This window comes from Sorex araneus, chromosome 3 (genome assembly GCF_027595985.1).
Source record: "Sorex araneus isolate mSorAra2 chromosome 3, mSorAra2.pri, whole genome shotgun sequence".
Lineage (NCBI taxonomy): Eukaryota > Metazoa > Chordata > Mammalia > Eulipotyphla > Soricidae > Sorex > Sorex araneus.
The window spans coordinates 188,089,115-188,161,203 of record NC_073304.1 but is presented as its reverse complement, the minus strand read 5'-3'; the positions used below and the strand labels follow the sequence as shown (position 1 = coordinate 188,161,203).

The 72,089-nt window shown below is 41.1% G+C and overlaps 1 non-coding gene across 1 annotated transcript; it reads left to right on the top strand.

Moving 5' to 3' along the window:
- Window positions 1-26,343: 26,343 nt before the first annotated feature.
- On the top strand, window positions 26,344-26,450 carry LOC129403888 (U6 spliceosomal RNA). Its single transcript, XR_008629540.1, has one exon. It is a non-coding gene; the product is annotated as a U6 spliceosomal RNA (small nuclear RNA).
- Window positions 26,451-72,089: the final 45,639 nt, after the last annotated feature.

Below are 72,089 nucleotides of genomic sequence, written 5' to 3'. Positions count from 1 at the left end.
CCTTTCATCCTTCCTGAGGAATGCTTGGAGAGCAATAAATTTTCTTCTTAACACGGCTTTAAATGCGTCCCAAAGGTTTTCATTCTCATTTGTTTCTAAGTATCTTTTGATTTCTTCCTTGATTTCCTTCATGACCCACTCATTGTTCAACATTGTTTATTTTCCAGCTGTTTGATTTGGTTCTCCATGTCGGTGAGTGGTTAGCTTCTATCTTCAGTGCATCGTGGTCTGAAAAGATGGTTAATACAATTTCTACTTTTCCTATTCTATTGAGGTATGTTCTGGGGCCCAGTACATGGTCTATTTTAGAAAATGTTCTGTGTGCACTGGAAAAGAATGTGTATTCTTTCTTTTTGGAGTGTAAAGCCCTGTATAGGTCTATTAGGTCTCTCTCTTCAATTTCTTCTTTCAGAGTCACTGTTTCCTTGCTGAGTTTTGTTCTTGTCGATCTATCCAGAGGTGATAAGGCGGTATTGAAGTCTCCGACTTCTATTGTGCTGTTAGTGATGTCCTCTTTGAAGTCTGTTAGGAGTTGTTTTAAATATTTAGCCTGTCGTTCATTAGGAACGTATATGTTTAAGAGTGTGATTTCTTCCTGTTGTACATATCCCTTGATAAATAGAAAATGACCTTTGCTGTCCCTTTTAATCTTTTTCAACCTGAAATCTATGTTGTCGGATACTAGGATGGCCACTCCAGCTTTTTAAGGGAGTCGTTTACTTGCAGGATTGTTTCCCATCCTTTGACTTTGAGTCTATGTTAACTCTGCTTGTTCAGGTGTGTTTCTTGCAGGCAGCAGAATGTTGGGTTTAATTTCCGGATCCATTTTGCCACTCTGTGCCTCTTGATAGGTGCATTTAGGCCATTGACATTGAGAGATTATTGTCATGGGTTTTTGTGTCATTTTTCTGTGGGGTTTTTTGTTCTTATGGGGCTCCTCCTTGTCTTACAGTAGCCCCTTTAGACCCTCTTTTAAGTTTGGTCTTGAGTCTATGAAGTTCCTGAGCTGTTGTTTATTTGAGAAATAGCGTATGGTTCCTTCGAGTTTGAGTGAGAGTTTAGCCAGATAAAGTATTCTTGGTGAGGCATTCATTTCGTTGAGTTTTTTCACTATGTCCCACCATTGTCTTCGGGCTCGGAGGGTTTCCTCTGACAAGTCTGCTGTAAATCTGAGGGGTGCTCCTTTGTATGTGATTTCCTTCTTTGACCTTGCTGCTTGCAGAATTGTGTCTCTATCCATGGCATCCGTAATTCTGACTATGATATGCCTTGGAGTCTTTTTATTTGGGTCTCTTTTTGCTGGCACTCTTCGGACTCCTTGTATCTGGATGCCTGCCTTCTCCAGCTCTGGGAATTTCTTAGCAATGATGTCTTTGACTGTGTTTTTTCATTGGGGTTACTTCCCTGTGGTTCTGGTACTCCAATGATCCTTATGTTGTTCCTCTTGAAGTCATCCCCAAAAACTCTGATTAGCTCTATAGCCATTTTGAAGGTCTTTAGCCATTATTTGTTGTTGTCTATAGGCTTTCTGCAGCTCATCTTCAAGGTCGCTGATTCTGTCTTCAGCTGTAGTCATTCTACTGTTGAGGGCATCTACTGAGATTTTTAATTCATCTACCGATTCCTTTATTTGTGTGACTTCAGTTCCTAACTTTGAAATTTCTGCTCTCATTTTTTCCTGCATTTTCTTGGTAGACCGTTCCAATGCTTCATTCATATCCTTCCTTAATTCATTGGATGTCTGTTCCATGGTTGCTTGGAGTGCGTCGACTCTCCTCCAGATTTCCTCTCTGAATTGTTTATCTGAGAGGTCGTAGATGTGAGTAGCCCCTGTTGATGTTTCTGGAATCTTTTCTTCTCCCTCTCTTTGTTGAGGGGATTTTTGCTGCTTCTTCATATTGTTACAGAAGTGTAGAGTTGGAACTTTGTAGTTATTTATTCCTATTCCCTCTTATTGTGGGAAGGAGGGGCTCTGGTTGTGCTATTCACTGATAGCTTTCATAAAGTTAAACTAAGCTAATGGGTATTTTGCATAAGTGGTTGAGATGGCTAAAGTGATTTTCAAAGAAATATACAATACCTATTGTGCTAAGGTAAAAAAATAATAACTGTGGCTGCCCATGCCAACTTTCAGAGTATGCCCACTGAGATACAGGCCACGCCCCCAGTATCTTCCTGACGGGGTCGCGGGACGTGGGGCGGCTGCAGGATGTCGGGGAGCCAGGGCCACTTTACTTCATTTTAAAAATTTTTATTTCTTCCTTCACTTTACTTCATTAAAAAAATTTATTTTAATAAAGGTACCATAATTTTAAAAATTGATAGTAATTTCAGGCAAACAATGTTCCAATACCAAGACTGCCTTGTTGGCTTTTCTCTGCCTCTTTTTATATTCCCCCCTTGATTTATTTCCTTTCCTCTACTCTTTATTTCTATAATTTAGGATCAGTATTAATCTAGATACTCTATCGGCATAGAAAGTATCATGCTAAGTGAAATGAGTCAGAAAGAGAGAGACAGACATAGAAAGATTGCACTCATTTGTGGAATATAGGATAACAGAGTAGGAGACTAACACCTAAGTATAGTAGAAATAAGTACCAGGAGGTTGACTCCATGGTTTGGAGGCTGGCCTCACATTCTGGGGAGAGGGCAACTCAGAAAAGGGATCACCAAGTATAATGCAGTCGGAGGCCATTCAGGGGAAGGGTGATGGCTGCTGAATGTACACTAGAGACTGAACACAATGGCTACTCAACACCTTTATTGCAAACCACAACACCTAATTAGAGAGAGAGAACAGAAGGGAATACCCTGCCACAGTGGCAGGGTGGGATGAGGGCAGATGGGATTGGGGAGGGTAGGAGTACTGGGTTTACTGATGGTGGAGAATGGGCACTGGTGAAGGGATGGGTTCTCGAACTTTGTATGAGGGATACATGAGCACAAAAATGTATAAATCTGTAACTGTACCCTCACGGTTATTCACTAATTAAAAATAAATAAATTAAAAAAAAAGATATCTTGCATTTGTCTTGTTATTCTACATACCACAGTTGAGGAAGATCATCCTGTATTTATCCTTCTAACTTCACTTAATATGATATTGATATAGGTAGGTATGTAGGTAGATAGATAGGAAAAGGCCCCCAATAGCAATGAATTCTTGAGAAGCAATAAAACAGGTAGGTAGCTAGATAGGAAAAGGCCCCCAATAGCAATGAATTCTTGAGAAGCAATAAAACACCTAGCCTTAAGGCTGCTAAAATCTCATCTTGTGGATACAAGGTTCTAAGACCTGGTAAGACCTTTACCTGGCTCCAGCACAGCCCCAGAGAAGGATGAACCTCCCTCCAACAGGAACAAGCCAGGAAAGAAATTTCAAAGAAGACGATCAACTATTTACAACTTTATCCACTTGGCAACCCCTAGCAATAAACTTACCAAGAACTCACCCTAGCAATGGACTTCACATTGGGATAGCTCTGGAGAAACCCTATAAAAGCCACCTTGAACAAAGAAAGCACAGGGATATGCTGCTCTAGCCCAGATGCTGCCTGTGCCCATGTGTTGTTGCCCAGTGCATGTGATACCTGAGCACATATATCACTGGCATCCCCCCAGCAGTAGGTGAAATTTCCTTTCTCACCATAGCCCCCACCAGTAAATTGCTTCCAGTTTTTTTATATATGCCAATCTCATTGGTGTGAGTTGTTATTTTACTGTCAGCTAAATTTGGATTCCCTGTTAATAAATTATGATGAGCACTTTTTCATATGCCTATTGGCCATCTGTTTTCTTTAGTGTGTTCATTATCTCTCCCACTTTTGGTAGGGTTTTAGATTTCAAAGAACATTCATTCCAGAACATGTACCTTAACACAGAAGAAAACTTTCTTCTGTTTTGGTTTGAATTTTGTCCCCACACCAATTCATATGTTGATGCCTCAACCCCTATTATTTCCAAATGTGACTATTTAGAGAGATGACTATTGAATGGATGACTCAGTTACAATAAAGTTATTAGAGTGACTCTGGTCCAATCTGATATGTGTCCTGACAAAACAGAGATTAGGACATAGACATACCCAAAGAGGAAGACACAAAGACACAGAGAACAATAAGTCAAGTAGACAGGTCTCAGAAGGGGGATAAAAAACAGCTCCAACACCGTAATATTGCAAATTCAGCTTTCAAAATTCTAAGAAATAGACTGCTGTTGTTTTGTAATCCAGAGTGTGAATATGTATTATGGTAGTCCTAGAAAGTCAATCAACCCTCTAAAACATGGGAATCTTTTTCTGCCAAGAGGCATTTGGATATTTATAACATCACTCTTAGGAGGCTATATAGTGTAGGCAAATGAGTTGCAGGCATATATATCTGTACTATCCCACACCAGGGTTGATTTCACAGGTTTTACATAGTTATGAGACAGATATTCCCAAGCCCTGCAAAGGAATTCCATGAACTAAGACAAAGAATATGGTTGACTTTATAAGCAGATTCAGGGACAAATCAAATTAGGAATTTCTGAGGACAATACAGTTGTTAATGATGAAAATACTGTTTATTACATAGGTTCTTGAAAGAACTACCCATCTGTGAAGCTGAAAATGCATTTTCCCTAACTTGAAGAAATCTGGTTTTAGTGTTGGAATATGAATGCAGGGGACCAATATCAAACTGAAAAGCAGCAAATTGAAACACTTTTTAAATAGTATGTTTGTAAATATGTATATACATATAAATATATAGATATGTGTAAACATGTTTTGTTTTCATATTCTAGAAGCAATGTTTGCCCTTTAGTACTTCCAAAGTAAAGATAGGAACTCAACATGTTCTGATATAAAAAAGTGGGGTTTTGCACAGTGGCTTCTTATGAGGTAAATTGCCAATCCAAAGTCTCCCAGGTACACATTGTGAGGGCTCCTATATTTGATTACACACAGTCTTGGCTTCTGAATGGCCTGTGGAGCTGCAGAGAACTTCTTCCCTTCCCTTTGCCTACCAACGGATTTCTGCAATCAGAAAAGCAGCTCTATGACTCTGCCAGATAAACTTAAGGGGAAGCCTCTCAAAATAGAGAAGGTGGAGGTTGCTGGTACAATTCCCAGGCCTCTTGGACAATTCTTGATATTGTCCCTGCCTCCGGATCCCTAGCCCCACCGCCCTAGCCTTAGTGTGGGCCTCTGTGTCCATTTTATCTATAACATGCTTCAGAAATGCAGTTGTGGAAAATCTGAGCATCCTCTTTGGACTGTACTTTCACAGTCCAAACAGGAACCAGGGCACTGCCCCTCCACACTTCAGAAGCACAGTGGGAATCACTTGCAGGGAAGGAACAATGAAGGAATAGCAAGAAACTGCTCTGAATGTCGGCCTCCTGCACTCAGATCCCATAGCCAAGACTTCAGAGACCAGGTTAGGATCAACCCTAAGGACCAAGCATTGCCTCCTAGCCCCTGAGTCTCCTTCCTGACTACATCCAAAGGGATCAGGATGCTGATCAATGCTGGCAACAAAAAGAGCTTTATTTGTTTAGGGATGTGGTAAGGGAGTAATCTGGGATGCAGCTGAGCAGCTGGGACACTGACTATGGTTTATAATTCTCCTGTTGTAGCAAAAGGGTTTTTTTTTAGTCAAAAGTAATTAATCTCTTCTTGAAGTGACAGGTGGTTGGAACAGTTTCTTTTATTTTCAGCAAATCCACCTAAGGAACAAGAAGCTCCATGCACAGAAGGAAGGAATTAATCAAATGCAACAATTGGGATCTAATTCCTTAGCAGCCAGACAGACAGGAATTAGGAAAAGGAGCTCAGGGTTTTTGACGAAGCTCTTTTATGGCTTCCAAAAAACATATCTTGAGTCAAGTCCATTGCTTTCAGTTGCTAGTGACAGAAAACCCCAAATAAACTCATTAAGACTAAAAAGAAAAATCACTGCCATAGAACTGAAGAGTGTGAATCAAAACTGGGGTTGATCCAGGGTTCAACTTACAACAGCAGAGTCTCTCTGCATCTGCTTTTGCTCTCTCTGGCTTGACTTTTTCTTTATTTGGTCTCTTTATTCATAGCTGAAAAATGACTATCATTTGAACCAGGCTTTTCTAGGTTCAAATCCAGTAGGTAAGAAGAAGCAGAGGATGCCTTTGTTCTGACATCTGTAGCAAAATCATGGTCTCTCTAGACCAGCACCTGTCAGGAGACAGCAATGAACCAATCATAGAGGCCTAAAATCTAGCTTTTTAAAAGGTGGATCACAACCCCAGGAGTCAGGAAACTGAATGGAGTGATGCAAAAAAAAATCTTTAAAAAAATAGTTTTGTTGTTTTTGTTGTTGTGTTTTTAGGCCATATGTAGTTGTGCTCAGGTTTTACTCCTGGCTGTGCTCAGAGATCACTCCTGGTAGTGCTCAGGGGACCATAGGGCATGCTGGATATCAAACATTGCTCAGCCACTTACAAGAAAAGTGCCCTACCCACATACTCTCTTCACCTCCAAAAATATTAAAATTCTGTTTTAAAATAAATTTCTTTACTATTTGTTATCTATTTTATAAGCCCGAGGCCACATAAAAATTTGTGAGGTGAAGATTTCCTTAAGTGGAAAATCTTTAAGAAGTCCTGCACTGGAGAATGTGGCATACCGACTGGTACCACATGGGCCAGTATGTCTGTCTGATCTATCACATAGCTCATAATTGAAAGGTTTGCTCTGACCAAATGCCTCCTGGCTGATGAAATAGTGACATTCCTAGGATCAAAGATTACTCTGCTGCCCACCCCCCTACAGGTTTTATTGGCCGATAGCCCATCCCAAGCACAGGCCGTATTCCATGCATCCTTACCAAGCATAACACTCCCACTGATCTATGTTCCCTTTCCCATTCTCCCTCTAAACCCCCAGACAATGTAAAATCCCGCTTAGCCTCTCCTAGGGTGCGGCTTTACATCAGACTCACTAGAGGTCAGTAGGGTCTGTCTGCAAACCACCCCAATAAACGCCTATTTCTTCACTTTACTCATCTTTGTCCCTCTGTCTGTAATGGGTGAGTTCTGCAACCTTTCAATACCGAGTCAAAATTCTGGAGTTATGTCCTAGAAACCAGGGAGAAAGATTATGATGCAAGAAATAAAGTCTTTGCCCCTTAAAATTACTAACATGAATTGAGCTCCTGAAGTGTGGTGGGGCTTTACATGGCACATCTCATGTATATCCTCAACAACACCATCTCATTTTACAGATAACAAAACTGTGGGGCCTCACAACCAGGGACTGGTTCCATGTTACTTAGGCACCACAGAATTGAACCCGGGACTCTAAATCTGTACTCTTTTTTGATGGGGGCCAGTGGGAGTCTCCCAGGTCCAAGGGCCCCTTAGTGACTTTCCATCAGTTGTTCAGTATGAGAACCTGAGGATGTGGTGCTGCTCGGGTCCTGTAGTACCAGGGTTCCCTGGCACCCCAGTAGTATGTGAGGACTCCCCAGAAATGTACAACAGTGTTCAGGGTACAGGGGATAGAACAGGGCAGGTGGATGCATGCAGAGCATGTGCCTTGACCCTTGTACTATCTCTGCGACTCTTAAGCCTACGCTTTTAATAGCAGTAGCTTCGGTACAAGCTCTGAGAGTTTCATCAGGGATATTGATCACTGTTTAGTGCAGCTGTTCTGTTTGCAAAAGGTGAATTCTCAGTGTATCCTGAAAACTGAGCTCTTGAAAAGTAGTCCATCTGTCCCTAGTATCTACCTCAACACCACCAGTTCTGAACACATCAGCAAGTTGAAACTTATCTAAGAAATAATTATTTATTTTCCAAGTGAATTGCTTTCACCCCATCTCCAGCTCCTTCCCATTAATTGCTACAAAGACGAGCTGTTTCTTTCACACCAATGCTGAATCAGGAAGCTTCTTATCTTATTTGAACTGGGTTCTCCAGGGAGCCATCAGGAATTAGAGGCCAAACCTCTGTAGAGAAACAGCACAAACTGGCTGTGCTGAGAATCTATCTTCATGATGAGCTGACGGAGGTCACTGCAGAGAGCCAGGGAGATCAATATTGGAGCAGAGATAAGCTTCCATCCAGGTGAGTAGCGGGAACAAACGACAGCTGCCATGGCAGTTTTGAATGTCCAAAATCTAGGTGGCCAATGACAAGTCAAGAAGCCTCAAATTTAGCAATTTCTGAAGTGCAGGTAAAACAGGTGTGGAAACTGTGCCCTCAGATATCAAAGTTTCTAATTGCCCCTCTGGCTCAGCCTCCAGAATGCTGTCATTTATCAGTGTGTACAGGAAGAAGGCAGCTCTGCTCGTTTACTCTGGCTCAGTTTTCTTCTTCTTAGCTCATTTCTGCCTCCACCACCTTCCCTTTCTCCCTCCTTCCTTCCTTCCTTCCTTCCTTCCTTCCTTCCTTCCTTCCTTCCTTCCTTCCTTCCTTCCTTCCTTCCTTCCTTCCTTCCTTCCTTCCTTCCTTCCTTCCTTCTTCCTTTCTTTCTTTCTTTCTTTCTTTCTTTCTTTCTTTCTTTCTTTCTTTCTTTCTTTCTTTCTTTCTTTCTTTCTTTCTTTCTTTCTTCCTTCTCTTCTTTCTTTCTTTCTTTCTTTCTTTCTTTCTTTCTTTCTTTCTTTCTTTCTTTCTTTCTTTCTTTCTTTCTTTCTTTCTTTCTTTCTTTCTTTCTTTCTTTCTTTCTTTCTTTCTTTCTTTCTTTCTTTCTCTCTCTCTCTCTCTCTCCTTCCTTCCTTCCTTCCTTCCTTCCTTCCTTCCTTCCTTCCTTCCTTCCTTCCTTCCTTCCTTCCTTCCTTCCTTCTTTCTTTCTTTCTTTCTTTCCTTCTTTCTTTCTTTTAAAAATTTTTTTCTACTTAATGGCTTTTGGACTGGAGTGATAGCACATCGGGTAGGGCATTTGCCTTGCACACAGTGGACCCGGGTTCGATTCCTCTGTCCGTCTCTCTCTTTTTTTTTTTTGGAAGTTTACATAGTTTATTTAAAGAGGTGAACACAAATGGCAAAGATTCGCCCGCGACATCTGGTATTGCACCAGAGAATTACCTGGTACTTAAGGAAGGAAAGGAAGCAGCTTCCTGCTACCATGGACTTGGCTTTGACAGCAGGGGTTGTGGGTGGACAAGCGACTGGAATTGCAGGGCCTTGCCGATGGATATCTCGCACAGGGTCCTCTGTCCCTCTAGGAGAGCCCTGCAAGCTACCAAGAGTATCCTGCCCACACGGCAAAGCCTAGAAAGCTACCCATGGCTTATTCGATATGCCAAAAACAGTAACAACAAGTGTCACAATGGAGACATTACTGATACCTGCTCGAGCAAATCGATGAACAGTGGATTACAGTGCAATGGCTTTAGGCAGCCTACAAATATCAACATTTTCCCCCACTTCTTATCTGATCAGTACTTAAGCTGTGGTACTTCACTCTGGCTGCACATAAGATTCACCAATGAGTTTTCCTGGGCAGCTCCATTTATCTCTGGAAGGAAAGTTTACATTTTTAGAACTATAACCCCTTAGGAAAAAAATACACTTATATCATAACCTGGAACACTTCTATGTGAAAAAATCCAGAACCCCAAACTCTAACCTTGCTAGATAGGGAGTCCTCTGAAGTTTCCTATGTTGATATGTTTTTTAAGACATTTATCATGATTTGATGAGAGCTCATACAGTTTAGAAAACATCAGTTTGAGTTCCTAACTTGTCATTCTTTCAATATTTCTTCTTGCATTATCTGGTCTTCTACAGGGTTCTTGGCAATTCCTTATCTTAGGTATTATTTTTTTTTCTAGGGCAGAATGCAGGCACTACCTGAAGTCAAAGGATTTTCCAGACTTTTGTAGAAACCTTCCCTCTTTGATGAGATTATGCTTGATGTCCCTAAGGGGAGAAAGAAAGACAAAGCTTTGAAGGATATCAAGAAATTAGAAACTGCTTTCTACCAGACTGAAAGTAGGAAGCATGCCTGGGGTCATTGTAATAGGTGTAACTGTGCCTCCTTTGTTCTGGGTAGATGGCAAGACCCTGAGGACTGAGGAGTGGCTGAAATCTCAACATTCCCAGCAAGGTCACAAATTCTCCTGTCCAAAAATGACAAGGGATCAGAAAGCTGCTGGACTTCAAGAGCCTAATCTGGAAACTGAGTCTACCTGCAAGAGTGAACTTAATCTAGACATTAGACCCTCAGACATTAGAACCTTTTTTTTCCAGGTGTCCCTTTGGCTGCTGAAATTTTCACAGGACACAAGAAATGGGGAGCATGAGTTTCTTATCAATAAATGAGGCTGATTTTCCTACCAATTGGAAGGGACATAGACTCAGCTAGATTAAGTTGACTGAACATAGAATTAAGATGTTATATTGGGGCCAGAAGGATAGTACAGCAGGTAGGGCACTTGCATGCAGCAGACCTGGGTTCAATCCCCAGCACCCCTGGATTCAATCCCCAGCACCCCATATGGTCCCCTGAGCCTTCCAGGAATGATTCCTGAGTGCAGAGCCAGAAGTTATCTCTGAGCACTGCCAGAAGTGTCATATTTCTTTTACTTTTTATTTGTAAAATAAGAATTATATCTTCTATCTTGCTCACACGCCTGGGCATGGGCTCCAGCTTCCCTCCCCACCCCAAGCAGAGCTCCCGGCGGCCGAAGACCACCGGAACCTAGCTGCAGCCATGCTCGAGGCCCCTCTCCACACGTTCGGACAGGCCTCATGCATGAAGGTACAGAGGAACCCAGATATGTGTAATCCCATCAACGGCCAACATCCAGAGACTTAAAAGCAAGCTCTCAGAAGCGATATCTTTAGCCTACTTCTCCCTCTGGAGAAACTGGCAATCTTCTGAGAGTTTCCTGCCCCCATGGGACAGCCTTGCAAGCTCCCCATGGTGTATTCATATGCAAAATCCAGTAACAAGCCAGATCTCATTTCCCTGACCCTGAAGAGCCCCCAGTGCAACATTGTTAGGAGGGTCAAGTTGAAATAGACTTCTAAGATCTCAGGGAAAGGACAAAATGAGATGTTACTGAGCCCGCCCGAGAAATCGGTGATTAACGGGATTGTGTGTGTATGTGTGTGATCTTCTATCTTTTTTTTTTAAAGAAATATTTTATTGAACCACCGTGAAAACAAGAAAAAAAAAACAAAGCTTTCAGGTTTAAGTCACAGTCAAATACTGATTAAACCACCATCCCTTCACCAGTGCACCCGTTCCACCACCAAGAACCCCAATACACCCCCCTCCCACCCCACCCCCCATCTAAGTAGCTAATGATATTCCCATTATTCTCTATATATATTGAGTACATTCCATATTTCCGTACAGAACTCACTATTATTGATTGGAAATTTTCCCCAACAATCAGGCCTGCTGAATAGGCATCATCTAATAATTTCTCTCCATTGCTGAGAGTGAAGACTTTGAGTCCGCGCGGCCGCGATAGTTTTTGAGCTATAGCGGCCGCGCGGTTTTGGGTTTCTAATATTTTAGCTCAGTTCACAGTCAAAATGGATGGCTGCAAGAATCCGCTCTGGTGCCAAAATGGGTTAGGAGAACTCAGGATCACAGTCAATAGGCACGGAGGGTTTGCTTCTCGTGCCGCGGCTCTCGGTTCATCTCTGGGCAGAAGGCGCGCCGGGAACGCCCCCCCCTCCCAGGACCACCTAAGGCTACGTCACTAAAGAAAGTCCTACCTCCTGGTGGAGGGGTCTTAGAGGGTGGCTCTCACCGCGTGGCTGCTGCCGCTGCCGCCATTTTCGCTCAGAAAAATGGGGTGGAGAGGGAAAAAAATCCCTCCCCAGGCTGCACGAGGTTGTAGCTCAGTTCACAGTCAAAATGCATGGCTCAAGCATCCGCTCTGGTGCCAAAATGGGTTAGGAGACCTCAGGATCACAGTCAATAGGCGCGGAGGGTTTGCTTCTCGTGCCGCGGCTCCCGGTTCATCTCTGGGCGGTGTGATCTTCTATCTTAAGTACATCTCTACTTGCCCTCATTATGTATCCTCCCTTCTGTATCCATATTGCTCCTTTCTGGCTCATAATGGAGGCAGATGCATGGTATCCTGGTAGAGATGAGTCTCTCCACAATTAGATGTATGGACATAACATTGCTAGTAATGAGACAATAGGAGAACTGCATGGACATCATAATCTAGATTCTAAAATAGCTCATGGGATCCACTAGGCATGGGAGAACTTCCCACTTGCCAGGCACTCACAAAAAAAATATGTTTGGACACATGTGATAGGATACTGGCCTTAAGAACACCCTTATCTTCCTTGCATGGCAGAGAGTTGGAATGTGCTGCTATAAGATGCAGTCACCATTATGTGAAGACCTCCCCACAACCTGGTCCAAGAATCCCTGTGTTGTTCATTGACTGAATGGCAAAACTCATTTCGTTGAGTTACTCTTGTTCTTGTATTAAAAAATCATTTTAGCTTAGATAGTTACAATAGTGTTGAGGTTTATGGTATTGATATCTAAAATTACTGCAAACCCTTCCCCCCACTACCTCTACCATAATCTCTAGGTCACCTCTAATCTGGTCTTCTTTTCTCCCTCTTTCTTCCCACAAAAGATAAACTGGGACATATTAAAATATTCAAGAATTTATCTGAGCATTTTAATTTAAATTGGGCAGTGCTGAATTGAAAATGGTTGCATTAACTTCTCCAGAATCTAGGGGAGAAGATTTTATAAAGATGATTCTGATCTGGAAGCAAAGCAATGTTGTGATTTGCTATAGTAAAGCTGTTGTCTGAGCTGGAAAGTCTTTATGATTTAACTCCATGGCTTAGGTTTGACTTGATTAAGGAAAAGTTAGAGCTATCTCAGTCTCATGGCCTCCTTGTCTAATTTCTTAAACAAGTCTCAATTTGCTGCAAGTGACAGTGGACCAGGCAGATGCATGGTATCCTGGTAGAGATGAGTCTCTCCACAAAGAATCAGAGCTCACACACCACGGATGTTTAAAATTGACTGAGCCGTTTAAAACTGACTGAGCATCATTAATTTCAAAGTTTTGTGCTGATTGCAATTTTCTAGAAAATCTGTTTCTAAACATAAGTCCCTCTACCCTTTAAGACATTTTGGGTCTGAAGCAATTGGACAGCGGGGAGGGTGCTTGCACTGCACATGGCCAACCCATGTTCAACGCCCAGCACCCAGCATAGTTCTCACCCGAGTCTGCCAGGAGAGGTTTCTGAGCACAGAGCCAGGAGTCAGCTCTGTGTTCCAGGTGCGACCCCAAAACCAAAACCATTCTACTAAAGAATTTTTAAATTTACAGAATTGCAATTATTAATTTGTCATTACTTATCCATTTATTTAATACTGTGGTAAAATATACATAGCCTAAAAGTGACTATCCTCATGAATTGAAGTATATGATTCAGTGACTGACCAGTTGAGTAGCAAACATCCTGCCTCCTTCCCCCAGCAACTACCATTCCACTTTCTGTCTCTGAATTTGACCTCTGGGTACAAGGACATTTACATATTTGTGACTGTGACTCTGTCCTCAAGGTTCTTCTACATTATAGCACATGTCAGAACTTCCTATATTTTATTTTATTTTATTTTTGCTTTTTGGGTCACACCCGGCAATGCACAGGGGTCATTCCTGGCTCATGCACTCAGGAATTACCCCTGGCGGTGCTCAGGAGACCATATGGGATGCTGGGATTCGAACCCGGGTCGGCCACGTGCAAGGCAAACGCCCTACCCACTGTGCTATCACTCCAGCCCCAGAACTTCCTTTGTTTTAAAAACTGAGCAATGGCATTTGGACACTTTGTTGCTTCCACCTTCTGGTTATTGGGAATAATATTGTTGAGAACACCTGTATACAAGTATCTAGTCAAGTCTTTCCTTTAAAATTTTGATGATATATACATATCAATTGGACTGCTGGATGATATGGTAATTATATTTTTTAATAGTTTTGAGGAGGACAGTCTTGTGTATCGAAAGAGAAAAGAAAAAAGTGGGGGGGGAGGGAAGGAAGATGAGCAGGCAGGTGAGCAGGCAGAGAAAGTCTTCTTTCTCTCTAGAAAGAAAACTCAATATTTTGCTCCTCTGTAAATATCTGCTCCACCTCAGAAGCTGAAATCAGCTAGACAATAACTTCACTGCGAAGAGCCCTGTGGTATAAAGCAGGGGGGGGGGGGTTCTGACAGGCTCACAGCCTTGAACTGCCAGTTATGTTTTAGAGCTGCTAGAAGCAGATGAAGCTGACAGCCTGGTGGCCTCCTCACATTCAGAAGGGTCCCTTCCAGGATAAACAATTCAGTTTATGGTCTTTATACCTTTCCAAAGGCAGACCATTCTGACTGCATTGACTCAAGATCAAGGGGATACTTTAAAGTTATAGTTAATAAGTTTTTAGTTATAGCTAACAACTTTTCTCTCATTTTTCCATTAAGTATTTAAACCAACTTAATTTTGTTAACTAGAAAGATTGTACAAGGGTTAAGGAGCGTAATTAATTCTGGCATTACATAGTTCCTCAGTATCACTGGGCAAAGCCCTCGTTGGCCTGGCTAATCCCGACTCTGCAGAGCTGGAGCATCCTTAGACCCTCATAATGGACTGATAATTTTTGGGGCAGAGGGGGCCCCAGGCCTCTTGAGTACCTCATGGGATATTCCCTGCTCCAATTAACTTGATCTATTCTAAGGAATATGTAAGTGATTTATATAAATATATATATATATAGAGAGAGAGAGAGAGACCAAACTTGCAAAAAAGAATCTGTGACTGTTTCCCAAGCCTATCTTCAGACTCTCCATGACATTTTTCAAGTATTTTATTTTTAAATTTTAGTTCATTTCACAGTGGTAATTGTTATAGTCAACACTGATTTCCGTTAAGTAGCTAAAGCTGCATTTTTTGAGGACTGTTCCAATATTTGAAACAATCAAGGAATTAAACTGACCTTCACCCGTTACTCTGATTCAGAAATTGTCTTTACTTCTATAAGGTAATAGAAATTCATAAAACAGTAATGAAGAATGTCTCATCCAATTCAATCAGATTCAGCCCACACTGGCCACCTTTGATGAGATGTTGGCTTTAGCTGCATTCATTGCCTTGGAGTGGAGCTTTTCTGGTCTTAGTGAGCAACTTGGACATGGGCCACTGACACGGTTCTCAGCCCCTTAGCACCTTAGGTCAAGGCAATCAATACTTTGGATTCAGAGCACTGAATATGGAGGTGGACTGGATGGTTATAGTTCTGGGTTTCATGATTAAAGACTCCCAGACCTAGTTGGTTTGGAGGTGGGGAGATGGGAATTTTTCCAAAAAACATGATGTGCTACTTGACATAAGAAGGAAGATAAATATTGGACAACTGTACACATGCATAAATCATATGCATACATGCATTCACACACACATACACACACCAATGCAAATTTTTCATCATATCAGGATCTTGGGGGGAGTTTTACATGAAACTGCTGCTTCATGGATGACCAAAACCACAATCCTATCACCCTTCAATGTGTCCACACAAAACCATGTTTAGTTTTATATTGAACTAAAGTCTAGGATCTCTGGAAAGTGTCCCTCAGTTTCTATCCTTATCTTTCTATATTGATTCTCTCCCACCTGTAAGTCTGATAGTGAATTTAATTATAGTTCTCTTTCTGGAAAAAACAACAACTTACAAATGAGGAGAGATGAAAAAAGAAGGTTTTGAAAAATTGTTTTAGCATAAAACAAAAACAATAATATAAAGACTACAATCTTACTTTATTTACAAATATGTAGCTTATATTCATAATTTCTTATTCCAGCTAATTCTAACTCTTCTTATCTTAGTTGGTTCATATTAGTTTCTTCACCTCAATTCCTTTCCCGATTAATAAACACACTCACTGCAGGCTTGGATACACTCACTGCAGTCCAGATGTTCTGTCTCTTGCTGATGTGCCTACATCACCTGTATCACACTGGGTATGGAAGGAGGAGAATCTTTTCACTCCCTTATTTGTGGAGCAGGCCCCAGAGCAATTAACTGAGGAAGCCCTAAAGCCCCACTAATGACACAAGGAACTAAAAACAACCAGGGAACAATCTTGAGTTCCATTTTATGGAATTTCATTTTGATTCGTAGCAGACATTTCTCCCCCAGGTACTAAAACCTATATAAATACACACAGGAAGCAAGGGGATATTATGAAAGAGAGTTCCTGGTGGGGGCATCCTCTCTCCATGATAGATTGGACACTGGCTCAGAATATAGTCCATATCCTACAAAACAGCAATCCAAGTTTATAAGCCCATTCTTCTTTAAGGTTTGCCATGATAGCTGGTTTTTCAGTAGGTCATAGGGCTGGTTAAGGGCAGAATTTGTTGAGACTGGGTTCATCAATAGCTTCTCTTCTTTTGCTGTTAAATGCCCTTATTCATTAAAGATGTTGAGTGACATACCAAATGCTGTAAAAGTCATATTGTAACTCCATGCTAGCCAAGGCAAGGGAAAGAATACACTCAAATTGTAAAGAAGTTGCACAATGTAAAAATTATGATATATAAACAAGCTTTCACTTCTGATAGACTGATCCCCTCAGAATATGGTGCAATGTGGAATCCAGGCATGACTCTTCCAAGATCCATATACCCATTTCTTTGGTTCTTCTTTGTTTATTGTAAATAAAGATAAGCATACAATCTACTAAGTATTGAATGAGTTAAAGCATATCAAACCCCAAGAACAATGCCTGGTCCCTGAGCTATAAAGGACTGCTATTACTTCTGTACCAGTGTTGAGAAATAGCCCTTGATGCATCCCTCACCATTCTGCAGGACTGAGGGACAGAGGTTTGATGGCTTTTGTTCTTTCACTGTATTTTCAAGGATGTCTGTATAGAAAACAGCCTTGGAAGACATTCTATCTCCCTCCAAGGCAGGGGCCAGATTTGATTGCTGTCCAAGATAATAATGAGAATGTTTCTCTTTGGGTCAGAGGTTGAGCAGGTTTTACTTCAGCCCATTATAAAACATTGGAGTTGTCTGAGCTCTAGTTCTTTGACTGTGACAGAAACCCACTTCCTGTGCAACATCTACCTGGGCCTTTCTATAGCATCCCATGGAATCCGGCATCTAAAAGAGACAGATGCAAACAGAAATTTTGTGCTTCCTGCTGTGTTGGGAATAATAAAGTCTTTGGTCCTGACCCAGAAGTTTCACGTGCTTGGCTATGATCCATGAAACTCTAACAAACCAAATTATTAGCTTGCAAACAAAGAAGGATCTCAGACCTTTCAGAGTTATTGACAAGCGGAAGCTTACAATGGTTGTTATTCTAGGCAAAATAGATTCAGCAGTGGTGACTTTCAGGACAAATTTGATCCAAACTATTGAACCCATTCTCAATCTCTGTCCAGGTATTCATGGATACTTCATTAAGACCTATTAAGTAATTCAGTTCCCATATATGTCCCTTTTCTTGGCAGGGTATTCTTCAGAATCCTAAGTCCCTGACTAAATGCATTGATAACCCCTAGAGAGCTCAGTCTTATGTGATTACATGTACTCCCAATTAAATGCTCATTGTCCACCAAGTATCAAGTCAGTATCAATTTTTTTCCAAATTAATTATTTTAATGATTTTCCAGTGTTCTTCAGTGTAAATAGCTCCACTATGAATTTTTTTCTACTGGAGTTTATACTGTGCTCCATGATACTTCCTGATGTGTCATGAACAATTTAATCTGGGCTTTCTTAGTGCAAAAACCCAAGTGACAAAGGCACTTGAACCACAGCCTCAAATAGGTGGAGAACAATGGTAGATAGGATAAAGCCTCCCCACAATGCGTCCACATTCTAAACCCAAAGACCTTTGAGTATTTTGCAATTTTGGAATTAAGGCAGCAGATAGAATTAAGGATGATAATCAGCAGACCCTAAAATAGGAAGAGTAAGTAATGTAATGACAAGGAAAGGAGGAGGCAGACGAGGAGAATATAAGTGCTATGATGAGAGACTCAATTGGCTGGCTTTAAAGATTGAAGGGAGCCACAAGCCTAGGAAGGGGGCAAGCTTCTAAAAGATGGAAAAATGTAAGAAAACAAATGCTGCCTAAAGATTCCAGCAAAGAATACAGCTCTGCCAACACCTTGATGATTGTCCAGTGAGACCTACAGCTCAGTAAAATAATTTTCTTTAAAAAAGTCTGTTTTGTTTCAAACCACTGACTGTTGTGAGGTGATGCAGCAATGCAGTAACATTCCTCAGCTCTGGGCTTTCTCAAAGCTGGGAGTAAGGAGTAACAGACAGGATAACGCAGGATTGTCAAAGTGGGTCTGATCCTCCCCCCAAGTCCAGAGGCCCTTTGGGAGCCTTCCTCCTCACAGCTCGCACCCTTCTCCCAGTGTCCTGTCCTTCAAGGATACAAGTAGGCCTGGTCAGTGATTTTCATCTCATGTGCTAGTTCTGCCAATCTTAGCTCTGAGCAGACTTATTCAGGAAGAACCATCTTCCCCCTGTTCCTGGTTATTAGACAATGGATTGTGCTTAAAGAGACTACAATTTAAAACAGGACCTTTAAGTCTCATCTTTTCAACTTTAAGTTTGTATCCTTCTGACTGGAAGGATGCAGTACTACTTCCAACCTAAAGGATGCAAACTCAAGACTAACACGGAACAGAATGGGCAGAGCTCAGCCCACTGTTGGTCAGTCAGTCAGGCCGCAGTACGGTGTGATTGCAAGGTCATCTCTTGCCTGCTGTGACAAACTTCAAGTGAAATCATGTTAAAGATGAGAAAAGTTTAGAGAGAAGAGCTGCCCAAGAGCAGAGGGTTAGTAGGTGGTTGTGCTGGCATCTATAACCCTCACCGGGCAGCCCTGTGCTTGTGATGCAGGACTGTTCACTCTCCGGAGCACAACACTGTTCCTCTATCCTTTTTCTCTTTATTCAGATTTTGGGCCACACTCAGAGGTCCTCAGGGGCTAGTGATGAGGATACCATATGGTGCCAGGGATTGAGTCTAGGGTCCCTGTATGCATAGCCTGTACTCAGTTCTTGGAGCTATCTCTCCTGCCTTAATATACTGCAGTTTTTTGAAAAGGTCCTCCTAAAAAGTTCCCTCTTCCTCTTTTTCTGGGGATTAAGAGTATTCCAGAAGAGAACTTTTCCGACTGGCTGTGAATTAGCAGGTACTTATCTAGGAGTCACTGCTGCACCTGAGGTGGTGTGACAGCAGTGTGGGACCAGCATTCCCCAGGCCATCTCCTTATAGGCTGTCTCCTCCCTGGATGCTCCTCAGGGCACTGTTTTTCTATCCTGAACCTTTCTATGATCATCTCTGGCCACTGCGACAGAAGAAAAGATAAATGGTCTCTGTCTTTTGCTTTCATCATTTTGGCCCGAGACAGTTGTGCACTGACCACCACTGAACCCATGTTGATTGTGAAATGGGCCCATGACTGCACCCTCCTGCTGTCTCCTCTATGTGGTCTCTGCATTCTTACTCCCCCTACTCTAGGTTGGCTAGTTGGATGGTGTAAGAAGTATCCCAGAGCCACAAAATGAACTTTGAAGAGCTCACTCTTCTTTACAAACAGCTTTGTCTTCATTCCTGACTCCCTCGGGCTCACATTCTTTCTTCAGAAAGTCCAATAACCACTCTGGATAAGAACTGAGTGCAAAAGTAGATAAAGGAACAAACATGATAACCTCTCAGTATCTGTATTGCAGACCACAATGCCCAAAAGGAGAGGGAAAGAAAGGAGAAAAGTGCCTGTCACAGAGGCACGCTGGAGGGACTAGGAGAGGGGGACGGGAGGGAGCCTTGGGGCATTGGTGGTGAGAAATGTACACTGGTGGAAGGATGGGTGTTAGAATATTGTGTGACAAAAAAACCCATCATAAACAGCTCTGTATACTATCTCATGGTGATTTAATTAAAAAAAGAAAGAAATATAAAAAGAAAAAAAGTCCAGTAACCTCTGTTCTCAACAAGGGGCATGCACTAGACACTTCCCAATCCCATCAAGCCCCAGGTATGGGGCAGGAAGTGGGTAAATCCTTCCTAACTCCAAGTCAAAGCTGAAGGAATATTTTACAAGCTACTGACTTCCTACTATACTTTCTTTTTTTTACCAGCTGAGAAAAATATTGGGGTTCAGTTTAACAATGAAAATATCCTGCTTGTAGACTAACACCCAAGAATAGTAGAGATAAGGACCAGGCGGTTTGCCCCATGGTTTGGAAGCTGGCCTCAGATGCTGGGGGAAAAGGCAGCTCAGATAGAGAACACCAAGTAAAGGGTGTTTGGAAGACCCGCTCAGGATGGGAGATGCTTGCCAAAAGTAGACTATAGACTAAACATGATGGCCTCTGAATACTTCTGTTGCAAACCATAACACCCCAAAGGATAGAGAACAAAAGGGAATGTCCTGCCATAGAGGCGGGGTGGGGTATGGGGTAGGGGTGCTGGGAGGGATCCGGGGATCATTGGTGATGGAGAATGGGCACTGGTGGAGGGATGAGTACTCGATCATTGTGTAACTGAAATGCAAACATGAAAGTTTGTAAATAAGTAACTGTACCTCACGATGATTCATTAATAAAAAATTTTTTAAAAAAGAAAACATCCTACTTGCTGCATTGTAAAGATGACATTTACATAAAAGTAATCATTTTTAAGTGGACACACTGAGAGCATTTAAAATGTGCATAATGTGGTATGACTGCTCACCTCTGTGTATTTCTTTTTCCTTAACCCCCAAAAGCTCTCCATTGCCTTGTACTCACATACTGTCATTACCCATCCTCTCCTCTCTCCAATTCTGGCAACCACTAATCTACTACTCTCTATCTCTATTCTAAATACTTCATTTAAGTGGATTCATACAGCATGTCTGCTTCCACTTAAAATAATGTTTATTGAGATTCAGCTACATTGTCACATCAAATAAATGTGTATTTTTAAAAGAGGAAGAACACCCAAACATTCATCAGCAGACGAATAGATAAACAAAAGGTGGGCACTGAACAATGGGATATTACTCAGCTATAGAAATAAATAATGTTTTAGGTTTAGAGCAGTAGGACATCTACCTTGAATGTGGGTTTGATCTCTGGAACCCAATAAAGGTTCCCTAAGCACTGTTACTGTCACTGTCATCCCATTGCTCATCGAGTGGGCACCAGTAACATCTCTCATTGTGAGACTTATTGTTACTGTTGTTAGCATATCCAATACGCCACAAGTAGCTTGCCAGGCTCTACCGTGCGGGCGTGATACTCTTGGTAACTTGCCAGGCTCTCCAAGAAGGGTGGAGGAATTGAACATGGGTCGGCCGAGTGAAAGGCAAACGCCCTACTGCTGTGCTGCAGGGGACCCTAAGAACTATCAGGAGTTATTCCTTGAGTACAGAGCCTGAAGTAATCTTTGAGTATTTTCAAGTGTCTCCCTTTGCCCCCAAAAAATTATGTTGGAGCTAGGATACCGTATAGTGGTTAAGGTACATGACTAGCATGTATACAACTAGTGTTTGATTCCCTGCTCCAAATTGTCACCTTATCATTGCTGGATACAGCCCTGTAAGACTCAGCATAACCAGAGTCCTAATACTCCCAGCCCTGTAAGGTCCTTGTAGCATGATGTCTCAAGTTCTTGAGCTGAACCAACTGTCCAGTTGTCTGAGAATCACTAATGGGGCACCTGGATTTCCTGAGTACCTTTTGGGAGTTCCCTCTCCAGAACGAATAAGGTCACATGGAGAGAAAATATTGAAGGTTGGCTGTCAGGGGCTAGAAGAGTGAATGGGTTGGGGTGGGGGTGGGTTATATTTAGCAGGTATGGATTTTAGTTGGGAAAGATCTAAGTCGTGGGAACAAATGGAGTGATGGTTACACAACATGAGTGTACTTACTCATAGAACTGGTCACCTGAAATAGTTCCCAAGATAAATTTTGAGATACATATTTTCTACAATAAAAAGGAACAGTCTACTTGTGAACTCTACAGCATTGGCTGAGCCTTCAAACCGTTATGCTCAATTCCCCACTTCCACTTTTGCCCCGTGTTTTATTGTTATATGGAGTAAGCCTTTAAAACAACTCCTTTCAAAACAGCTTTAGGAAAAATGTGTAGGAGACTTTGATTTATGTACTTAATAAGCTGTATACGAGGCCGCATTGAAACTTGAGTTCCTCCAATTCAGACTTAACATACACTTATAGAGCATCAGTAAGAACAGTTTCTGTACTTATACTCCACATTGCTTGCTCTTTTTCAGGTTCATGAATAGTGGAAAGATGATGCCATCATCATTATTCCCAGATAACCTTTGAGGAACTCCCAAAGAAGTAAAATTTCCCAAGTTTTGCAAGATTAAAACTAAAAGTTCTGGTAGTGGATGGAGGTGAGCATGTGGTTGTGTTTAATGGTGCGCATGTGGATGTGCTTAATATCACTGAATCATTCACTTGAAAATGGTTAAGATGGCAAATTCCATTTTGTGAATTATAAGAACTCCTTAAAAGAGATACAGGAACTTTATGAGTAAATTTATCAAGGGTCCAGGGCCATAAATGACAGGTTGGGCATGTTTTATTGATGGCCCAGAATGATTTGTGGGAGGTCTGTCAGAAGATCTACTGGGCAGGTATCTAGGGATGACTGGCCTGACTCCCTTGCCCCTCCCTGAATAATTTCAGGCAAGACCTTTGCTTTCACTGGCTTTGTGGGGGGCTCTTAAGGCAGATAAACAGGTGAATGCCTCAGTTCTGTGATTCAGCATGTGTGTCAGTGGTCTAAAGTACCATTACAGATGCCAAGAATTACCTCTCAGAAAGAAGGCCCAGCTTCCTCATCCTGGCCCAGCATCAGACAGGGTGACAAAGCTACTAATTGAGGCAGACGTGCCAGGTGCCAACAGGAGCCAGGGAGATTCTTCGCCTGCAGAGACAATAATGGTTTCGGATTCCAAACTCACCAGAAGGTCAGCGAAGTCAAAGCAGGAACTCGGACGTTTGTTTAAATCTCTGTCCAAGAATCTCTCCTCTTGCAGCAGAAAGTTAATGAGTTCTGAGACACATCAGAGTCCGGGGAGCTGAGGGTTTGACAAATCTGTTCTTTGAGGAGAAATGCATGCATACTAATCACTAGAAAGAAAAAGAATAGCAAACCACCATTGTTCACATGGCGGATATTTATAGGGCACTGCCTCATTATGGACTCTGTTCTGGACACTGGAGAAGCAACAGGGACAATTGGAAGAGATGGGTCCTGGGCCTCAAGAAATTTCTCTTCTAGGGGTCAGAGATATAGTACAGTGGGAAAGGAGCTTGCCTTGATAGTAGCCAGCTCAGATTTGATCTCCGGCATCCCAAATGGTCCCCTGCACACCACCAGGAGTCCTGGTGTAGAGTCAGGATTAAGATCTGTGAACCACCATATGTGGCCCCAAATCAAAAACAGAAAATAATAAAAGAAATTTGTCTTCTAGAGGTGGACCCTACCAATGAATAGACATGGATAAAAAGTCATAAAAAAATAGCATGAGGAGTTTTAAGGATATCTTTTCTGAGGGTGATCAGGGAGGTCCTTGGAAGATATGATGTTTGCAACAAACCTGAGCAACAAGCAGAATCAATCCTGTTGGTGTGCCAGAGAGCACTGGAGAAAGAAGAGAGATCAGGGTACAAGCTGGAAATGCGCTGAATTCAAGCATAATGAGCTGGTGTGAGTTGGCAGAGGGAGGAAGATATTAGCAGGGGAGGAAGATATCAGGCCACCTCTGAGCTGGGAGCTCAGAAATAGAAGCACATTGGCAAAGGTGATAGCTCTGGCAGACAGATTGAGTTTAAGATTTCATGGAACTTGGTGAGAACAGGTATCTAGGAGCTGAGTGTATATTTTGGGGATCATTAAGTGAGGTCTCCTAAGCAGGAAGGTGTGACTAATTTGGCCTGGAATCCAATAGATATGCTTAGAAAATTATGTACCCAGCTGGTTTTGCTCCAGTGGGAAAGCTATAGTGTCCTTGTCTCCTGTCCTGCCATTTTGGTCAGTGGTCCCATAATCTTATTTGTCTGCATGGGATTATGTGGGTGAACCCTGTGCCTGTGGAAAGACTGAGTGTTGCTTCAATTCTCCTACTGTAGGAGAATCTGTTCACCTGCCTTTTTTTTTAAATGGTATCTTCAGAGCGGTCCTGGAGATAAACAACCATGAGGCTTCATTCTTTTTTATATTCTCCAACCCATGTCCCCTTCATCCCTCTAACAGATATATGGGGCTAAGACATTGAGGAGAGACAAGTCTCATGTTTCTGGCTGGCTGCAATTACCATGTGGCTTGGCTCCTGCCCATCTTCAAATTCTGAGTCCTAGGATTGGACTGAGCTTCTGCCCAATAGAGCACCAGTTTTCCTTTCAAAGCTTCCCTGCCCTTTTCTACTCCAGTACTATGGTGCATTCTTTCCACAGCCTGTTTATCCTAGATTGCTGCTATGTTGAAACCCACTTTGTTGAAACTCTACTTTCAAATATTCTCACTAGAGATACTGCCTCCCAGAAGCCTTCCATGATGCTCTAAGGATAAACAACCATGATGCTCTAAGGATAAACAAGCATTTCTAATCACATCTTGACCTTAGGGATTTGTTCCTCTCAGATACCAGCCTGCAGGTCCCACTATAAATCGTTCATGAAAAGTAGAATGGACCCACCATGGTGGTTTCAGGCCCAGGGAATGGTGCAGAGCAGTCTTTGATAAGGGACTGGCTTTCCAGTGACCAAACCAGACAGAGATGAGAAATCTGTGAGCCCTGCCAGCTCCCTCTTATATTTAACAGCTCTTACAAATCACATAAAATTTTATAAATCATATAAATTATGTTTTTATGAAGCATGAAAATCACCTGTAAGACACCACTTGTGGCTGCAGCAACCCTCCATGAGACCTTGGTTATTCTAAAACAGGCAAACACCTATTGCCTGGGGGATTTAGCACCCACTCCCTGTCCAGCCATCCATGCAGAGCCTTCCAAAGCATGAAGAGAGGCAGTCACAGAGAAAAGATCTGTGCTTGCTGAAGGACAATGTGGGTTAAAATTCCACGCCTTCCCCTGACAGACTGAGACCTTGGGCCACACATTTCTATTTCATATGGGATTTAGATGAGAACACTGACTCCAGACAGTGGGGTGAGGTAACAATGAGGATCAGCATGATCTCATCAGTCCCCACTCTTTGGGGAAGCCATCCGCCTTCTCAGACTTTGCATCAGAACTGTCCTTGCAGGACACCTGCAGGCTTCAGGTCTGTCCTAGGTTTGGAAGAGCAGAGAGCAGACCTGCTTCACCTACAGCTCTTGTCCCCCCCCCACGCTCACCCCACCATCATCTTGTCCCAAGCTTGCCCATGTTCTCAAAAGGCAGGGCCTCATTCCATCCTCTGTGGTGTGGTTTTGAACCTGAGCTCTGGAAAACAGGTCCAGAATTTTAGATACCTTGCCATATAGATGGGGAAACTGAAGTTTAGAGAAAAGAAGGAGCTTGACAAAGGTGATAATCAAGGACAGTAGGGCTCAAATAACCTAGGATAGATGAGGCCCTTTTGGCCAGAGGTCCCAACAGGGACTGGTGCCCACACAGCCAAACTTGGATTTTAATCCTGGCCCTAACATAATATTGCAGTTTTGAATGAGTTTTGGAGGTTGCATCTGTCAAGAACTCTTGGTGTTCTGAAGGCAAGTGACCAGTGAGTGAAATCCATCAGGCTCGGGTGGGACTCCAGGCTGCCCCACTAATGCTTTGTGGCCCAAGCAAGCCAACAAGCACTTTCTCTCTCTCTCTCTCTCTCTCCCCTCTCTCTCTATGTTTTTTCATGGAACAGCGATGAATTCAATATTCTACACTGGGGTGCTGTGAAGATTGAGAGAACAATGCATTGAGCTTTGTGAAGTGAGCCTGACACCTAGATAATGCTCATTATTCTAGCTCTTTCCCTAAAGATACTGTGTTGGAAGGGCTGGAGTATATTCTTTCCTGTCCCTCTGATTTTGGCCAAGGCTCAGAAAATATTGTCTGCAAAGAGTCAGAAAGTAAATATTTGAAGCTTCAAGGGCCACAGAGGTTTTGTCACCACCACTCAATTCTGTAGCATAATAACAACCACATGTAATATGAAAGCCAATATGTGTAATCTGACCCAAAACTTGATTTATTAAAATTGGCTGTGGACTTATTTAATCACAGGTTGAAACTGGCAGAATTTGGGCTGGACCATATGTGACTGGTACCCAGAGGACTCCTCTATCATGGAGTCCTTTATATGCAGCATAAGAAATACATTTGGATGAAGAAACTAGTGCTCGCTTTGGCAACACACATACTAAAAATTGGATCAATAAGAAAAGATTAGCGTGGTCCCTGCGCAAGGGTGGCTTGCAAATTCATAAAGTGATCTACATTTTCCAAAAACAAATGAAAAAGGACTATGGAATGCACACACAATGGAATGCTACTTAGAAATAGAAAAGATGAAATCCATTTTGCTGCTATGTGGCTGGATCTGGAAAGTATTATTCCTAGTGGATAGTCAGAAAGATAGATACAAAAAGGGAATAACAAATGGCCAAAGACAACAGAGTCTGAAAATTGGTCTAAATAACTGAGCTTACTGTAGGGATAGAGAAAATATTGGAAAGAGGGGCACTGAGACATTGGTGGAGCTAAGTAGACAGGAAGATGGAGTGTGTGGTGTTGAAATGTTGTATGCATGAAATTCTATCACTAACAGTATTATAAATCGAAGTGCCTTAAAATTAAAAAATAAACTCAACTGCAAAAAAAGTAATGCATTTGCATGTTAATCACTTCTAACGGTTACAAAGCATTCTACTCAGTAATAGGTAGATTGGAAGTTGTTTAATATAGTATATATGATAACTAAAAATTGCAGATATAGTGGTTAACTTATTGGTTACTTATTTCTGTATCAGACAATATAGCCCTACAATGTATAAGGCTAGTGATTCAGTAATGAGCTATGCTGACTTCCTGTGTATTCCCATAAGTATCCTTTTCAGTGCAATGAGGGCTAGCCTTATTTTGGGGTTTCTGGGGCAATTCTTCCTACTTCCCTCAAGTGGAGTGTATTAGAGTATGAGTCACAAGTTTTGGTTCTCAACTGATATTTCCATTGACATTCAGCACATTCTGCAGCTACCCATCCTCCTTGATCCCTTTGGCCAGATTCTCAAGAGTGTCAGCATTGTACCAAAGGGTGTGTGGCTTTTAATGACTCTTGATACATATTATCAAATTGCTTTTCAAAAGGGTTGCACCCAATTTACACACTGCCACTAGCAATACGGTGACTGTGTCAGTCTTGAGTGTGATAATTATATTTCTTAATTTGTGCTAATTTAATAGGTGTAAAATTGAATCTCACTTTAATTTGCATTTCTTTGATAGTTATGAAGGTTGAATGCTTTCTCTAATAAATATACTCTTGGATTGCTTCATTCATTTTGTCATTCATTTAAAGCAGTACACATTAACCCTGCCCTACATGCATCAAAGGAAGTGCGGGAGGCTCAGAGATCATCAGATTCAGTCCCTTCCTTTAAGGGTATTGTCTCCAATGAGGAAAACCACTATGCAGTGGAAAGGATCGAGTGCTGGAGAAAAGCCTAGAAAATTTATAGAGAATATTGGGAGGTAACACAAAGGAAAGCACCTTACCCAGACCTGAGATTGAAAGGATTCCTCAGCCGCACTGGATCAGCCTCTGATGATCAGGTGAGCATGCTGGAAAGCACTTACCTAATGTGCATCCATTTTTCCTTTTGCTGTGTAATGTCCCCATGTGTGCTTTGTTCTCTGTGTGTGAGTACCTGGTGTTGGTTATGTGCATTTGATGTGTGGTGATTCTGCCTGCATAGACCTGGCTGCCTCTGTCATTGGAGCTTCTCCTGCAGGCAGATCAGCATGTGTCTCTATGTGTTGTGTACCAGGGTGATGTGGGGGTCTGCAATCTGAGTCAAGTGCATGACCCTAGATGGGCAGCATTCTATGGGTGGGAAGATTGTGTGATTGGCAAGGGTTTCTGTCACCAAAGCTGCCCAACTCTTCTGATCCATTTTGACAACTGATCCTAAAGCACAGCGGTAGGGTGTCTGCCTTGCATGCAGCCGACCCAGGTTTGATTCCTCCGCCCCTTTAAGAGAACCCGGCAAGCTACCAAGAGTATCTCGCCCACACGTCAGAGCCTGGCAAGCTACCCATGGCATATCCGATATGCCAAACACAGTTACAACAAATCTCACAATGGAGACATTACTGGTGCCCGCTCAAGCAAATCGCTGAGCAATGAGATGACAGTCACAGTCACATCCTGTCCCAGCTACCCTCAGCTTTAGTCTCTGCCTTTCTGCAGTTGGTGAGGAAGGCCATCTTGGCCTCTCTGAGGTTTTCCTCCATTATCCCAGTCAGAGTTTGCATCTTCTCTGAGTTCTTAATCTTTGTCAACCTAGTCCTTGCTGGGTACAATATGCCTCCCTTCTCATAGTCCTTCCTGGAACAAGAGGATTCCAGAAACTAAACCGAGCTCACGTTCTGCTTTGCATCATAGGAGAGTCTAGTAGGGGAGTCAGGGCCATCACACCAGAAAAGGTCCTGAGTAGACTGCTCTCTTGGGATGAGCATCCCAAGACTGCTCTCTTGGGATGCTCTCTTGGAACCAGAAAACAGGATACCCTGCAAGTGTGCTGCCGTGCCTGGACCCTGGATTGTCAGTGGAGGGGCAGCCATTGACTCCAGAAGTGGAAAAGAGACAGAAGAGATGTTGCCTGCTTTGTGAGAGAGATATGTGTCCTGCAGCCATCTGCTTACATGCCTCACGGAATGCCTGTGCACTGTCACATGTTGCCACTGAAATAAATCTCCAGAACAAGACAAGTCTCACCCCATCCCAGCAGCACCCATGTAAACACTGTAAGCAATTTTAAAAAATTTTACAAACACCTAGTTTACAGGATGACTTCAAGTGAAATTGACCTACAGGGCAAAAGAACCTCTAACTTACTCAGCACAGTGATGAGTTTAACCACATGCTTTGAGTTCTATATAAGGTTGAGAGGAAATAAAAGTCTAGTGTCTTTTAGAATAGTCAGAGTTGTGTACCCATCATCACAATCTCATGTCAGAGCATTTCATCACCCTAAAATTAAACCCTGTGCTCACTGTTGTCATTCTCATGTTTACTTTTCCCTCCGACCCCATCTCTAAGCAATCTGGATCCACCTAATTTCTGTATTCACTGATTTGCTAATTCTAAACATTTCAGGAGATTGGAATTATTTGGAATTATTCAATGTCTGTTCTTGTGACTGGCTTTTTACATTTGACACCATGTTTCAAGATTCATCCACATTGTAGCATGGATACATAATTTTGTTTATTTCCAAATAATATTCAACGGAATACATACTATGTTTTATTTAAAGACACATCAGTCAGTGGACATTTGGATTATTTTTACTTTTTGTTATTGTTAATAATCCTGCTCTGAAAGTTAATGTGCAAGTTTTTGTGCAGATATATGTGATCATTTTGCTTAGTTCTACACCTAGGAATGGAATTACTAGATTGTATGGTAATTCTACATTTAACAGAACCAGAAAATTGTTTTCCAAAGTTGTTGCACCATTTTATTTCTTCAAGCCGAGAACGAAGGATCTGAATTTGTTTGATTTTTCCACAGCTTTACCAATCTTTATTATTTTTATATTATCTATAATAGTCATTTTAATGGGTTTGAATTGTTATCTCATTGTGGTTTTAATTTGAAATTCTCTAATCATTAGTTTTTAAGTTTTGTTATTTTATAAAACATACATATAGGCGTTCACCCACACACTATTACCTGAAACTTACTTTTCTTTTAAAAATAATTGAAGCCCTTCCGCCGCTGCTGCCGCTCGAGCATGATCGAGGAGCCCAAAAGAGCTACTTTGGACACTAGCAGCCCACTGAAATACTTCTAGAATGTGAACTGAGAGTTTACACCAGATTGCGACAGCGGGGAAGGGTATCTCTCTCTAGGTTTTTCCATCTTATGAGCACCATAAAAGGGTAAAAGTTTGCAGTGATGTAATTTCTGGCAGAATTTTCCCTGGACTTTATACAGAAGCCCAAAACCCTGATTAATGTCATCTAATCATCAGCAATATGAAATGGTTCCTTTTTAATGGGTCGGACTTTTGGGGGAAAATCCTAACAAGAATAGTAAGTCTTTTGTTGAAATATTGAAGGCAATCAAAGTGGTAGCCATCTCTCTAGACTGAACTAAGCCATAACCCCATGCTGGCTGAGGAGAAGAAATATCCTTTCTCGGGAAGAAATGCGGCATGGCGTCAGCCATATTATGATGTCCATTAAGCAGACACGAACCTGGTGGCGTGGGAGTGAGATATAAGGGAAAAAAATTATTATGTACATGGAACAGCGGGATGCTGGTGGAATCTCGAGCCGGGGCTGATACCAGCGCACTACTTTTGGTTCCAGAAACTGCTTGCAGACATGCTGCTGGACTATCAACTAAGCCATAGCCCCACGCCGGCTGACGACAGGAAATAACCATCTTTCTCGGTTTTTTTCCCTTTGTCAGGCAGCGTGGTATCAATCATACTATGAGGATTATTAAGCAGGCATGAACTCGGTGGCTCAGGAAGGAGGGGGAAAAAAAAAAGAAAAGTTAGGTAACAAACAGCAGGACTTAATATCTCTACATTCTCAGCAATGGAAAACTAATTAGCAAATGCTTCCTTGGCAGTAGGACTGTCTTTTTTTTTGGGGGGGGGGAAACTCCAGCAACAATAGCGACTTATGTGTTGAAACATGGAATGTAATCAAGATAAAGAGTAAACGAAGTGAAACTTATCACTTACAAGGGAAGGGACTGGGGGGGCGGGAGGGGGCGGGAGGTATACTGGGGTAATTGGTGATGGAATATGGGCACTGGTGAAGGGAAGGGTGTTTGAGTACTGTATAACTGACATAACCCTGAGAACTATGTAACCTTCCACATGGTGATTCAATAAAATAAAAAAAATTTAAAAAATTGAAAATATCTCTACATTATATATTATTTCCACATCATAAATTATATATTATTAATTCCCAATTATTTTATGGCCATGAATATGTCATAATTTGTAGGAAATCTCATATATATGCATATATATATAAAACCTCTGATTTCACCATCACAAATAATATTTCAGTGTAAACATCTTTCAATATGTATTTCTGTGTGAAGCTGATGAATATCTCCTGGGGGTAGAATTATCATTTAAAAACTAGAACAGAAAATAAAAACTAGAATATTTTAAATCAGGGTAAGATCCATGAAAATGATGTCCAATGAAGCTAAAACCATTTATACATTACCACAGTAATTAAGAATGTGGTCAAACCATTCTAGTCAGAGCTAGAAAAAGTTTTTTTTTTTTTAAGAAGTAGAACAGGCCAAGTAAAGGGTGCTAGGAGGGCCCGTTCAAGATGGGAGATGCAGACTGAAAGTAGACTATAGAACGAACATGATGGCCACTTAATACCTCTACTGCAAACCAAAATACCCAAAAGGAGAGAGAGAGAGCAAAAGGGAGGATGGGGTGGAAGTGGTGGGAGAGATGCTGGGACCATTGGTGGTGGAAAACGGGCACTGGTGGAGGGATGGGCACTGGATCACTGTATAACTGAAATGCAAGCACGAAAGTTTGCAAGTCTGTAACTGTACCTCACGGTGATTCACTAATAAAAATTTTTAAAAAATAAAGAGAATGTCAAAAGGGAAATAAAAAGAGGTAGAACAGTCTTTTCAGAGAAGAATATAAACAGGGAAGAGACTTGGTGTAGATGCTCCAGAAACATCAACTTCAAATGGGAGCAAGGGCTTAAGGTTATTTTCTTTTTTTTTTAAGTTTTTTTTTTTAATTTTATTGAATCACCATGTGGAGGGTTACATAGTTCTCAGGATTATGTCAGTTATACAATACTCAAACACCCTTCCCTTCACCAGTGCCCCTACTTCATCACCAACCACCCCAGTATACCTCCCGCCCCCTCCCGCCCCCTCCCCCGTCCCCGCCCTTGTAAGTGATAAGTTTCACTTCGTTTACGCTTTATCTTGGTTACATTCTATGTTTCAACACATAACTCGCTATTGTTGCTGGGGTTTCCCCCAAAAAGAAAAAGACAGTCCTATTGTCAAGGAATCATTTGATAGTTCTCCATTGCTGAGAATGTAGAGATATTAAGTCCCGCTGTTTGTTACATAACTTTTCTATTTTTTCCCCCCTCATCCCGCGCCACCGAGTTCACGCCTGTTTAGTATTCACCACGCTGCCTGACAAAGGGAAGAAAAACCAAAAAAGATGGTTATTTCCCGTCATCAGCGGGCGTGGGGCTCTGGCTTAGTTGATAGTCTGGTAGAAAGTCTGCAGTTTCTGGAACCAAAAGTAGTGTGCTGGTATCGGCCCCGGCTCGAGATTCCACCAGCGTCCCGCTGTTCCATGTACATAATACTTTATTCCCTTGTATCCCATTCCCATGCCACCAGGTCCGTGTCAACTTAATGGACATAATACTATGGTTAACGCCACGCCGCGTTTCTTCCCGAGAAAGAAGGATATTTCTTCTCAGCTGGCGTGGGTGTATGGCTTAGTTCAATCTAGAGAGATGGCTACCACTTTGGTTGCCTTCAATATTTCAACAAAAAACTTACTATTCTTGTTAGGGTTTCCCACCAAAGTCCGACCCGTTAAGAGGGAACCATTTCATATTGCTGATGATTAGATGATATTAGGTCGCGCTGCCACGGCAGCGGCCGCACGGTTTTGGGTTTCTGTATAAAGTCCAGGGAAAATTCTGCCTGAAATTCTATCACTACAATCTTTTACCCTTTTATGGTGCTCATAAGATGGGAAAACCTTGAGAAATACCGGGCCTCCGCACGGGCGGCCTGGCAGAAATGCTCAGTTCACATACTGCAAGTTGTTCAGTGGGCTGCTGGTGTCCAAAGCAGCTCCCTTGTCCTCCTCAGTCATACTGGAGCAGCGGGCGCAGCGAAGTTTTTAAAATGTAATCCCTGTGAGATAGACCACTAAAACACTGCTCATGATTGGGTTTCAATTAAACAGTGTTCCAACACTTATCCCATCACCAGAGTACAGCAACAATGTACCCAATTTCCTTCCCACTACCCCCTAACCCTCCCCTAGGCAGTTGTGGTCGTCGTCATTGTGGTCATCGTCTTCTCCTCCTCCTCCTTCTCCTCTTCCTTCTTCTTCTTCTTCTTCTTCTTCTTCTTCTTCTTCTTCTTCTTCTTCTTCTTCTTCTTCTTCTTCTTCTTCTTCTTCTTCTTCTTCTTCTTCTTCTTCTTCTTCTTCTTCTTCTTCTTCTTCTTCTTCTTCTTCTTCTTCTTCTTCTTCTTCTTCTTCTTCTTCTTCTTCTTCTTCTTCTTCTTCTTCTTCTTCTTCTTCTTCTTCTTCTTCTTCTTCTTCTTCTTCTTCTTCTTCTTCTTCTTCTTCTTCTTCTTCTTCTTCTTCTTGTCTTCCTTCTTCTTGTCTTCCTTCTTCTTCTTCTTCTTCTTCTTCTTCTTCTTCTTCTTCTTCTTCTTCTTCTTCTTCTCCTTCTTCTTCTTCTTCTTCTTCTTCCTCTTCTCTTCTATTGTGTTTTCACTGAATATATAGATACTGAAATATTAACATGCATATCCCTTTATATACTGTCAACACTCAGTTATTGTCCAGAGTGAACATTTTCAGCTATGGTTGTCATACTAGTCCCTCCTCTATCTTACCTACCCTCTGCCCTCCACACACTTGTGGTAGATTCCAAGTATTTACCAGTCTTCCTGGTCCCTGTTTTCCCTGGCCTTGGATATTGGTCTCATACTTTTTTCATATATTAAAGAGATTTTCTTTAAGATCGTCCCCCTCTGTAAGAGCTTATGAGCCTACAAAATGCCTAAACTAGATGAAGAGATTTTCTGCTCACATCTGCTGTTATTTTTATACAGCCCTGGTTTAAACATGTATTTGAAATATAATTTGGGTCCCAAATGAACCCATTTCTTTACAGAATCAGTTCATGGAATGTTTAGTTTAAACGACAATAGACAGCTGAAAGCTGTCAGAAGTAATGTTTACCCTGTGGGAAACATAAAGGGAAATTGTGCATGTGTATTTGGGAGGTCAGAGTGTATTCTCAGTACTTAGCAAAATATCTTAACACCCTTTCTCTTCCATCTGCGCTCTTAATATACACACATCTGGCAGCAGAACCTCAAACAGCTTTTTATCCCTCTGCTCTCAATGCCAATCCAAAATTCTCCCTGTCAACTTCCCTTCTCACCCTGTCTTTATCTTACCTCTTGTGCTTTTCTCTTGGAAACAACTTTTCTTTAATGACAATTGCCTGCCTTTTCTCCTCAGCCTATGGTTTTCTGCCATTGTTTAATTCTGCCTGTAAAAGTCTAGGCAGAATTCTGCTAAGAAGGAGGGATTACAGGTTTCAGGGAAACTGAATAGATAGATAGAGCAGAAATTCTATTCACTACTGGGAAAGGAAATGAGAAGGAGAAGGTTTATATATTGTTTGTGTCCTGTTGCAGAGGAGGCCGGGGTCTTAATGTGCATAAGTGCACACATATACACAAACACTTGTTTATTGGGGGTATAAGGTATATTAAAGGGCTGAATGACATGTCAAAAGATATAAATTTGCAAACAACTTCTCCTTATAGGTTATTATTGTGTTTGATTTAAGGTAGCCCTGGATAGTTTGTGTGAATGTATGTGCAGATACCTGTGAGGGAGGCACTAGAGAGTCTTTGGGCTGACTGATTTTATTCTTTTTTAGGAAGGATGTCACATCCATTGGTGTCTAGGGTTTACTCCTGACTCTGTACCCAGGGATCACTCCTGGCAGGGACACCATATAGAATTTCAGGGATTGAAACTGGGTTTCCTAACCCGAGTGCCCTAAAACAGATGACTGATTAAAGAAACTTTAATACATCTACACATTGGAATACTATGCAGCTGTTAGGAGAGATGAAGTCATGAAATTTGCTTATAAATGGATAAACATGGAGAGCATCATGCTAAGTGAAATGAGTCAGAAAGAGAGAGACAGACATAGAGGGACTGCACTCATTTGTGGAGTGTGGGGTAGCATCACATGAGGCTGACACCCAAGGACAGTAGATACAATGGCCAGGGGGATTGCCCCATAGCTGGAAGCCTGCTTCATGAGCGAAGGGGAGAAGGCAGATGGAATAGAGAAGGGATCACTAACAAAATGATGGCTGGAAGAAGCAGTTGGGATAGGAGATGCATGCCAAAAGTAGATAATAGACCAAACATGATGACTTCTCAGTGTCTGTGTTGCAAGCTATAATGGCCCAAAGTAGAGAGAGAGTATGGGGAATACTGTCTGCCTTAGAGGCAGGGGGAGGGTGGGAAAGGGGGGATATACCCAGGATATTGGTGGTGGGGAATGTGCACTGGTGGAGGGATGGGTGTTTGATCATTGTGAGATTGTAACCCAAACATGAAAGCTTGTAACTGTCTCACAGTGATTCAATAAAATTTTAAAAATTTAAAAATAAGTAAGTAAATAAATAAATAAATAAACTGGGTTTCCTGCATGAAAGAGAAGTGCTTTTACCCATTGTATTATCTCTCCACCTCCTGCTTTTAGGATTTTGTCTATTTGTAGGTCACAGCCTGTGATGCTCAGGGCTTACTCATGGTTCTTCACTCAAGGATCACTCCTGGTGGGGTTTGGGGGAACAACATAAGATGCCATAGATCAAACCCATGTTGCATGAAAGATAAGCATCTTACCTATTATACCTCCTCTCCAATCACACATTTTTTATTGTTGTTGAATCACTATGAATTACTAAGTCATTCATGATTGAATTTTAGGCATATAATGTTCAAACACCAGAATCCATTTCCCTCTACCAATATCCCCAGCTTCCTTCTCATCCTCTACCTTAACTTTATGGCAGGCATTTTTTTCATTCCCATGCCATCTCCCCTCCCTCTTAGGCACTCTGCTTTACAATACTATTACTGAGACAGTACCATACATGTCATTTTACCTCCTAGTCCTGGTCCAGAGTGACCATTTTTCTCTAGTTATCACTAGTGTCAGAGTGATCGCTTCCCTGACCTGTCCCCACCACCTCCAAGCCAGTGGTAAGCTTTCTACTAATGACCAGTTATCATGTTCATCATTTCTATAGCTTTTGTATGTTAGTTATCCCCCTACTATGTTTCTTTTTATTCCACATATAAGAGAGATCATTCTGTGTTGGTCTCTCTCCCTCTAATTTCACTCAGCATGATATTATCCAAATCCATTCATGTAGCAGAAAATTGCATGATCTTTTCTTATGACTTCATCCTTTTTTTACAGGTCAGTAGTATTACATTATGTATATGTTCCATAGTTTCTATAACCCGTCATTTGTTCTTAAACACTTGCATTGTTTCCAGATTTTGTCTACTATGAATAGTGTGAAATGATGCAGATGTATTTTTTGCATTGTGTTTTGAGGCCCTTATCCAGTAGCATATTTTTGAAGAGAGAGAAAAACTAAGATGAAGAGACAGAGAAAGATTGGTCCAATTTTGTGCAGCAAGTCAGATTGACAGACAAGACCCTGAAGCCAAAGGTATCTTCAAAGATGAAATGCCATTGACCAATCAAGTGGAAACAGAGATAAACAAATGGGACTATCTTAAACTAAGAAGCTTCTGCACCTCAAAAGAAACAGTGACCAGAATACAAAGACAGTCTATGAATGAGAAGTGATATTCACCCAATACCCTTCTGATAAGGAGTCATTATTAAGGATATGCTAGGCATTGGTTGAACTCTACTAGAAGAAAACATCCAATCCTATCAGAAAATGGAGGGATGAAATGAACAGAAACTTTCTCAAAGAAGAAATCCAAATGGCCAAAAAGCACATGAAAAAATGTTTTTCATCACTAATCATCAGGGAGATGCAGATCAAAACAACCATGAGATATCATCTCACACCACAGAGACTGTCACACATCCAAAAGAACAAAAGCAACTGGTGTTGGCATGGATGTAGGGAGAAAGGGTCTCTCCTTCACTGCTGGTGGGAATGCCGACTGTCCAGCCTTTTTGGAAAACAATATGGATGTTTCTCAAAAAACAAGAAATTGAGCTCCCACTTGACCCAGCAGTACGACTTCTGGGACTATATCCCGGAGATGCAAAAAGATACAGTATAAATGACATCTGCACTTGTATGTTTATTGCAACACTATTTACAATAGCCAGAACCTGGAAAAAACCTGAGTGCCCTAGAACAGATGACTGGTTAAAGAAACTTTGGTATATCTACACAATGGAATACTATGCAGTATCTTCTCTAACAAGAAAAGAATAAATTATGAAATTTGCATATAAATAGATGGATATGGAGAGTATCATGCTAAGTGAAATGAGTCAGAAAGAGAGGGACAGACATAGAATGACTGCACTCACTCATTTGTGGAATATAAAGTAACAGAATGGGAGACTAACATCTAAGGATAGTAGAGATAAGGGCCAGGAGGATCGCTCCATGGCTTTGAAGCCAGTCTCGTGCTGGAGAAAAAGGCAGCTCAGATAAAGGACCATTAAGTAAATGATGGTTGGACGGCTCTCACTCAGGATGGTAGATGCATGCTGAAAGTAGGCTATGGACCAAATATGATGGCCACTTAGTACCTGTATTGCAAACCATAACACCAAAGTGAGAGAGAGAGTAAGAGGGAATGTGCCTGTCACAGAGGCAGGGGGTGGGAAGGGGTAACGGGAGGGATGCTGGGAACATTGGTGATGGAGAATGGGCACTGGTGGAGGGATGGATACTCAAACATTGTATGACTGAAATGCAATCACGAAAGTTTGTAAGTCTATAAAAAATATGTTTTTTAAAGTACGCTACTCACTCAGTGACATATTTTGCAGGACCCAATGCAAAATAAGAATATGACTCTTCCACACAAATAGTATGAATTTCATGATAGCCATAGAGAGGAAAATATGGATCCCTCAGCCACTACTCAGATCACATGCCCCAGAGCCTGCTTTGGTTTCCTCAGTCTTTAGTTCACCTTTGGTAAAATCTAGGGGAGATTATGAGTGTCACCCAAAAAGATAGTGAAGGTCCAAATTTTTCTGTATTACAAATCACTGCAAGCTTGTAAATGTGCCAAGACGAAGCTGCCCTCTGACAAATTAAATCAGTTTCTGTGAGTGGGATGTAGTATTTTTGAAAAGTTCCCAGATGATTCAATATGCTGCCAGGTTTGAGAACCAGTGATCCCCAGAGACACACACTTGAAGGATGAGTATCCTAAGTGTGGGAGCCGTAGAACTCTGCCAACAATTTGAAATCCTGTCCCTGGAGCAAAGACTCAGCCCAAGCACAATCTAATTATTATTAACGCCAGCATAACCTGAAACCTGGAGATGACTGAATAAATAAATACATAGAGCTAAGTCCTTCTAAGCTTAATCAGGTTTCCCTAATAAATATGTATTTGGGGGAAATTTCTAAGAAATGTTATATTGTGGCTTTTTAGAATTGTTCAGGTCTGTTGGGAAAATAAATATTGAAAAGTTTCATCAGATGAGTTCTGCTTGCTTGGCACTCAAGAAAGATTTTCTTTTAAACTTTTTTATTGAATCGCTGTGAGATAGACCTTTACAAAGCTGTTCATGATTGGATTCTAGTCATACAGTATTCCAATACCCATCCCTCCTCCAGTGTACATTTCCCAGCACCAGTGTCCCCTGGTTCCCTCCCAACATTCCCCACCTTCACCCCCTGCTGCCCTTATGGCAGGAACTTTTCCTCTCTCTGTCTCTGTCTCTTTGTCTCTCTGTCTCTCCCTCCCCTGCCTCTTCCTCTCCGTATCTCTCACCTTTGGGGCATTCATGGACATGCCGAACAAGATTCTTTATTTCAAACTTCATCTATATCCTTTAATAATCCAAGAAAAGACATCAAAAGAAAAGGATCAACATGCAAGCTGGCTCAGAAAGGATTCACCTCTGGCCCTCTCTGAACTCTCATCACCATGCTGAGTTGTGTCAACCTGGTCTCCCTCCTATCCAGCCAGGTGTCTCTGGGAAGATCTGCCTGGACGCAATTTGGTGTCTTTCTCTTTTGCATGCCTTTCCTAAACAAGACTTCTCCCTCTCTGGACAATTCAGAATTCTGAAATGTTCTACTTGACTCTGCTGCCTTGTCCTTGCCTCATTGTGGCTACTGCAGGGCTCAGTGACATCTGCTTCCTCACCTCAGACAGGACTGTGAGAATTTCATGGTGGCTTCTAGGTCTTTCACCCTCTCTTGTCCTGTTTGAGTACTCCCAGTCCTCTCATTCAACCCTCATAAGGAAGATTTCCCTCCTGCCCTCTTACCTATCTCTGATGTTACCATAACACAATCTCTAAAAGCATCTTCTATCACTGATAAAGGAAAAGTTCAGAGCTCACATTTAGAGAAATTGGCTGGAAAACTTGAAGCACAGATGCCGACAGGATTATACAAACATAGTTTGCATAAACATTTTTTTTTTGCCAGTAGCATAATAAAATAGGGAGTTGGCTGTTAAGTGATCAGGGATAAATGTGTCATCATTTCCTGCTCTCCTCATTGCCTGTTCTCATCTTGCTTTTAAGTAAATCTTTTGATGTCCAAATGTGATGAGGCTATATTTGTGCCACTATTATATGGCATGGCCAATTAACTAAGGACCCACCCTACTGAAGAGCCTAAACTAAGGTTCAATCCTACTGGGTAGTCCTAAAGTATCACATGGACCCTGTGACTGGATTTAGCATAACCAAAACAGAAGCACATACACCCAGGTGTACTTGACAGAAAGACTGGCACCAGGTTGTTCTGTGGACAGTGAAGCTTTTGGTATAGGTGACCTCAACCAAGAAGGGGAATAGAAGTATCATTTCCTCATTCAGAGCTTCCTGGTTTCAGCAAGAAAAGTTAAACAATATTCAATCATTGTATTTAAATCTTTCACTCTCACTCAAGTAAAACTAAAACTGAGATGTGTTGAGGCATTCCTGTGACTATGGGGATTTATGTTGAAGGACAGATTGAAACCACACTGTTAGAAAGAGCGGAAGTTTGACAATTTTGAAGCAGACAGGAAATGCCTCAGTCCCAGTATTTATTCTCTTCTGCTACATACAGACTAACTCACTAAAAGAATTCCAGTGGATCTTGATTCTGAGAGCACCCTAACCTTGGTCTATCCCATATGGTTTAGCTGAGACCACTTGTGTGGCAACAAAGGTGAGTTCAAGTGAGGCTAGAATGTCCCAGATGATATTTTGGTCTCCTCTATTTACCGACTTCTCATTGCTGGAGGTTAGTTTCAAAGAGGGAATCAGGAGAAGCTGCCAGGCTTTAAAAAGTCATGTCTTGAATGATCATGGAGTCACTTCTAATGCATTCTATTAATTTAATGATGTATAATCCCAGAGCCAGGATAAAGGAAACTGTGCTGGAATTCAAATACCAGGATATAGGTGTTTGGGGGCTGCCTGAGCATCCACTAGCCCTATATAATCCTCATAGAAAATATCACACCCCTATCTCACATCCTACAGCAGCCTGAGCACTAACCCGCTCACATATTGGTTACTAACCATACAATGAATCTGAGTACTAGCTGCAAAATAAACCACGACTGTGGACTGCCATTGAGTCCTATTCTGTCCAGCCCCTTAGGATGTGAATAACAAAAATTCATGATGAAGTAGGTAGAGGCTAATCTAATGTATGATTTTTTTTTCAGAAGTGCCCAAAGAGGACTCATTCAATAAAAAGTGATTCTTCCATCACCAGAGGTGTGTGAGGAGAGTTGGCATGACCACTTAGCAGAGTTCCATACTTGTATATTGGGTAGAGGATTACATGGGGATCTGAGAAGACAGAATTCAGAGCTCTACAATCCCTTCCCTAACCTTCAGTTTCAGGACAGAAAGCAGATGTCAGGGATACTGGGCAGCTGAGACCAGGAAGGAACACTGAACTAGTTCTCATGCAGACTCCACTACAATCCTTTGGTCAATAATCATCCAATTGATTCTTCACAGAGTGATAATCAATTAATAGTAATAAATTCTCCTTGCTAAAATAATAATTTAAAAATGCAAATTGCCTACTTACTATCATTCAGCAACTCCCCACTGTCTTCATAACAAATACCAAACATCTCCTGGAATGATGTAACCCTGACCTGATGCTCCTTCCCTGTCATTGCCCAATCCCCCAGGCTCTAGCCACAAGAGACAGAATTGACCTTCCTCAACTACAAGACTTCCTTGAGTTATAAGCATCTCATAATAAGTTCTAATTCTTAGAAGTGTTCTTGTTTTCTAGGCAGAGTATGGTGGGTAAGAAGAGGGCAGATAACACAGTAAGAGTGAGAACCCTGGAGGAAGTCAAGAACAGAAGCCAATAATCATGATTTGGTCCTAACTTACACTAAGTGCTTCCTATGTGCCAGGAGTTGGGCTAACAACTTTACATGCAAAATTTATTTTATTTACCTTATGATATAAGAACTATTTTTACCAACATGCTCTGTATATGTAGAGAAAACTGAGACTCAGAGAGATAATTTGACCACTCAAAGAGGATGCACATATTTCTCATCCTCTCTGTCTTTCACTTATGTCTATGTACAACTACAATGGATTCTATATACTCTCTTCTCATACTTACCATTCCCTATTGTTTGTTTTTCACTTCTCTACAATTTTCCCCTCTCCACTGAGAAAATATTAATTTTTTATATTTATTTAAAAATATGTAGCACTGTAGCACTGTCGTCCCGTTGTTCAACTATTTGCTTGAGTGGGCACCAGTAATGTCTCCATTGTGAGACTTGTTGTTACTGTTTTTGGCATATTGAATACGCCACAGGTAGCTTGCCAGGCTCTGCCGTGTGGTCAGGATATTCTCGGTAGCTTGCCGGGCTCTCCGAGAGGGACAGAAGAATTGAACCTGGATCAGCTGCATGCAAGGCAAATGCCCTGCTTGCTGTGCTATCTATCGCTCCAGCCCTAAAAGGGTTTGCATGCAGTAACACTGTCATGCCCATATGGTCCCCTGAGCTCCTCCAGGAGTGATCCTTGAGTGCAGAGATATGTAAGCCCTGAATATTTCTGGGAATGGCCCAAAAACAAACAAAAAATTATTTACTGTGACTGTGAGACATCTTTGATTTATGACATAGGTCATATAAAAAGAGTTTAGTAGAAGTTTGTTGAATGAATGGAAAGATAGATGGAAGCATGATGGATGGATGAATAGTGTGAAGAACGCTAGACAGATGGATCTATAGATGAATTCATGGCTGCTTGAAATTTTTGTGGATACAGGAATGGATTAACAGATGAAAAACTTAGAAGATGAAGAAAAATAGGATGGATGGATAAATGGATGGATGGATGGATGGATGGATGGATGGATGGATGGATGGGGTTAGTGGTGGATGGTGAGAAGGTAATCTACACTGAATGGGAAAACAAGCTTCAATACCTACAAGTCTCAAACAGAAATCTTTCAGCCAGTAGCAGCCTTTTTCTTTGTTCTAAAAGTAAATGGGACTTTCCCTGCCCATTGTCAAGTTCCCATAGCGGCCATTTGTTTTAAGTGTCCAGGGCAGCTCTGTGGTGGTGCAATTAGTCCTCGTTAGCAGCCACTGTAACCGGACTGTAATTTCCAGACTGTTGGATGGTAATTGCACATGAACAGCTCAGAGAGGCTCTGCACCTGCAATGACAGGCAAAGCCTCTTCCCCTCTCCACACTGCTCAGAATGCCAGCAAGCAGGTGAGCTCCTGATGCCATATTAGCACACAGTGATTTTCATTACTAAATGACTCCAGGGCTGTCCAAATGAGGAGAGCAATTAGGCCGATCAGGGGAAGACAAAGCATCCCTTGATGAGCATAATGATGACACAGGCGGAATCACTCTGGCCTGAGGCAGAGTGTGAAATCAGAGCCCAGGGCTCCACTGTGGTGCAAATCAGGCAAGCCCCCCTCCCTGTTCCTCCCTGCCTACCACAGCATCCATCACTGCCCCCAGGGGCTCAGCACCCACAGAGAAGAAACAACCAGTACTTCCATGTAATTAGAAAAAATTGCATATCCAATACCCCTCACTGAGATTAGCAGTTATGGGGTGGACTCTTTCCAAGAAAAATGTTAGTTGTTGAAGAGGAGTTAAATAACTGAGAATTATTTGCTAAAAAGTCTATGCTCCTTAGCACAGCAATTACCGGCCTCCTTGATCTCATTCCACTCTCACAGTCAAGCTTATGGATCCTACAACTTTTGCCAAGGCACCACGGCACTGTAATGCCCCCAGGTGTTTGCACATTCTATACTTTTTCTTGGAGTGCCCTTCACCTCATCTGCCAAAACTCACTCAGGCATCACTCCCTGACACTTGATTTACCCATAAAACTCCCCCTGTCTCCTCCAACTTACTGTTGTATTTGTGTATTTCACTAAACCTTTTCTTCTTTTCACCCTACACAGCAATTTGAAGCTTGTATGTGTATTTGCCTACTGGACTGTGATATATCTCTGTTTCTCTGGCACCCAGAAATTTGAGTTTATTCAGGGCAAAGCATCATAAATTAAATCCATGACTAAAATTTGATAGCTCCTTCAATTTTTAAGTGAAGTTTAATTGGCACATCAACAAACCATACTCTTTATTTAACATTTAAACTACAGAAGCTTTCCCATGACAGAACTCAGTGGTTACAATAGGGGCCCCATGGCTCTCAACTCCAGAAATGTTTATCATCTGGCTCTTTACATTAAAAATTTGCTGATTTCCTGTCCAGGATGAGAGATGCCCAAGAGATGCCATACACCCCGCTCTACAAGTGGGATGTGGTACTGGCCAGAGGTGAGAAATGTTTCTGTTGTGGTTACAGCCTGATGGTGACGGAGAGGGGACCAGTCCCAACCATTCTTGGCTATGTACCATCTTCCTGGGACCTGCGATTGACCTGCTCTTCTCTGTTCTTCTACCTGGAATTAGAAGCTTAGAAACTCAGAGCCAATCATAGTTTGAGGCATCATATGGAAATACAGAAGGCAGCCTGGATTTGACTTTCAAACACCCAGAGAAGCCCACAGGCCCACAAAGTTCTGAGCATGAAGCCCCTTACTGTGAGAAGTTGGAAGTTTGAAAATCTGGTGACCTGTGATTTTAAGTACGTACATGAGAACTCTTATTTGTTTGTTTGTTTGTTTGTTTTGTTTGGGGGCCATACACGGTGTTGCTTAGGGTTTATTCCTGGCACTGTACTCAGGGATCATTCCTGGTGGGTATCTGGGGACCACATGTGTTGCCTGGGATTGAACCTGGGTAAGCAGAGTACAAGGCAAGCATCTTACCAGCTGTACTATGGCTCTGGCACCCATGAGAATTATTTATTTATTAGTTTATATGTATTAATTTATTTTGTTTTATGGGCCATGCCTGCTCCTGGCTTTTCACTCAGAAATTACTCCTGCAGGTGCTCAGGGGACCATATGGGATGCTAGACATAGAATCCAAGTTGACCGCGTACAAGGCAAATGCCCTACCTGCTGTACTATCTCTCCACCTCCTTGTGAGAATTCTTGATATTCTTATCTGTAAATATTGATGGAAACAATAATTTTTGAGGTGATTGTGCAAGATGCCAGAAATAAGGTCTAGATAAGGCACCTAAAGAAACAAACTTTCTCTTCTCATGTACTTTGCTCTGTGACCTTGGCAATATGACCTCTAACCCCCTCCCAGCTCCCTACGTCACACCCACCAAGGATGTTGCACCAGCATGTTTGTGTGGTCAGTGCAATACCTTATCCTTCCTATATCTCTGAGGTTCATTCTTCCCCCTACCTCTCCCAGTTTAGGACTAGCCCTGAAGTGGAGATCCCCTGGTATACACTCAACCTCTCCCTGGCTGATTGAATCTAATTAGAGCTGTTTCTAAGGCCCTTCTCTTCCATCTACAGATTCCAGTTCTCTGCACACCTGGGTTCAAATTCTGGACCCACCTCTCCTCTAACTAGGTAAACATCAGCAAGTTATGAACTTTCCTAAGTTTCCAAATCTAAAAAATGCAGGAAACAAATGGCCTGGTTGAACATTCTGAGGAATAATAAGTGAATGCTGGATGCGAAATGATGGGCTTGGCTGAATAGCCTCTCCATTAATGGCCTTGTTACTGTGAATGCAATTTGCTGTTTCATCCACTGGCAGCAGACTGGGAGCAACACCCGAATCCAGCCCTCCTCCTCGTCTTTCTCATCTCACTTCTCCCAGCCTTGTTAGAAAATGTGTTTTTCTTCCCGTCACCCAGATTTTGTTATTTTCCTTCCTGCCAGGACTCTGTGCTGAATGCTAATGTGCACAGTCTTGGTCTCAACCACAGAGACTTCCAGGGACTGACTGGTTCACTGGTGAGAGGTGCCCCCATGGGAGAAAGCTGATCTCATAGCAGCTGACAGAATTCTAGATTCAGTTTTGATAGGGAAACATCCCGATGCTCTGGTTTTACTCAGAAAGCATCTTTAATGGACAGAGAGCAGCTGGGACGAAGAAATTTGTTTCTCTAATTTTGGGCCTCAGTTTCTCCTCTGCCAAGTGTGAATTGGACAGCCTGGCTTGGAGATGCTGCTCAGAGGCTGAGGCCTCCTTCCTGTACCACCTGCTTTCCCCCATCCACCCTCACCCCTGCTCAGTCCTGTCCCAGAATAAGAATGGGATGAGATGATCATTGATTTGGGCATTGATACTTAGAAGTGGCCTGATAACAGAAGGTGCTCCTCAACCACTCTGCAAACAGGTGTATCCATTGGGAAATTCTTACATAGATCCTAGAATTGAGTTTTCAACCCCAGAGATAGCCCATGAAGCTCAGCCTCTGGCCTCTGCCTTAGGCTCCAATCAAGTTCTGTTTACTCTCCCTCTCTGGAAGTGGCTGGAGCAAGGCTTTTTTGAGCAGAGCTACTCAGTTTTCTCTTTTATTTTATTTTTTTTTAAAAGAGGGTTCATACTCTGTGGGACTTGGCATGTAGCAGGCAGTCCTTGGACCAATGGTGCTCAGGGGTGGCAGTGGGGGACACCAGGTTCATACCCACAGTCTGGCCCAGAGGACACTAACTGTACATCTAGCAGTGCTTAGGGGTCATCAGGGCTACGCAGAGCACTGCTGGGTGAGTAGGGGCATGTAGTGCTGAGACAGAACTCAGGGCCTTGCACCAGTTAGCCTGAGATGTCTTCTAACTCCCACAGAATCCACTGCCAAGGCTGTGTGCTCTGGAAATCCCCCAGATGCTACTGTCTGGGCTGAAGATCATCTGATGTCATCTCTACCTCTGTCTACAGCCTCCCCTCCCTCAAGGCCCTCTCTGAGGCAACTCTGGCCTTGCAACATTCACTTCTCACCCCTCTCTGCCTGAGCTCCAAGTTACCTCTCTGTTTAAAGCCTCTGCGCCCACCAGTTTTCTGTTTTTGCTCATCTACCTCCACAAACTTCTGCATGCATTAGTCTTGGACTCTGGATCACTGTCACTGTCAACCTGTTGCTCATCGATTTGTTCAAGTGGGCACCAGTAACATCTCTCATTGAGAGACTTATTGTTACTGTTTTTGGCATATCCAATACGCACGGGTAGCTTGCCAGGCTCTGCCGCATGGGCTCAATACTCTCGGTAGCTTGCCAGGCTCTCTGAGAGGGGTGGAGGAATCGAACTCGGGTTGGCCGCCTGAAAGGAGAATGCCCAACGGCTATGCTATCGCTCCACTTCAGTGTATATGTGTGCTACTTGAATGTAAGCTTGGGGGCTGGAGAAATAGCACAGTGGGTAAGGTACTTACTTGCCTTGCACACAGCTGACCCTGACTTGATCCTCTGCACCACAGATGGTCCCTGAGCTCTACCAGAGTGATCCCTGACCACAGAGCCAGGAATAAGTCCTGAGTACAGCTGGATATGTCCCCCTCCCCATTAAAAGCATGAACCAGGACAGGGACGGGCTCTGACTATATGTCTGGGTGAATACGTGTTTGCTTACCAGCACATCTGTGTTTGTATGGGAACATGTGGGTCTCATGACTGAGGTTGCTTGGAGGGAGGCATGGTTGAATAAAGGACTGTATCAATAGATTTTGTATTTTATGTTTGTGCCGTGTGTATGTGTCTGTGTGTGTGTGTGTGAATTATTCAGATAACACAGTTGTTATATATGGTCATTCAGATAAGGTGTCTCTATGATTACTAAGAAGTCAAAAATAGGACTGTCTCCAGAAAGCCTCGGTACTCTACAGAATAGCTTGACATAATGATCTTTACCTTTTCACACCTGTGAACCAGTTTAAGTCTGCTTTAGATAATCTATGTAAGGGTAGGAGGGAGTACAAGAATGAAAGTGCTTCCGCTGTTTTGGCTCCTGAACCCCACCAGGACTAATCTCTGAGCAGAGTCAGGACTAAGTCCTGAGCACAATTAGATGTGTCCCACCCTCTCCCCTAAATTCAGCATATTTAATAATCTATTTAGGTTGAGATTCACAAAATGTTTACAATTTTTTAACATTATCCCCATTTTTATAGATGTGATAGTTGGGGTGCAGAGTGTGGAAGGGAGTGTCTTGCAGCAGGTTGGCAGGTGAGCTGGCCATGAAAGCTGGGGTGCTGGCTCCTGCTCCCTGTTCTTTTCTATGCTTCTGCCTTTGGCTACCCTGGGGTGAGTATAGAAGACAGACTAGAATGGATATGAGCTGTATTTCCTTCATTTGCCTATTTAAGACAAATGTAATGTTTTTCTTATTGAGCTGTATGGGTTATTTAGATTTTTATTTTAGACAAGAAGCCTGTCATGTTTATTGATAATATACTTAGAATAACAAAGAATTTTGTGTTAGATGAAGTCCAGTTTATTAATATTTTCCCCTTTCATGGTTCACATTTTTATGTCCAGAAGAAGAAATCTATGCTTATCCTAATATTGTGAAATATTTATCCCATATTTCCTTCTTAAGTTTTAGCTTTTATGTCCAGGGGTATAATTTATTTACATTAATTTTTGTGGATGGTGAGGTAGAATGTTGAAGATAATTTCTTTCCATACAAATATCCAGCAGGTCCAGAATCATTTGTTAGACTTTTTCTTCTTCTTTAGACTGACCGCCCTGAAGTCCTTCTTGAAAATCAATGAATCATTTATAAATAGATAAACATTGAACTCTTCATTCTATTCAACTGATATTTAAGTCTATCTTCAAATCAATAGCAACAAATATTTTTTAGTGTTAAAGCAAAATACATTTTATTAAATTTTGTTAAATTTGCACATGATAAATTTGACAAAGGGCTAATACCCAATATGTATTCATTTATATATAGAATGCATGAAACTCTACAGCTTAAATAACCTAATGGACAGTAGGTCTAAATAGACACTTCTGGAAAGTGTATAATAATCAATCATCATGTGAAAATAAGTTCCTCATCTCTTATTCACTGTCACTGTCACTGTCATCCTATTGCTCATCGATTTACTTGAGTGGGCACCAGTAACATCTCCATTGTGAGACTCGTTACTGTTTACAACAAATATTTTTGACTACTACTAAAATTTTCTTTTGGTTATTTTAAATAGGAAAAGGAAAATTTAGTAGTAATCAAAAGTATTTGTTGCTAGGGCTGGAGTGATAGCACAATGGGTAGGGCATTTGCCTTGCATGCAGCCGACTCTGGTTTGATTCCTCTGTTCCTCTCAGAGAGCCTGGCAAGGTACTGAGAGTATCCCACCCACATCACAGAGCCTGGCAAGCCCCCTGTAGCATATTCGATATGCCAAAAATAGTAACAAGTCTCACAATGAAGACTGCTGGTGCCCACTTGAGAAAATTGATGAACAAATGGGATGACAGTGACAGTACAGTGACAGATTTGAAGATAGACTTAAATATCAGTTGAATAGAACAAAGAGTTCAAAGTTTATTTTTATATAAATGATCCATTGATTTTCAAGGAGGACTTCAGAGTGGTCAGTCCAAAGGGGAAGAGAAAGTCTAACAAATGATTCTGGACCTACTGGATATTTGTATGGAAATATCTACATTCTACCTCACACCATCTACAAAAATTAATGTAAATAAATTATATTTAAAATAACCAAAAATCAGGGCTGGTGTGATAGCACTGTGGGTAGGGCATTTGCCTTGCACGTGGCTGACCCGGTTCAATTACCAGCATCCCATATGGTCCCCTGATCACCTCCAGGAGTAATTCTTGAGTGCAGAGCCAGGAGTAACCCCTGTGCATCGCTGGGTGTGACCCCAAAAGCAAAAAATAAAATAAAATAAAATAAAATAAAATAAAATACCAAAAACCTCCAGGTGCACTCCATCAACCTCAATGAGATCAACCTGAGGCACAGATGTTCCAGGTGCTGCCCAAAGACGAAGGCAGATGCATGTTTGTCAGTGTGCAGATTGTTACAACATGCCAGTTGACCAAAAGTTTACATTTTGTAGACTAGGAACACCTGTAAAGGTGATTAGAAGCTGCCCCCAAAGCTTCCATCCCTCTCAGAGAGCCTGGCAAGCTACCCGTGGCTTACTCGATATGCCAAAAACAATAACAACGATGGTCCTCATTCCCCTGATACTGAAAGAGCCCCCAATTCACCATCAGGCTACACTAGCATGTGACAGGGACAAATGGAGACATTACTGGCACCCACTCTATGAACAACAGGGTGACCGTGATACAGTGATACTAAATTTTCCTATTCACAAACATAGTGTAGCTCTTTATTTAGATCATATTTTTTAACTCTGCATTTTACAAATCTTGTACAACTTTGTTAAATTTATTTTTGTGTCTTATCTGTTGATTCTATTGAAATAGTATTTCATGAATTTTTATTTTTTAATTGCTAGTACATAGACATACAGAGGATCCTATATTGTGACAGCTTCCTGTTAAATCTACTTACTCTGACTGCAATTACCTGTGCGTTTGGGTTTACATCTATTGTTTGCTTTCTAATTTTCCCTCTTAGTTTTGGCTCCTCAGTTTCTTCCTTTAGGTTTATCTAGTATTTGTTAGAATTCCAGTTTATTTTCATTACTGCCTCTTTAAACTTGCCTTAAAAAAAAGTATTTGTTTTTGTAGTTCTCTAAGGCTAACAATAGGCATCCTTAGTCAATTCCCCACCTCCCACATGATCCTTCACACATCTCCCTCTCCCATTTCCCGCTTCATGAGGGTAATAACCTTTCAACAGTGTAATTATATTCTTATATTAACACCTTCTCTTCTTTCTGATTTTGTTGTCATATTTTTTCCTTTATGCATATGTTTTAAACCATAGCTGATGATGGTATGTTGTTTAACCTTTTTTCTTTTTATTTTAAATTATGAGAGCAAGACATAGTGTCATTCTTTGCTTTCTGGGGATACAGTTATTACTTCTTTTCAGCCTGCAAAACACCAGTCAGTAGTTCTAGGTGTGCATGCCTTCATTGTCAATGCTACCTGAGTTGCTGCTTGCTTATTTTTTATTTGAGTTATTTTAAAGATATTACTCCTGGGGGCTGGAAAAATAGTACGGCAGGTAGAGCGCTTGCCTTGCACTTGGCTTTCTGGGATCCCTCGTGGTCCATCTGGATACCTGGGCTCCACAAGGAGTGATTCCTGAGCACAGAGCCTGGACAGGAGTAAGCACTGAGCAGTACTGGATATGGCCCCCATTTCCAACAACAAATAAAATTAAGAAGATATTATTCCTTTATATTTTTCTGTCATTGTTTCTGATAAGTCCTTGATAATTCCCATTATGTTTACATATAAAAATGCTCTTCTACCCCATTTTCTCTTTTCAAGATTTTGTCCATGTTTTTAGATGTAAGCAGTATATGTCTGTGATATGGTGTGACTTAATATTTCTTGATATTTGCTGAACTCTTTTTGAGCTCTATGCCAGTTTATTTACCGGTTTGTTTTAAAACATAAATAAATAAATAATAAATACAAAAATTTTTAAAATAAATAAATAAATAATAAATACAAAATAAAACAAATGGGTAAATTGAAGACATTTGTGTTTTCAAATATTATTTCTGACCAGTTTTAATTATAGTCTCCTAAAATTTATATTTTATATGTCAGACGACAATGCAGTGCAGTGCTATGTCAATCTATTTGATATCGACCCATAACTTTTGAGACCATTTTTTTCTTTCATTCTTTATTTTTTCTGTTTATTTTCCCAGTAGAGTCATCTCAGTGATCTGTGTTCAAATCCATACACTTCTTCTTCTATTACTTCTAATCTGCATTTTAACACTTTTAGTGATTTTTTTAATTGGTATAATTTTCAGTTCTAGAACTTGACTAGTTCTAGTATATTTTTTTTAATTAGTATAATTTTTAGTTCTAGAACTTTACTCTGGTGGGACTCTCATTTTCCAGATGCACCAAGACTGTTTTCTAGTAGTATTTTTGAATATACTGATATAGCTTTAAAGATTTTGCTTGCTAAGTCTAATACCTGACCCATCTCAGGGTAAGTTTCCTTAGTTTGCATTTATTTATTTATTTATTTATTTATTTATTTTGGTTTCTTGATTGTAGGCCCTATTTCCCTCTATTTTGGTGAGTGAGTTCCTGGCTCACAGGCCTAGCTAGTATTCTGAGAATTTCACTCGTCCTTTTAAGATCCAGCATACCAGCACTTCCATTTTATTTCTGGTCATAAGAAATATTACTTAGTTTTTAAATATGACTGTCTCTATCAAAAATAAGACAAAGATCTATTTGTACACATGTGGTGTTTATATTTGTATTTTTGCATGCATTTTTAAAACAGGCTGGAAATCTTTAGTTTGTAATGTGTTCACACCATAACTATAATTCAAAAGCATTTAAAATATTTATAACATATTTTTAATATTTGAAAAACAACAACAACATGGATTTGGGGAGTTAGTTTGTTGTTCTTGCTGCAAGTATTTAAGTGAACTCCTCAGTTCCTCTGCTGGCCATATTGTTAGAGAGGATTCCATGTGTTGAGGGACAGGGGATAGATGAGTGAAGGAATTATTCAAACAAATAACCTATTCAACATTAAAGTACCCAGCACAGAGGCAGCACACAATAGATGTTTGCAAAGTGGGGGATAATACACACCACTATTATTATAACCACATTCAGCTCATCACGGCCCAATCTGCTGGGTGATGTTTACCTTTAAACAGCCAAGAGCTTGAGTCCCAGCACCCAAGCCTGAAAATTGTTCCCACCATTTCAGAACTGAAAAAGAAAATGTTTTTCAGCTGAGAACCACATTTTCTGGTTATGAAAATGATTCAGAGCTTTTTCCCTTATGTTTCTGTATTGATTCCCAGCCTTCTTGTTTTATTGTACAATAACAGGCCCCGGGACAAAGAATATATTATTGCACAAATGTAAAAGAACCTTTTCCCAGGGAATTGCTTGCATACCAAGTGCCTTACCACAATTAGGTCTCCAGTTTAATACAAAAGCAGCAGGCAATCAGGAAAGTACCCAGGTACCAGGTCAGCCTTCATATGTAACCCCAGCAGAACTGGCTGCGCCTGAGAGGAGCAGGTGAGTCTGAATCTGAGGGAAGCTGGTGGCTTGTGATCATCATCTCCATCTAATGGGCCTCCTGTGGCCTCTCTGGCAGGCATGAGGCAGGGGTCCTAATTGTCTTCCTTCTGGAACCTCACACTTCCCCACACTCCTCCCAGCACAACTAAATGACTGAGTAATGGCTCCATAAGCAGCCATCTGATTAGCCCGATCCCAAGGGGTGGATCCACAGACTGGCAGTGTGTGCATGGGATCCCCATCCATCTCTGTCACCCCAGGTGCCCACGCTCATTTTTCAGGCCCTGACAGGAGCTGCTCCAATGGGGAACGGGAACAACAGTGGGCCTCTTTGTCCTGTACACATGAGGCAGACCTGCCGTGCACCTCTCTGTTCTCAGGACAATTAGTCAGCCCAGCAGAGCTAGTGGGCAGGGAGAGTAGACTGTCTTCTGGTGTAGACAGGGGCTGGGATTCAGAGAGGAGAGGAGCCCTGAGACTAGGGGAGGCCTTGCTGAGGGAGGAGACAGCACAGACAAGCCCCCAAGCCCCACCACACTCTGACAGGCTGCTCTGGAGCAGTGCTAGGTCTTGGGGTGACAGCAAGTTGCCCGTGTTTCCTACCTTGTCATAAAAAATTAAAGAGCACCTGGCCTGGAATGCTGCCAGGGCAGTGGTTTGCTGTTTTAGACAAGGGGCTTCCACCCCTGCCTCAGGAGACCAGCAAAGGTAGTGCACGCCCCTTCTGATCCTCCACGCTGCACTGCCCTTCCTTGCTTGGACAGAAGGCAAGGCTGGTTCTTCCCATTTCTCAGTGGGGAAGACTTTCAGGCCAACCCAGAAACAGTATCTGGCTGCATGACCAGCTTCTGCATCAGACTCCTGCCTCCTTCAGGCAAAGGGAGAAATGTCTTCCTGGTCACCCAAGGTGGCCTCTGTTCAGGAACTCTGGTGGCAGTGAACATAATTCAGGAACCAAAGGGTCAGTAAGAGCGAAACCATCAAGGATGAGCATTGACATGAATGCAAGAAAGCCTTGCATTTCCTGGTCAAATAAAATGGGGATAATAATTCTTACCTCTGTGAATCTCAAGATTGAGGGAGAGCACCCATGGATGTGCAAGCCAGAGGTGGCCTTACAGAGGACCAGAAATTTCCAGGACTGGAAAGGACCAGGCAGTGTTTGTGTTTTAGGCTGGAGGCCAAGTATCCTCCAGAAGGCTGATACCTGCCAGTCAGTAGAGGGTCACTTGCTGTTAAATAATGGAAGTTTGGTTTGCTCAGGGTAAACTTTGGGGCCAGAGGAGGCAGAAGACTTTTGGTCTATGAGCAGTCCACTGAGCTACTCTAGGAAAGGGTGTCTTGGAAGCAGCAATTCCTAAACCAGCCCTTGCTTCTGACACAGCCAAGGCTCTACAGATTGAGCCCTATTTGACCCCGGATTGTTGTAGAACTTTGGCCCACAATGAACTTTGTTCCTGGTAGTGGATGGAATTCTGTGTTTTTCCATTGATCTCTCCAAGCCTGCCCTTACCCCATGAGGCCTGGATGAGGATATGGACAATTTTCTAAATCCTATTTCTACCTCTGGGGAAAAAAAAAGAAATTCTTTATTGGCTTATCATTGGCTGAAGATAATATGGAACTTTAGGGTATTTGCTCAACATTACATGCGTATAGTTGTTACATTTCCTACCACCAAAATACCATGTTGGCCCACCCCCCAAAAGGTGCCTCTGTTTATCCCTCCCACCTACTTCCTCTCTCCCTCTGGGAACCACCATAGGTTTCACTGAGTTTAGGAATTAGTTTTGCCATTTTTGTTTTGTTTTGTTTGTTTTGCTTTTGGGTCACATCTGGAGATGCTCAGGGATTACTCCTGACTCTGGATTCAGAAATAATTCCTCGAAGTGCTCAGGTGACCATATTGGATGTCAGGAATTGAATCCGGGTAGGCTGTCTGCAAAGCAAGCACTTTACCTGCTGTACTATCTCTCTAGCCCCTAGTCCTGCCATTTCTTAAGAGTTTACATGCTTTAGTAGTTTATATAACATGTATGAGTGACACCATCTGATAATTCCCTTTCACTCTCTGACTTAATTTTAATCAGGTTGCATATTGGGATTGGGGGTGGAGGAGGGAGGGTTATACCCAGCATCTGAGGCTGCTAGAGAAACAAATGCAAGAACTGAAGCCAGAAAACTTGAAAGCCATTTTTTATCTAGAACTGACATCAGGACAGACTTAGCATTAAAGTGATAGCAGCTGAGGACAAGAAAAGGGGTGTCTCAGAATATTGCCCATAAGTCCCAGAGTTGTAGGGCTTTATCATAGGCTGAGTTCCAACCAGGTTTGGAAGTAATACAGCAACTCAACTCTGCACTCAGAACAGAAGATGGACAGACATACTCCTCTGGCTAATCCTTTCTAAAACTCCAGTTTCACTCCAGGGAAAACCAACCCCTACAATTTTATGATGGGCTGCAAAGCTCTGTTGGATCAAGTCTTGACCGCACTCTGATCTCACCTGCTCCACTGGCCTTTCCTCATGCTGCCCCAGCAAGTTGTGCCTCCTTGCTTTCCCAGGCTCACCAAACCTTTCCCACTAAAAGGCCTGTGTGCAGGGTTTTCCTTCACCATGCTTCACTCCTTCACCTTCTTTAAGATTTTGTTCAATTATATCGTATTTCAATTGCAAGTCAAGGCACCTCTCCCTAAACCCTAGGCACACTGATGCCCCTTACTCTGCTCAATTCTTTCCCACCCCAACTAAAGCATCTGTCATGTCTGGTCTACTGCATGGAATGATTAGTTATGTTCATTGACCCTCTATCTCCACGTATGGAGTAGAAATAGAGTTTGGAACGGGGACACAAACTGTTCACTAGATGTCTAGTAGTATAGTGGACAAAGAGGAGACAGCATTACAAAGTTTAGCTGAACAGAACTGGGTCAACGAGTCTATTTATGATGCACACAGAGGGGAGAGAAAATGCCCATTTCAATGACAAAAAATATTGACATAGTTGGGACAGTTTTGGTTTCTGGGAAACAAGCAAGCAGAATCTAAAGGTGAATCTACACAGAGCTGGAGACCTTTCTATAAAAACTTCATCCTCTGCATCTGATCTCAGATCCAAACAAAAGTCCAGGGTTTGACTAGAAATGTACACCCTCACAGGGTACGTAAAGGTCTAAGAAAAGTAGGGAAAAGGCTTTATTCCTTCATTATTATTATTGTTATTGTTTTGTTTACAATGGAGAACACTTAATGAAAAACTTCTACTATGTGGCAATAGAAAATAAGCTCAAAATAACACGAAGCTCTCTTGTTGGTGTATCCAAGTTCTATATAATAAATAAAAAGCACATAATAAATATTTGTTCAATGAATGAATGAATCAGTAGGGACTCTGGAGTCTAACTTAGATTCTAGTGCTGCCTCTGCAATCGTGACCCTGTGAGTAACTGTAATTTACTCACTTTACATCTCTACAAGTATCAGTTTTCACATCTGTAAAATGGGAGCTGTGAGGACACAAAGAGATATAATAAATGATATCCGCAGGATTAGACCCTTATGTATTTATATTCTCATGGTTGGTTAGCCCAGTAGGGGCAACTGACTGTGTGCTGGCTGGCTCTATTTGTACCCAGTGAAGGGTACTAGAGGAGCGTGTGTGTGTGTGTGTGTGTGTGTGTGTGTGTGTGTGTGTGTGTGTGTGTGGTGTGTTGGGGGGAATGGGCAGAGCAGACACACTGGGACAGAAAGCCTGTCTAAGCCTCACAGGTGACAATGCCAGCACAGGAAACTGGCTGCTCAAACTGATGTTCAGCAGCACGGTTTCCACACGAACAGACTCTCAATAGAGAGGAAATGATTTTAATCAGCTGAAGGAACACGAAGGCCATCCATCTTCCATTGTTTAAGGGATGAATTAATCTCGGGAGTGGGTGGTGAGGTAGTGCATACAGGAAAGCCGGGGCAGGTTTCATGTGAAAGAGAATTTTCCATAAAATAACTGAACAAAAGGGGACACTGGTTCCGACAGCACTGGCCATAATAATTCTCAGCTTGTTCTTCATCACAGTTGGAACTCAGCATAATGATAAAATCACCAGAAGAACCTTTACGGATTACTAAAAACTGTACCCATTGTCTCATTTAATTCTCCTAATAACCCTTTGAGGTCTTCCTTATCACTGCAAGCTTGAGAGGGGGCCCTTGGTTCTACACATAGACTTTGATATGGATGTCAGCAAGCTCAGAAACTTTCTCAGCTGGAGATAAAAAGCATTAGGTTTCTGTGTTCCTTTTTTTTTTCTTTTTGGGTCACACCTGGTGATACACAGGGGTAACTCCTTTCTCTGCACTCAGGAATTACTCCTGGTTGTGCTTGAGGGACCATATGGGATGCTGGGAATCGAACCCCGGGTCGGCCACTTGCAAGGCGAACGCCCTACCCGCTGTACTGTAGATCCAGCCCCTTCTATGCTTCTTTTTAACCATTTATCAATAAACTTACAAAAGTTTGCGCATGTACAAAAGTGCAAAGTGTATTAAGTTCCTGTGTCCCTTGTCAACCATTTATTAATGAATTTACAAAAGTGCATGCATGTACAAAGTGCCTAAAGACATGCAGGACAGTCTACCTGTAATAAGGTAACTTGATACACTGAAAAAAAATTTTGCCATCCCCTGTGGTGCTCAAGGGACCATATAATGTTCTGAGGACCATGTTGTATCTGAAAAAAATCCAGGTCTCCTGCATGCAAAGCATATGTTCCAGCCCACTGAGCTCTCTCCAGTCCAGACACATTGATTATTATTTTTTGTGTGATTTACAAACTTACTGGTAGACAGGTCTTAGACATACAATATTCCAACATCAATTTTATGGCCAGTGTAAACTTCTCTCCACCAGAGTTCCCATGCTCCCTTCTTCTCTTCCGCCCGCCCCCAGCCTTGACAGGTACATTTCAGAGTTCAGTGTTTGTAGTTTAGGTCTCATAAGTATAGTGTTGTTGAGTCTGTGATTTGGATATATATATCCAAATATATATATATATATATATATGGAATAATACAACATATTAGTGTGATCATCAGTGATTGTCTTTCTTCTTCTGGCTTACTTCACCCAATATGGCATCTTCCAATGTCAATCAGATTGCACCAAATTGCTTGATTTCATCATTCTTTGTAGCTGCAGAGTATACTATAATGTTTATATACATCTTCATTATTCATTCATCTGCCATTGGACACCTAGGTTAATTCCACATATTAGTAATTGCTGCAATGAATAATGATGTGCATATGTCTTTCATTGTAAAGTGAAAGAGTTTGAGAAACAGCAGGAGCAGGAGGTCCCTCTGACTTCTTTCTCTTCTTCCTTCTCTTAAACAGGTCATAAGGCCTTCACATAAATGGTGCCATCCCTGGAGTTTTCTCCAGGAGTTTCCTTACACAGTATGATATAGAAATGCCAACAAGATTCAGAACTAATAGGCCTGTCTCAGTTTCTCCAACTTAGTACCTGCCCTGATACCTCTTAAATGATCATTTTTGCTCACTCTACCTGCTCTTTATCAAGCCAACACACAATTCTCAGGCCTGTTTCTTTGGGTCTCCATTTCTGTATCTGGATCAGAAAACAGAAATAAATTTATACAATTTTCTTTTGTCATTTTGTCATTTCAGTGTAATTCTCAGACAGCCAGGGATGCCAAGAAAGTTGAGAGGAACTTTTGACTCCCTCAAATTCTCCAATATTTAATCTTGCCTTGCTGATGAAGGCACCTTCACAGAACCACATCACTAGATGATCTCTATCATTGGGGCAATGCCATAAGATGCAATGGCACATTTTCTATGACAGTATAGTCTACTACACACCTACGCTGCATGAAAGAGCTTATTAGCACCACCTTTGTATAGCATCCTGTCTTTATCCCAAAAGTCATCAAGTGGTACCTGACTAATGAATTTTCAAGGCAGGGAAGAGCTGCATCAGGAAATAGGCAATGACCTATAACTCAAAGAACCACTCATTTTTTCACAAACACAGCCCTGCTTTTCCCTAAGGTAATATCACATCTTTTTTATTAGGTTGTTTATTTATTTATTTGTTTATTTATCAACACCTTGCTGTCCTCAAAACTTATTCCTGACTCTGCACTCAGGGCTCACTTTTGGCAAAGCTCAGGGTGCTATATTCAGTGCCAGGGATCAAACTCAGATCATGCTACATGCAAGGCAATAGCCTTACCAGTGTACTATCTCTCTTGCCTCATCATTAGTTCTACTTAAGATTTGAGTTTCTGTAAATGCAATAATTTATTGTAATTCTTTTTACTCAGTGGTGTGTTTTGTATATGTAGTTAGAGCTCATTTATTTTCATTGCAATGTATCCCATTGTTTGGAAGTAATAGAATTGATTGATCCTTTCCATGCTGATGGGCTTTTGAGTTGTTTAAACTGATTATACAGCTGAGATAAAATGTGGTGTTATTATGTATGCATTGTGTCAAATTTACTTTTCCAGTTTATAAAGTATATTTGAAGACTAGTTATAAAATGCATACTCTAAACCAAAGTATAGATTTTAGCTGTTTCACATCAACTAGTCTTGCCAATCTCTTAGATTTTAGTATAAAAAATATATATATACACGTATATCTATAAAACCTTGAGTAAAATACCAGATTGTAGTTTCAACCCCTGAAAAAAAACCTATAATTATATTTTAACCTTACTTACAGAGAGTCTCTTGCCCGCACACCTGGCTATCTTCCCTGGGGCCCCTCGGAGGGGATGGACTCCAGCTTCCCTCCCCACCCTGAACAGAGCTCCTGGCGGCCGAAGACCACCGGAACCTAGCTACAGCCATGCCCAAGGCCCCTCTCCACATGTTCAGGCAGGCCTCACACATGAAGGTACTGGCAGAGGAGCCCAGGTGTGTGTAATTCCATCAACGGCCAATATCCAGAGACTTAAAAGCAAGCTCCCGGAAGCACGCGGCCGCAAATGGCCGCACGATATCTTGTAGCCTACTTCTCCCTCTGTGAGAAACTGGCAAGCTTCTGAGAGTTTCCTGTCCACATGGGACAGCCTTGCAAGCTTCCCATGGTGTGTTTATATGCTAAATACAGTAACAAGCTGGATCTCATTCCTCTGACCCTGAAAGAGTCTCCAATGCAACATCGTTTGGAGGGCCAAGTCGAGAGAGACTTCTAAGATCTCAGGGAAAGGACGAATGGAGAGGTTACTGCACCCGCTTGAGAAATCGACGATAAACGGGGATTTCGTGATTCGTGATTCGTGAACCTTACTTAAAAGAGTGTAATAATATCTCACTAAATTTTAAATCTTCATTTACATGATTAATGACACTGACTCTATTTTAAATGTTTATTGATCAATGAGAAACCTCTATTGTCCAATAACCATTCATGTACTTTATCCAATTTTATTTCCTTTTTATAGACTTGTAGGAGCTATTTATATATTATAAAAACAAATTTTTGTTGCTATTGTTATGAGGGTTGAGAAGGTATTTTTTATTTCCAGATGGTAAAAGAATTATACTGTGAAATTCTACTTTTACCCTAAACCAAATTCTCCTGTGTACTTGAGCCTATTTCAGGATTCTCTATTGTTTTCAGCCACCTGCCTACCCTTACTTCAGTGTCAAACAGTTTTAATTGCTGAGTTTCAGATTCTTTAGTAGCTATTCAGGCTGGCCTTGCTTCAGCAGTCTTTTTTATTTTTCCAGAAATGTTCTCAGGTGTTTTTTACAGAATTTTTCCCAAACAAACTTGAGTTTTATGCCATCGGGTTAAAAAAATATCCTGCATAATTTTTTCTCCTATCAATTAATTTTTACATTATGCCCCCTCCATGATTGATATTATTACCCAACAGCAGGACTTGATTCTTTTTTGAAGCAGCCTTCTGTGCTTATCATTGTGGATGTTAGAAGTCATCACAGAGATAGCTCAGGGTAAATTTATACTCTAACATTTTGGAACTTTAAAATATTTTTCATAATATTTTCAGCATGCCATTTTTAGCATAGGAAAAAACTGAGTTTTGAATCTTCCTATTGAAATCTACCACTTTCATAAATTCTCCAACAAAATCTGCAGGGTTTCACTTGTCTCAGCTTGAAATCAGTAAGTAGACAGTCGCATCATGTGACAATAATTACCCTTGGCCTCCTCCTTTCAGATAACATTTTCTCTCATCTAATCTCATTGGTATGTGCTGTGAGAATAATATGTATGCTATTAGATAATCCAGGAGGCTATGAGAGGAATCTGGATCATAAGTAGAGAAACTGAGGTTAGCCACAAGGGCTATTACACTATAAATCTGGGTGGACAATAATTTGTTAGACAGTGAAAGAGGGTACTGTAAAGTTTAAATTGTTTAAGAGCATCTCTGACTCTATTACTCACTACTCACTACTCACGAAATCCCCGTTAATCGTCGATCTCTCGAGTGGGCTCAGTAACCTCTCCATTTGTCCTTTCCCTGAGATCTTAGAAGTCTCTCTCTCGGCTTGGCCCTCTCATCGATGTCGCACTGGAAGCTCTTTCAGGGTCAGAGGAATGAGATCCAGCTTGTTACTGGATTTTGCATATGAATACACCATGGGAAGCTTGCAAGGCAGTCCCATGTGGGCAGGAAACTCTCAGAAGCTTGCCAGTTTCTCCCAGAGGGAGAAGTAGGCTACACCATACTGCACGTGCACGAGCTGTACATCTGTGCCTTCCAGACTCTATTACTAGACATCAATAATATTTTCCCCAAATTGTGACAGCCATAGTTCTAAACCTTAGAAGTCTCCACTCATTTACCATAGGCCCCTGAGAGGGAAAATCATCCTGAGTTGAGAACCACTTTCTAAAGGACTGTAGCTGGATCCTGTGACCCTAAAGATTTTTCAGTAAATCACCCCTGGGCAGCTGTCTTTCCCTATCTCTTCATTTTAGAATCCCTAGGGCTATCAGGCCTTTTCACTCTCATCTATATTCCAGCCCTCCTTGACTAATACTCCCAGAAATTCAGGATTTTCCCCAGGCCATTCTTTGCAGGTGCTGTGTTTATCTTGTATGCCCTAGGTTTAATGAGAATGCTTCCAATCTTTCACTATTAGTTTGATTTGAGCTCAACATTTTAAATTATGCTAAGAAAATATCAGTCTGAATCAGTGTCTTCAATTGCAAACCATAGGAAAAAACACTCAAATTGTCATTATTATTAAGCAATAGAGAATTTACCATCTTGATAAAAATGATCCAGTGGTAGCGTAAGCTCCAGGTGGGTTAAGTCGGGATAATAGTTTTATTCCCCAGCAACTCTGAGCTATCACCCTTTATGTATTGGCTTTGTAGTCTGGTTGGCTTTCCTTTTGGATAAAATGGTTATTCAGTTTTAGATATGATAGTTTTAGCCATTTAATTTAGAAGAAGGGAAAGCCTCTCTTCCTCCAAACTTCTAATGAAAAGAAAAGTTGGGTTTACTCTGATAAAAATATTCTGGAGCACTTCATGCTTGAGACAATCTCTGTGGTTTATATTTAACTATTAGTTGAGGTAATATAATTATACAGATCAACTCAGGGTAAGGAGCCCCAACAAGGTGGGGCTCAATGCATCTCAAACTGGTTGTACACTGGGGAAGTGTACCCTTTGGCAGGTCAATTGTTTTTAATTAGAATTGTTTATTGACTGGTAAAAATTCTTTTGCTATCTATTTATACATGCTAATAAATTTCATAACTTTGAGAGATCTTATCATTAGAGAAAGAATCCTACTTAGAGGTTATAATTTTTTCTTTTAATATACTGTTAAAATTCCACAATTGTTTTTTATTGCAGTCTCATGCAATGATGTTGGAGGTCAGAGTACATTCACAGTTGTACCTGGTGGTGTGGGCCTGCTATGCTCATCCTGGTGCTATTCTGCCCATGATACTGGTGTAACCATGCTAGGGGGAATGCAGTACTAGGGGTCAAACTCACGGTATTGCAAAGGATGTATGTGTGTTTGTACTACTAGAACTATTTCCCTGACCCCTATTCTGCCATTATTTTAATATTTTTCTCGGTTAGTTTAAGTGAGGCTGGTTTAAAATTCTATATGTTTGTGTTGACTTTGTTAAATTTTTGTATTCATGTTACACTAGTTTTATAGAAAGAATTTGGAAACCACCCTTATTTCTCTAGGTTCTATAAGAGTTTAAATAATATCAGATTCATCTGTTACTTCAACAGTTCAAATCTGGATCTGGTATTGTTTTGCAGAGGCCACAACTTTCCAACCTGCTTAATTTCTTCTATTGTTTTTAGTCAATTTAGATTTCTATCCTTTATGAAGTCAATTTTAATCATGTGTAGTTTTTGGAAAATGTTGTATTTGGCTCATGTTTTCAAATTTATTTTCACTAACTTCTTTTTTGTGTAGTATGTTGTTTAAAAAGTGATTTTGGATTGGATTTTTCTTTTATTTGATGCCAATGAGAATTTCTAATTTAGAAACTCATTTTTAGTATACTATAGCCATGTAAACAACTTCTTAATAGATTACTTATTAGCACTACTGTTTTAGTTGGCTAGTCCATTAATATTTTCTTTCTCTAATTTCCTTTAATTTATTTAGTTGATCTTTTCTAGACTATTTGAATTTTATTCTTCATTTATTTTCCCCCTTTCTTTTTTAACATACGGCTAAATTTCTGGGTTTGGCTGAATAAAAAAAGATTTTCTATAAATCAGATGCACAATGATATGACAAGGGAAGTACCATGCAGAATGTTTAAAGTGAGCAGTCAACAGCATTGGAGTTTGGGGCACAGAAAAGTAGTGCTTGACCAGTTCAGAAGAAGGCTGAAGCAGACTGTGGCAACAGATGGCATCATCTAGACAGTTGGAGCATCTCAGCAGATAGGACTGAGGGGGCAAACAAGGAAGAGACCCCACCTGAGAAACAAAAGAAGAAACCAGAGGTGTAGCCCAGGGATACAAGCAGAAGAGCCTCTTAGGAAATTACGGAAATGCTCATAAGGCAAAATATTCATTTTAACCACATTCTAGAAAGCCAAAGATGACATCTTGGGATATTTCTGTACCCCAATTCCTTTCCCTCTTCTCCCTTAGCTTCAAACCTAATGAAGTGGGAAGAGAGGTTAGTTAGAACTATGTGCTCTGAGTGATTCCAGCAATTTCTGAAACTTGCCTTCAATGTGGTCAAAGCACTGACAGAAGCACAGCTAACAGATGATGTTGGGCACAGCGATTATAAACAGTTGTAACTACCCAAGAGTTACCAGGGAAAAACCATGTATGCTAATACATTCATGGTGCATCAGGGGCAGAACTCAAGCAGATTTGAAGGACAAGTTAAGATAATGATATTTTCTAGTAAAATGTGTTGTGTTCTGCTGTTTGCTTGCCATACTGGTTACACTTATCTGGTCAGATAAGTATTTTTGTGGGAACTCTCAAGCAGTGCTCAGGAGATTTGAGGGTCCCCATTTCAGAGTTCTGGCTGATGACTCAATTCAAGGACTTGAGCCTGAAACACTCAGGTGGTGCTGAGACCTCCATGACTGTACCCAGAGATGTGATTCCTGGGATCAAATTGGGATGTGCTAATGTACAATCTTTTGGCAACCCCCTACCCCAGTTTTTAAAACCTTTTATATTGAATCACTGTGAGAGAGACCTTTACAAAGCTATTTATGATTGGATTTCAGTCAAAGAGTATTTCAACACCCATCCCTCCACCAGTGTACATTTCCCAGCATGAGTGTCCCCAGATTCCCTCCCAACACCCCTCACACCCAACCCCCTGCCTGTGTCCACAGCAGGCTTTCTTCTTTGTCCTCTTCCTCTTCCTCTTCTTCTTCCTCTTCTTCTTCTTCTCCTCCTCCTCCATCTCCTTCTCCTCCTCCTCCTTCTTCTTCCTCTTCCTCTTCTTCCTCTTCCTCTTCTCCTCCTCCTCCTCTTCCTCCTCCTCCTCCTTCTTCTTCCTCTTCTTTCTCTTCTTCTTCATCTTCTTCTTCTTCTTCCTCTTCTTCTCCTTCCCCTTCTCCTTCTCCTTCTCCTCTTCTTCTTCTTTTTCTTCTTCTTTCTTCTTGTTCTTCTTCCTCTTCCTCTTCTTCCTCTTCCTCTTCTTTTTCTTCTTCTCCTTCTCCTCCTCCTCCTCTTTCTCTTTCTCCTTTTTCTTCTCCTCCTCTTTCTCCTTCTCCTTCTCCTCCTCCTCTTCTTCTTCTTTCTTCTTCTTCTTCTTCCTCGTCCTCTTCCTCTTCTTCCTCTTCTTCTTCTTCTTTTTCTTCTTCTTCTTCTTCTTCTTCTTCTTCTTCTTCTTCTTCTTCTTCTTGTTCTTCTTATTCTTCCTCTTCTTATTCTCCTCCTCCTCCTCTTTCTCTTTCTCCTCCTCCTTTTTCTTCTCCTCCTCTTCTCCTTCTCCTTCTCCTTCTTCTTCTCCTTCTTCCCTTTCCCCTTACTCTTCCTCTTCCTCTTCTTCTTCTTCTCCTCCTCCGTCTCCTTCTCCTCCCTCTTCTTCCTCTTCCACTTCTTCTTCTTCTCCTCCTCCTCCTCCTCCTCTTCCTCCTCCTCCTCCTCCTCCTCCTCCTCCTCCTTCTTCTTCTTCTTCTTCTTCTTCTTCTTTTTCTTTCTCTTTTTCTTCTTCCTCTTTGTCTTCTTCTCCTTCCCCTTCTCCTTCTCTTTCTCCTTCTCCTTCTCCTTCTTCTTTTTCTCCTTCTTTTTCTTCCCCTTCCCATTCCTCTTCTTCCTCTTCTTCTTCTTCTTACTCTTCCTCTTCCTCTTCTTCTTCTTCTTCCCCTCCCCATTCCTCTTCCTCTTTTCCTCCTCCTCCTTCTCCTCCTCCTCCTCCTCCTCCTCCTCCTCCTCCTCCTCCTCGTCCTTCTTCTTCTCCTTCTTCTCCTTCTCCTCCTCCTCCTCCTCCTCCTCCTCCTCTTTCTTCTTCTTCTTCTTCTTCTTCTTCTTCTTCTTCTTCTTCTTCTTCTTCTTCTTCTTCTTCTTCTTCTTCTTCTTCTTCTTCTTCTTCTTCTTCTTCTTCTTCTCTCTTTCTCTCCTTTTGGGCATTGTGGTTTGTAATATTGATACTGAATGGTTACCAAGAATATCCCTTATCTAATTTTTTTTTACCAAAAACAATTTTTTAGCAAAAGTTTCCTCCAGATTGTGTTTCTAAGATCATACTCATTATTTTCTTTCTTACATATTTTTAAATTCTACAAAGCTTTCAGTTGTAGGTTTAATTTATTCCTTGAATCACAAGTTGTCAGTGAAAGTTTTCTTTAACTTTCAGAAGGGTGCTGTTTGAGGGGTATTACTGTCTTGATTTTACTCTTAAGTTTTACTGTTTAATTTCTTAAGGACAACATAAATTTTAAAATGGAGGCATAATTTATATAGGGTTTAGGCTCTAGGAATTAGAACTGATTATTCCATATTTTTGGCTTTTTTTTTGGCTCCTTTGGAAACCATGAATATTTTCTCTCTGCTTCTACCTGCTGCTTCTTACCCTCCTTGAAGTGTCATAATAGATTGTGTTAATGAGGGTCGTTTGCCATTGTTATGCTGGTCCTTTACATGCTTGTTTCTCTCCTTTCTGGGGAGTTTTCTTATATTATTTATCCATAAGTTTCTCTTTATTTTCTCTGATAATTATGGAACGTAAATGTACCTGAGCTACTTTCCTAGTTCCTGGCACTGCCATAGTAGAAAATCCAGACACAGATGCTACATAAAATATATTTTCATCTATGGAAAACATCCAGAAAAGGCAACTTCATAGAGACTAAAGTGTATAGGTGAAAGAGGAGATGGAAATAGCAACTTAATGAGTATGTGATCTGTTTTGGGGATGATAAAAACGTTTTGAAACTAGAAAGAGGTCATAGTTGTGTGACAATATGATGTTCTAAATATCACTGAACTGTGTACTTTAAAAAGGTTTATTTTATGGGCCAGGGAAATACTTCAGTGGTTAAGGCACTTGCCTTGCATGCTCTGTCGATTGTGACCCCATTCCCACATAAAGTTCCTTTTATGTTAAGCAAATTTTACCTGAATTAAAAATTAATTTTAAAAATCAAGTAAAACAAAAAATAATAAATCAGCAACCACACTTTAATTCTCAAGATCCCTATCTGGTTATCTTTTTTTTACAGTCTACATTTTGTTATGTTTAATGAATGTAATATTTCTCAAATACCTTTGAGGTGGCCTGAACTTTTAAGTTCTCATTTGTTGCCTGTGTTATGTTACCTTAGTGTTTTGAAAGTTATTTTTAGACTTTTATTTTTATCTTTATTTTTTGTGGGAGTAGGACACAGTAGCTCCCAAGCAGTGTTTAGGAGACTGGAGACCTCATCTGTGATTTTTACCAACCTGACCAGCAGTTCAACTGGAGGGTGGGAGGAAGCCATGCTGCTCAGGCCCTATAGTGCTGGGATTTTCTGAGGGGATACCCTAGAGGTATTCAGGGGTCTACAGAATGTATCTGGAAATGCTTCAGGGCCTCAAGGACTGCACCTAGTGATGCTTGGTGTCCATGTGGGGCCAGAGATTTAACACAAGGCAGATGCATGCTAGTAAGAAATGTACTACCTCCTAGCCCTTATCTCTTCTTTTTTTAAGAGTCTGCAATTACTTAAAGATATTCTCACAAAGTCTTTATATCCCTTCCCTCAGAAGGTGAAGTCTTTCAGTGTGAGTTGGACTTGGTAACATGTTTCTTATAATAAAAAGAAATAGGCATGAGCATGTGTAATAAATAGTCAAGGGTAGGCTTCCAAAGGCTTCATCTTGACTTTCTCTTAGGTCAGGAAAGTCAACAGTCAGAAAGTCCATTTACAGGTTGATAAGCTACTTGAGGATACTTAGGTAGGGAAGTTGCCCAAACAGTAGTGAGTTCCTCGAGAGGGAGGAGATGGACTTTTCTCTGATCTTGTGTATATGTACAATGGAATGCTATTCATCAATTAAATAAGATTAAATCCTATCATTGCAGAAACATGGGTAGATACTAATTGAGGTAAATCAAATTAAGAAAAGATAAATACTTTTTGACTTCACTTACATGAAAGAGAAACAAAAATTAACAGATGAATAAAACCAAACTCTTGCATGAGCATGATAGTTGTTACCAAATGGGAAAAAGGATGTGAGGCAAATAAATCAGATTAAGATAATCAATTGTATGGTGAAGAATGAATATTAAAACAAGGGAAGTATAGAGAGATGGTAATTTATGACGCTGTATAACTAAAGCCTACTAATAGTGGAAGAAATGTCTTAATGATAGGTATTAGGAGGGAACAGTAGAAGGAATAATTGTATGGATGTTCAAGTAATTTCTCTTTAAGCCCAGGTTTACCTAGATTTCAGAATTTGAAGTCTCTCTGGGCTTTAGAAAGTAAATCTTTTTCACTTGAATCTCTTCCACTGTGACTATATACATAGCTTTCTCTACCCTGCATTATCAGTTACCACTCTTCTATCTTAAAGACTTTTGTTGTCTCTCCTTTCCACTGCAGAGCTTGTTCTCTTTGACATTATCAATGAAACTTAATTTTTCTCTTGTTATCATTTTAGTAATTTTTCTAGAGGAATAGAGCCAATGTCTAATCATTTAAACTATTGATCTCTTCCTTCAACTCTTAATCTTGGGACCATGTTATTTTAAACCCATGACTTGTTACAAATTATTGCTCAATTTCTATTTTAAATGAATATATTGGCTTGGGGGCCACACACCTGGCAATGTTCAGGGGACAATATGAAGTGCCAAGGATTTGAACTGGAGTCAGCTGAGTGCAAGGCCAGAGGTATTCCCCCTCGACAATCTCTCTGGCTCCAACCAAATATATTTTAAATTTTAATATATTTATGTATATTTATTTTAATAAATTGATTTCTATTCTCATAGTTTAAATAGTAGAGGTATTATATTCTCACTTTAGTTGCTTTAAATACTTTTCTGATGCCAAATTGACTTCCTACATAAATTGTCTTATTTATTTTATTTCATTATGAGTTTTCCTTCTTTAGAAATGAAAAGTATTCAGAGTCTTCTCTAATACTATAGTTGTGTTCATAACTTTACAAATGATATTTAATCCTTGCTTCTTAGATGGCTTGAGGTCTGCTTTTTCTGTGGGTCCAGATAATAAATATTTTAGGCTACATGGGACAGATTGTACCCATCACAACTACTAGCTCTTACATGGTAGCATGAATATAAGCACAGACAATGCATGAATAAATGAGCATAATTTTCTCCAATAGAATTTTATTTATGAAAAAAAGGTGGTAAAATAAGCAGGTGGCAAGCCAAATCTGGTCCAGATGGCTTCACGGTTTTACTTCTTTTTAAAAAAAAAATTAATGAATCATGAGATATAGTTACAGACTTACAAACTTTTGTGATTAAATTTCAGTCATACAATGATCCAGTACCCATCCCTCCACCAGTGTCCATTCTCCACCAACAATGTTCCCAGTATCCCTCCCACCACCGAAATCCCATATCCCCCCCACCGCCTCTGTGGCAGGCACATTCCCTTTCACTCTCTCGATCCTTTTGGGTGTTATGGTTTGCAATACAGGTACTAAGTGGGCCATCATGTTTGATCCATAGTCTACTTTCAGCCTGCATCTCCCATACTGAGTGAGTCCTACAACCATCATTTACTTAGTGGTCCCTTTTCTATCCCAGCTGCCTTTTCCCTCAGCATGTGAGGCCAACATCCAACCTGTGGAGCGATCCGCCTGGACTTATCTCTACTATCCTTAGTTGTTAGTCTCCCATTATGTTACTTTATATTCCAAAAATTAGTTCAGTCATTCAATATCTGTCCTTCTCTTTCTGACTCATTTCACTTAGCATGATGCTTTCTATGGCTATCCACTTAAATGCAAATTTTATAATTTCATTTTTTATTATTAAAAAAGATACTGCAAAGTATTCCATTGTATAGATATACCAAAGTTTCTTTAACCAGTCATCTGTTCTCTGGCACTCAGTTTTTTCCAGGTTCTGGCTATTGTAAATACTACTGTAATAAACATACAAGTACAGATGTCATTTCTACTGTATTTTTTTGCATCTCTGGGATATAGTCCCAGAAGTTGTATTGCTGGGTCAAATGGGACCTCAACTTTTAGTTTTTTGAGAAATGTCCATACTATTCCCAAAAAGGCTGAACAGTCTGTATTCCCAGCAGAAGTGAAGAAGAGTCTCTTTCTCCCCACTTCCACATTTCCACCAGTTGCTTTTCTTCTTTTGGATGTGTGCTAGACTCCTTGGTGTGACATGGTATCTCATTGTTGTTTTGATCTGCATCTCCCTGAATTAGTGATAAAGAGCATTTTTTCATGTGTCTTTTAGCCATTCATATTTTTTTAAATTTTTATTAGTAAATCACTGTGGGTTACAGTTACAAACTTATTAACTTTCATGTTTGTATTTGGTTTACATCCCTCAACCAGTGCCCATTCTCCTCCACCAATGTTTCCAGTATCTCTCCCTCCATCCCCACCCCAACCCTCACCACCCCACCCTGCCTCTGTGGCAGGGCATTCCGTTTTGTTCTCTCTCCTGTTGGATGTTGTAATTTGCAATAGACGTATTGAGTGGCCATCATGTTCGGTCTATAGTCCACTTTTGGTACGTGGCTTTCAACCCGAGTGGGTCCTCCCAATATTATCTACTAGGTGTTCCCTTCTCTGTCTCTGCTGCCTTTTCCCCCAGCGTGTGAGGCCAGTTTCCAATCTGTGGGGTAGACCTCCTGGTTCTAATCTCTACTACTCTTGGGTGTTAGTGTCTCATTCTGCTACTTTATATTCCACATATGAGTGCGATCTTTCTATGTCTGTCTCTTTCTTTCTGACTCATTTCACTCAACATGACACTCTCCATGTTGATCCACTTATAGGCAAATTTCATGACTTCATATTTTCTAACAGCTGCATAGTATTCCATTGTGCAGATGTACCAAAGTTTCTTTAACCAGTCATCTGTTTTTGGGCACTCTGCTTTTTTCCAGATTTTGGCTATTGTAAATAGTGCTGCAATGAACATAGAAATGCAGATGTCATTTCTACTATACCTTTTTACCTCTCCAGGGTATATTTCCAGGAGTAGTATTGCTGGGTCAAATGGGAGCTCAATTTCTAGCTTTTTGAGAATAGTCCGTATTGTTTTCCAAAAGGGCTGCACCAGTCGGCATTCCCACCAGCAGTGAAGGAGAGTCCCTTTCTCCCCACATCCACGCCAACACCGGCTGTTTTTGTTTTTTGGGATGTGAGCCAGTCTCTGTGGTGTGAGGTGATATCTCATTGTTGTTTTGATCTGCATGTCCCTAATGATTAGTGATGTAGAGCATTTACTCATGTGCCTCTCAGTCATTCGGATTTCTTCTTTTGGAAAGTTTCTATTCATTTCATCACCCCATTTTTGATCGGGTTAGCAGTTTTCTACTTCTGGAGTTCAATAAGTATCTTGTATATCCTTGATATCAACCCCTTATCAGATGGGTATTGGGTAAATATCCTTTCCCATTCTGTAGGCTGTCTTTGTACTTTGGTCACTGTTTCTTTTGAGGTGCAGAAGCTTCTTAGTTTAATATAGTCCCACTTATTTATCTCTGTTTCCACTTGTTTGGTCAGCGGTGTCTCATCTTTGAAGATACTTTTAGCTTCAATGTTGTGAAGGGTTTTCCCAATATTCCCAATATTTTCTTTAATGTACCTTATGGATTCTGGTCTGATGTTGAGGTCTTTAATCCATTTTGATCTTTGTGCATCATGTTATGTAGAAGTATGAGCCTATTTTTTTTCTTTTCTTTTTTTTAATGTAGCTGTCCAGTTTTGCCAGCACCATTTGTTAAGGAGGCTTTCCTTGCTCCATTTTATATTTCTTGTTCCTTTATTCCTCCATTCCTCTCGGAGAGCCCAGCAAGCTACTAAGAGTATCTCTCCCGCACGGCAGAGCCTCGCAAGCTACCCATGGTATATTTGATATGCCAAAAATAGTAATAACAAGTCTCACAATGGAGATACTACTGGTGCCCGCTCGAGCAAATCGATGAACAATGGGAGGACAGTACTACTGTGCTCCCTTGTCAAAAATTAGATGATCATATTTTTGAGGGTGTATGTAAGGATATTCAACCCTATCCATGGTCTGTGGATGTGTCTTTGTTCCAATACTATGCTCTTTGTAAAGGTAATAATTAAAACAGCATAGTAGAGTTTGAGGTTGGGGAAATGTGATGCCTCCCAT